Raw genomic sequence first — 72,089 nt, forward strand, 5'->3', positions numbered from 1 at the left:
CCAGCAGCCAAGTTTTGAGCATGACCAATTATTTTTTTTTTCCGGGTGAATCGCGGGGATTGTCCCCAAGGGTCAACGCAGAACGCCAGGAGGAGGCCCTTCCGAATAGCGACAGTAACTCGCAAGGAACTCCCACTCAGGAACTTCGCAGTCCCCGTTTGCGGCCAAGATTATGAAATTCTGTGGGACTTCTGCCATTCCTTCAGTGGAATTCCTTCACTGAGTTGTCACCTACCATGCGCCTGGCACGTAGGTCACACAGAATACCCGCAAGTAGAACTTAAGTAGAAGGCGTCCAGCAAGTAAGACACATGTAAAACTCGCCCAAATCCTTATCCGCCCTCAGAAATTGTCCAGTAGGCCTATGCTGGAATATCCCCATGCTGGAAAAGCCCGTATTGTGTGACAGGGCCTGAACATGGTTGCGAATAAAAAGGGTTTGCGTGTGCACCTCCGGGCGACTACGCGTGAGATACTTGCTAGGTACTGTCATATGAGGGTCATCTGCGTGGACATCCTGGTAATAAAAATTGTTCTTCGCTAAACGCACCAACGGCTTGACCGTAAAGATGTGACACGGCCTTTAATAGGCAAAAATGTTAAGATTAATTGCTCTACTATCGAATGGGTGTCTAATGAAAGAAATTCACTAAGCTTTGTCAAAGTTGCTATTCCGGGTTGATTCCGTTTGAAAGCCGAAGAGGGCGTTATTACTTATCTTGGTGCAGGTGAAGAATTTAACAAGAGCTGCGCGGAATTGCGCGTTCCAGACCAAATACACGATGGGATTGGCGCAAGAGTTGAACAGAGACAGCACCGTAAGAACACGATCTACTGGTCCATAGAGAAAACTAGGATCAATGACATGGATATTGTAAAGGAAAAAAGTAGTGGCGTTCGGACCCCAACACACAATGCAGATAATGATTAGAATTAGGAGTATTCGCAAGACTCGATTCATCGCCACAAGATGTCTGAGCGATGATGCGGTAGATTGGTCACCACGTTCGCAGGTCCCCGTGAAACGTTTGGACTGAGTGTAAAGAGCGCGAGCAGCCCAAAGCTGTGTAACTAGCATTGTCAAGACGGGAATCACTAACCCAAAAATGAAAGAAACCGTTGCAAGGAAGATCTGCCCCGCATTGGTTGGATGTTCAACTTGGCAAGACCTCGATTCTTCGTCAACGCCGGTTCCGAGTAGGAGATCGGTGGTCAAGCCCGTAGCAGCAAACCAGATGAGAATGAGGCAAAGATTCACATGTCGTCGTTTCTTGTAGCGGCTCCAACGGATGGGGTGAACCACTGCTGCATACCGCTCCAGCGATGCGGCAGTCAGCGTGAAAATTGAACTCAAGATGCTTACCCACAGGAAGAATGAGGTGAAAACACAGCGGCAATATATTTCCCCCATGGCTGTTTTCGGGACGTGGACCGCGACCGGAATCGGGAAAAGAAAGACGGAAGTGAGAAAGTCAGCTACGGCAAGATTCCCGACGAGAGTGTCGGCGGAGCTTCTTTCCACACCACGACGTAAGAAAATTGCCATGACAAGAGCGTTCCCGCCAGTACCGAGCACTGACGAAAAAGTCTGGATCGCCAGCCTCAAAGACCACGTGATCGGCTGCCACACCCAATCAGCGAGGATATAAGATGACGTATGAATTCCACCGCTCCGCTGTGCTGTAATATCATTGTAACTTGTCATGCCCATCTTACTCTCTCCAAGCTTGTAAAATGAACCTGTGTTCTCGACTCGTAGTGAAAATCTTTCAGTTTGCAACTCTGCAACAAACATTGTTCGATGGAGATCGGTGGTTCCTAAAGTGCCCCTTGATGTAACTGTTGAAATTTGAGCGGCAGCATCGATTTCTGGTGTCGTAGCGGTCAAGACGTCAAGATCGTCGACGGACGTCGAGTTCTGAGCAAACGAACTGCAAGGCGTTGCCATCAGGGTCACGAAAATGACAAATGGATCCAGTATAGCCATGCTCTGCCTGCTCGAGTTGACCTTGAAGAAATTCAACGCTTTCACTTTTTTTATATCCTGGATTAAGACCAAATTAGGCACAGAATTGTGAATTTGAATCAAGCATGACTAGACAATTTGTTTGGTGGATTTTTGGAGATTATTTGTATAATGCTAACATGGCTAATTACTGAGATTATCATTCACCCCCGTTATAAAACTTTGACCAGTTTGACAGTAAGATACCTCTAAACTAACATTTTGCCAAATGTTCTCATTTAAATATGAGCACCACGTGGTTTGAGCATGGTCAACACAAGTTTGTTTGTTCGTTTCTGAACAAATGAAGAAAAAAAAATCCAATAATTACGTTATAGCAATAGCAATCAGAAAATAACTGTTACAAACAATAATTGGATATGATAATGAAAACGTGTAATGCTAAAAGACTTCAGAAACATGAATGCAGCTGGGATCTAATCTACGTTATTGAGAAAAAAAATGCTAACGACATGAAAGGTATTTCTTTCATATTGGAGATGTTCTGTTTCGTGTTGCTTGCTTGATAATAAGCCATTTCTTTTTCTTTCCGATATACTTTCAATAACTTTCACAGCTTGTCTTTTCAAATTTGGTGGCTTATTTGAATTATTAAAAAAGGTTAGTAGTATAATTATAGTACTATAATCCGGAACTGAACGGGAATAAACATTACCAGAAGGGACCTTTCTCCTTCTTTTTTTTTCTAAAGGGGAAAAACTTAATTTCTGTTAGGTTTTCAAAAACGAAAGAGAAAAAGACAAGTCTTGGACTTTGTGACGGTTCTGTCAACGCTTCAAGAATATTCAATAGATGACTTCAGAATGATAGTATAGATTTCAATTTTGATCTACTTTTACTTTAAGAACAGGTCTATCAAGGGCATACGATATATAACTATGTATATATGTATATATATATATATATATATATATATATATATATATATATTTATAATATATATGAGAAAATAGTTCAGAAGCTTTTTCAATGACGATTCCCCAAAACAACTAATCATTAGGTATTCCTCCCTGATGTTGAAAACAGTGTCTCTCACCAATCAATTTGGTCAGTCGTAACTATTTGCAGGAAATTAGCAAATGGGTAAGTATGTAGGTAATTTAACTGTATTGCCATAAAACAAATAATTTCTAAATAGATATTCAAAGCTCACATGAAGCAAACATCAAAATTACGATATTAAAGATTTGAAAGAAAATACCTTTGAAGTCTAACACAGAAGAAAACAAAAATTAATCAGTAATAGGATTGGTGGATATCCTTTTAAATACGTTCCCTCAGCACAAAAACCATCGATAGCTCGTGAAAAGAGGAATAACAGAAATGAATCTAGGAATCTTTTCGGCACACCACCAGACCTCCAAGACGTCCTAGAGAGTCGATATAGCCTGAAGCTTGTACTCTTTCCAAGATTAAAAATACTTGAGAAGACCAATGCACATCTGAACCAAATTATCGGTTAACGTAACTTATACCCGTCTTTAACGTTTCTTGTTTATCTTTGTTATTATCATTTTGATTATAATCATTACTATCATTATTCTTTTTTTTCCCTAGATGGTCAGATCTTGCCGGGGAAATGGGCAAATAACGTTACAAAACGTTCAATGAAACCAGCCAATCAAATACTTCCATGAGATGTTATCAAATCTCCTCGCGTTGCGAGTTTTTGCATTTTATTCTGTTTTGTGTTTGTTGTGTTTATTTTCGTGTGTGTGTGTGTGGGGGGGGGGGGGGGAGTTAAGTCAGGCCGCAACTGAAAATCTCTCCTGTCTTTTGTTGTTTTAGTCCGTGGTTGTTTTCGAGCAAGTACTAATAATAAGTTATACGCAGACGTTAGAAATGAAAATCATGAAGACATTTTATGATGTAAATGAGGCGTCATTGACCTACCGAGACCAGGATAATATTTGAAGGAATATTTGAAGTTGCTTCTTGAAGTGAGGGGTGGGGGACAGATAAGGGACAAAAGGAAGAAAGTTGCGCAAAATCCTCAGATATTGATTAATACTCTTATATTCATACGCTTGAAAGATGGTTAAGAATGCAAATGCTTTTAACCCTGCGCAATAGAGCTCTATCAGTATAGTTGCTGAGGTTGTAATAATTGAGTAAGATTACTGCGATAACATGAGAAAACATGAACAACATCGACTGCAAACATCAATATCGGCGGCAGTAACGTTCACAAAGATGCCCGAGTATCATTGCAATCAACAATAGCAGCAAAGTCAACCCTAATGGGCTCGTTTCTTTGATATGATGGACATATAAAAGGCTTGCCTCTTGTGGAAAGTAATTTGCAATCTACTGTATCTCGATGTTCTCTTTTTTGGTTTGCAAGAGGAAGTGCCCATAATATTGATGTTCGGAAATATTTTTCTGGTATATGGAGATGTAACAAAACGTCCGCTTTGTATTGAGTGAATGACCGTGCACGTCTATATCTTTACGACCTCTCAAAGTTGTGTGTGTGTGTTTGTGTGTGTGTTCGTGTGTGTGTATGTGTGTGTGTGAGTGTTTACTAATTTGTCGACTGGGTTTTTTTTTCTGCAAATGGAGGATGAACGTAACAACATAACAAGAGCCAAACCAATCAAAGACGAGATGTCGTCAGCTGATGCGTAGTATCGCACAGATGTTGCAGACAGAGCGAGAGATAGAGAGAGAGAAAGAGAGAAAGAGAGAGATAAAGAGAAAGAGAGTAGTAAGTAAGTGAGTGTGTGTGTGAGAGAGAGAGAGGGAGGGAGGAGGGGGGAATGGATGTAGGGGAAAGCCCTTACAGAAATGATACACATAAGGATAAACACAGAAACCCTGTGATGTAGACTTCCATTCAGATCTTTGTCAAAACATGGAAACATGATCAAAGGGACAAGTAAGCCTACACTTATACTTTTCGATATTACACAATCTTACTATAGGCAATACGCTGTCTAAATATGAAAAATATATTGACACCAATCATGGTCTTTGAGTGTCTTTTAATTTATTTGTTCAAGTCAGAAAATTAATTCACACATTTATGATTTAATTTGTGTCGGTATGCGCATGTGTGTATGTATTCGTATCTGGTATTATGAGTTGTTGTTTTTTCACCATTCTTTTGTTTGGTACACACGGCTCAGCGAATTGTGCTTGCGAGTTTTAACATTGGTCGATTAGTCTGAATCTGCATTTTTGTACTTTAAAGTAATTGTAGTATTTAGTGACGATGTTTTGTGACATATTACGTTTTTTGCAAGTTAACTTTTGGGTTATCCACGTACTACAAGGCTTGCTTTTCAATGGGCCACTTTTTTCCATATACTTTTTCTCTCAATCATTCCAAATATGCATTGGTGTTGTTGTAAATATGTTGCGTTATCATAAAATATCATACGATTCACGTTGCGTCATTTATTTTTTATCTCAAATTGATCAAAATTACTGCCATAATGACAACGGCTCATCCGCTTACAGCATATGGCTTATCCAACCCCCGACCTGCATGAGAGAAGAATTGGCAATATCTCTGTGTAGGCCCTATCTGTTTTTAACCCTCTATGTTTCGGTTATTTGTTGTATACCCGTGCTCCTCATCTCAATCTGGAGCTCGAATTTAATTGGGACCTACGCTCCACAACCTTGCTTTTTTGTAGGTACCGTCATATTTCTTTAGCATTCATTCCCGTTTTCCAACTGTATCGATCGACCACTACGTTTTATATGTTTGCAGTATTTTATGTGTGTCTTCCAGTTAGATATTATGTATAGGCCCTATTTCATTTTGTAATAATTATGCCTCCCAGCTGGATGTCATGTATTATTCAAAATTGTTACATTTGATGTATTTCTTTATTCATTGAGAAATATGAAAAACAAATAGAAATTGAAATTGAAATTGAAAAGCAAACAATGTGATTGTGTAATGCATGCTTTGTATTTTGTTTCACTCTATGTTGGATTGAAGAAAAAACAAACAAACACATAAATTGAATTGAAAAAAAAAAACCTTCCAGAGCGGTATCCCTTCATTAACTGAGTGCTACGGTCCAGACACTTCCGTTTCCACAATTCAGAATTTGAGCTCTATTGAGGTGTTCATTCATTCATTCATTCATTCATTCATTCATTCATTCACTCATTCATTTAATCATATATTCGTTCATTCCTTTTGTATTTTAATTTCCAAACAATATACATGGATGACACAATGTCAAAATTATGGTATACACTTTTAACATAGTATCACATGATCAATAGGAATACATCTTGTTTTATCAAATACTTATTGGGATGAAAAATGTGTTCACACATTCTCATCGTTGAGGTCCGGTTTCTGTCTTTTTATGTTTAACTATGTTTTTTATGGTTTTAAAGTCGATTTTTGATACATTTCCTGGAAAATACATATGGAACTGATTTTCATGTGATCTGACAAGGTTCACATGCATGGTATTGGCTATGCCGCTATTCAAATATGACCTGTAACCGGTTTAATCTGTTTTCCTTTTTTAGTAAATGTCCACACAGTTGATGCATGAGAGAGTCATTCGTTTTTAAATCCATTGCTAAATTTGATATCCTAACAGTCAGAAAATGTAATTTGACTCAATTAAAATATATACATACAGACGAAATAAGAGGTGTTCCTAATTACGTAAGCATCCAAATATATCTCAAAATCACGCATGGTCTTTGTGATTTTTATCTAACGCGTATCAGAATTTGTTGAATATATCAAATAATACACATCTACTTATCTTGAATTGTCGGTATTGCTACATTTCTCTGTTCTTATTTCTTGCTGGACATGTATTCCCAGGCATTCGTCACTTTCTAAGTCTGGCAGGTTTCGAGCAACCCATTGCATTTTTCACGATCAATTGCAGATAAATGGCTGTGTTTGTTTTAAGTGCATCATTTTGCATCTTTCTTCAAATTGAATTTCAACGCTTCACCACATTTACAGGCATAAAGTGATTAAATTCATGGAAATTTGAAGTTTCATATTCGTTGCTACAGAATGTGCAAGTTAGATGACATAATGTTATCCTTTCATCTATCTACCTTTATAAGATATAAATATCATATTTGTTGTCCGTGATTGAACAGCTACAAACATTTTACCTTGAGAATTGAGTATGTGAATATAAGAACGACCCAAGTCCATGGAAGACCATTTCGAGTAAACTAAAAAAAACTTCATATCTTTTTTGTTTGTCCAATAATATTCTATTTAACTGCTGATGGGAAGGCAACATTGTATATACAAATTAGAACATATATTATTATGACAATTACCATTAACATTAATTGTGGAGATGCCATTTTGTGTGATGGAGTTGGGTCGTTCTTTGATTCATATGGACTTGGGTCGTTGTTTTGATTCATATACATGATATTCTGCTATAGAGATGAGAGAAGGACGAGAGAGGGCGCTATAATATGAATGTCAGAATGACCCAAGTCCTTCATTCTTACATTCATATAAGATTTAACACATTTATTTCAGGCACTTCCGGGGGTAATTAGGACTTATCATTTACACACAAGATGAGTCCATGCATAAGCTACAATTTCCCATGTCAAACTGAATTTGGCCAAAAATTGGACTTGGGTCGTTCTTATATTCATATACTCAATTGTAAGGTTGAGTTACTGAACAAAATTCTACTCGCGGAACTTTATTCTTCAACTTGAAAACCAATTTAATACAAGATTTGATTGCAGACAAAGGTTGGTAAAAATATGTGGTAAATTAAGTCTTCGGACTTTTCACCCGTTTGCATGTTTTTGATGGCAATAATCCAGATCAATTTCATTTCTGTGTCATTCTTCTAACTTCTACTTGAAAGATTTATTGGATAGGCCTCCCTCAATTAAAGATAATCAAACCTGAAAATACTATAGTGCTTTGATTTACTTTTATTACAAGAAAGAAACAGAAAACAAACAAAAAAATCTGGAAAATGACTGGCACTTACAGGATTGCAGTGTATTCTGTATTGCCTCCATTGGTCAACTAAAGATAGTCTTGCCAGATTCTTTAATGTATAACTAAATCGGTAACCATAGATCGAGGCAACTCCACTTTATTCCATACTGTTTCAAGATATACAGTATTATATTAATAGTCGTAGTCAAGTGCCAATACATAGATGTATATTAATAATAAATAGCATTTGCAGTGATTGCGATTGACATAGTAAATTCAGGCCTCGGAACTAACGATTTCTTCACATTTTCATTATTTTCGTTGTGCTAACAAGTTTTTGTTTTGATTTTGAATAGCTACAGTAGTTATACTTGCAGGAAACTTATAATAACATTTTCGTTATCTGACCGTCTGACGAAATGCTTGAGCAAATATTTTAGATTAATTTCTCAAGAGCGAATGGGTGTCTCAATTTAAATGACAGAGATTCACTAGGCTTTTTCAAGGCGGCTATTCCGGGATGATTCTACCTGCAAACCAAAGAGGGCGTTATTACTTATCTTGGTGCAGGTGAAAAATTTCACGAGAGCTGCACGGAATTGCGCGTTCCAGACCAGATAAACGATGGGATTAGCGCAAGAATTAAACAGAGACAGCACCGTAAGAACACGATCAACTGGTCCATAGAGAAAGCTAGGTTCAAGGACGTGCAAGTTGTACAGGAAAAAAGCGGTAGCATTCGGACCTATGCACAAAATGAAGATAATGATTACGATCAGGAGCATTCCCAAAACCCGATTCATGGCCACAAGGTGCCTGAACGACGCAGTAGAGTGGTCGCCATGTTCGGAGGTTCCCGTAAATCGTTTGGATTGCTTGTAGAGAGCGCGAGCCGCCAAAAGCTGTGTGACTAACATTGTTGAGGCCGGGATCAAAAAGCTGAAAAGGAAAGAAGCCATTGCAAGGACGATTTGTCCCGCGTAAGTTAGATGCTTTACATGGCAGGAACTCGATGCCTTGTCGACTCCGGTTGCGAGTAGGAGCTCGGAGGGCAAGATCGCAGCAGAAAACCAAATAAAAATGAGACCAAGATTCATATGACGACGTTTCTTGTAGCGGCTCCAACGGATGGGGTGGACCACTGCGGCATATCGCTCCAGCGATGCGGCAGTCAGCGTGAAGATCGAACTCAAAATGCTTGACCATAGAAAGAATGAAGTATAAATAAAGCGGCAGTACATTTCCCCAGTGGCTGTTTTCGGGACGCGAACTGCGACCGGAATCGGGAATATGAAGACTGATGTGATAAAGTCCGCTGTGGCAAGATTCCCGACGAGAGTGTCGGCGGAGCTTCTTTCCACATTGCGACATAACAAAACAGCCATGACAAGCGCGTTCCCGGTGATGCCGAGCACGGACAAGAAAAACTGGATTCCAGTTCGCAAGGACCATGTGATCGGCTGCCACACCCAATCAGTGACCAAATAAGGTGTCGTATGGGTTCCGCTGCTCCACTGTGATCTAAGGTCTCTGTGACTTGTTACGTTGGTGTCAGCCTCTCCTGGCACGTAGGCATTATCAGCCCCCAGCGACAGTATGTCTGTTTGCAACTCTGCGACAAACGTTGTCCGTTGGAGAACGTGGTTCCTAGTCGGTCACGTGATGTGTCTGTTGGATTTTGAGCAGCAACATCAGCTACAGCTGTCGTAGCTGTCTCTATTTCCGGGTAGTTGACTGATGTTGAGTTTTGAGCAGAAAGTCTGCAGGGCGTTGTCATCAGTGTCATGAAAATGATCAATGCATCCATTGCAGCCATGCTTTGTGTACTCTAGTAGACCTTACAGAAATTCACCAGTTTCATTGAAAATCTGTATCATAGACCAAATTGGGGAAGAAACTGTGAGTTAGTATCAGACAAGTTTAAATATTGAACTTGTATTAATTGCATGATCCTGATGATCGAGATTGCCAGTGACCAGAGTTAAGAAACTTAAAACTGTTTAATATGAGATCTCTTTAAGTTACCTTTTCCCCGTGTCTTTAAGTGGACGATCAAGGCCTAGCAATGCGTAGTATATAATGCTGACATTCTGTAATGCTAAAAGACTTGAGATACATGGATACAAGTTGGCTCTTATTCCTGGTCTTTTTCGTGGAGAAAAACTATGACAACAGAAAGTACTAAGTTGGATATGTCAAATAGCAATGTTCTGATACTTTGTTTTGCTTGCGTTGTCAGGAAGTTGTCACGAATTCTATTCTCTACAATAGGAATATATCTGAAAATAGCTTTCACAGCATGCAATACAATAGATTAAAGAAATACGAAAGTTACATAATACAAATAAAATTTTCACTAGTAAGTTAGAATTAATGTCTTGTTTATCTGAAATATTTCCAACATCAATATAAGTTATATGTTAAACCGTAATCCAGGTGAATAGACGTCTAAAAAAGATGTATCACAAGAAATATTTTTCTGAAGTGGATATGATTATTTCATTCCCCTTAAAGGTGGTACGTTCCTTTTGCAAACGTCGCAAAATTTCACATGCTTATGGAATAATGTCTTCCAACATCGTGTACGGAATCTAACGATAATACACCTAGGAAAAAAATGAAAACAAAAAACTGAAATGAAAAACTTTATCACCATGTCTCCCGAGAAAACTCTCTCCTCTTGTACAGAGAACATCGGTTTTATTTTTTTCGAGTTCCGAATAAATTCACTGGAAAAAAATAATTTCTTTTCCCTCTCCATCTTGAATAAGTTTCCAGTTTTGTTATTGTTAGGAAAGGTCTTAATTACCTACCTCTTAATTACCTACCTGTACAATATACTAGCTTATGATAAGATTCCATTCCCAAGAACTCCCCAACAAACCTGTTAAACATGTTTCCTTTTAATTCGGCTATTCATAGTTATTCAACCAGAACCTCGACAAACGTGCACCTAGAAAATCCAAAAACTGCCCTTGCCCATCGATCCATACGACATGCCGGTCCTGACATCTGGAATTCTCTTTCTCATGAAGTACGACGGTGCCAATCAAAGCATACTTTTAGAAGACTAGTAAAGAATACCCTTCTTTGCAAATGTTTAAACAATACCGTTTGCATGGTTCTTACCTGCTCTCTCGCCCCAGGTTCACAGGTTTATTTTGTCATACGTACATCATGTACATAATAACAGCGAGTCTTTCAATGTTAGTTGTTACCAGAATTGTCAATCTTGTATACATTTAACCACCATGATGTAGAGTATCCCTCTCCTTATTTCTTCCTCTCTCTCTCTTTTTTTATTTCTCTCTCTCTCTCCTTCTCTCATTTCCCTACACATGAATCAATTGAACATGCATAACACATCTTTTGTTTGAAGGATGTTAATGTACATAATATGTGTACGTTAACCATACTGGACGTCCCAGTCAAGCTTTTCATAGCCTATGACGATCCAGACAAAATGTATGATAATATGTTTCATGTACATACTATGTGCATATTTGTGAATAATGTACGTATATTCATTTTGTGAATAAATCAAATCAAATCAATTCAAATCAAATCAAATGAAAGGAATCTGAATTTGAGGGTTAGAAAAGGGACACATGAACTTTAAGTTTTGAAAGCTATTTTTGATTGGTTACAGTCGTCCTAACGAATCAAGTAAACTTAAGAACGAGTAGCACTTGTGCCCTCAGAGCAGAACTCAACCGTTCATCTACATAATAAGTGAAAATTTACTGTGTTGAAAGCAAATTAACTGTGTATTTTGGGAGTGCTTCGAAAGGGAACACAAATGGGAATTCGTTTGATTTTTTTTTTAATGTTTCATTGCAATTTGGAAACAAGCACTGGACGATCCATTTTTAAGGTTTGAGTTTGATTATTGATCTGATTTTCTTTATGAACAGATATGTCAAAAATATCAAATACATAAATAGAACATTGTAGAAGTTACAGTTGAACTGTCAAAGAAAAAATATGTTTCTATGGGCGATGGGCGATTCCTCCAAAACGCTACGTATTAGGTAAAGAAGGCATTATTAGGCATAAGCATAGAAATAGCGTCCCTTGATACTTTGTTCATTATGATAATGCATATAATCAGAGTCACGTCTACCTTATATGCTTACATTGATCTTAATGTCATTGTGGTTCATTATATTTTTGTTCAGGTGGATTAAACTTTCACGGTAAAATGCATTGCAGCAAATTAGCGAAAGAGTAGAAAATTTGTTTGTTGCTATAAAAGAAATTATGGGCATACAATGTTTACATAAACATCTTAAGGATAATATAAAAGTTGTAGGAAAAATACCTTTGACATGTTTGACGACGAAAGACGAAAATATGAAAAATCAGTGAAATAAGTGGTAGACATCTTAGTTGAACACGTTCCTTCAGCACGAAAGTGAAGTCACTGAGTCGCGGAGGGTACTGGTATCCACCAATCGCTGTTAACAACGTGTTTAAAAGTGAAATGACGGATACAAATCTTGGGAATCTTTTCGGCTCACCACCGCACCTTCAGGGTGCCCTACAGAGTCAATTTAACTTGGATCTTGTATTCTCTCCCCGACTGGAAAAGCTGAATACGAATCTGAAAACCGAACTACCGTTTAACGCATCTTATATCCTCTCATGGTGATTTTTTTTTTCTTTAGCGATTTTGCCAGGTAAAGGGCTCATATGATGTTCCAAAACATGCATTAACCCCAGCTAAGAAATACTTCCACTTCTAATTGCTATTGAATCTTCTATGTGTTACACGACTTTGAGTTCAAGGCTAAGAAGCCATCGAAAAAAGAAAAATCCCCTTCTGGAGAAGAAAAAGTGCCTTCTGGTTTGACTTAGTTGTTTTTTCAAAGCAAGTAAATAGTTAAGCAGATGATTATTTGGGGATCATTAAAACGTCTAATAGATCTAAATGCATTGACGTATCAAGACAACGATAGAATATGATTTTTTTTTGTGTAGTCAAACAAGTTGGTGGGGGGGGGGGGGTTACGGTGTGTACGTGATAGACAATGTAGAGAAAGTTGCGTAAAATTGTCATGGATTTATACGCTGACAAGATGGTTGAGAATGTAAAATGCTTTTAACTCCGCACAAAATATCTCTATTGAAATAGTAGCAGATGTTATGATAACTGAGTCAGATAATTTCTATAACAGGACAAAACACGAATCAATCAATCAATCAAACCAACTACAACGACATATCAGCGGCAGAAGCGTTCAGAATTCCACCCCGTACCAACACATTATGGACTATATAGCTTTGAGAGCAAGCCCTAATGGGGATCTTTTCTTCATTGCAATGGACAGATGAAAAGGCTCGCATCTGATTGAAGGTAATTTTCCATAAATACAAAATGCCTACCTTTTTATCTGTTTGCGAGGAAAAATCCTCGCTATTGAAATTCGCAAACATTATTTCTGCTAGATTTAACACCACTCCCGCTCAGCGCATGACCGCGTCTATAACTTTACAACCTCATGAACTCATGTGTATGCGTGTGTGTGTGTGTGTGTGTGTGTGTGTGTGTGTGTGTCTTCATATTTTTCTTGCAGGTAGAAATGAACCAAACAAAACAACAGCGACATTGGAACAAAATAAAAAAGATAATTGTCGGCTGATGATTAGTGTCACTATGAAGTTGCAGTAACAGTTCAGGAGGGAGAGAGAAAGAAAGAAAGGGTAATAGAGTGTGTATGTGAGAGAGAGAGAGAGGGGGATGGAACAAGAGATGTGATAGAAAAAAAAAAGATCTGCATTCTTTATTTCTAAAACACAGGAGCGCTAAATTTTGAACTTCATTCAGAGCTTTGTCAGAACATCAAAACAGGTGTTCGTAACCAAAATAATATACTCAAGCATAATAGCACAAATGGTAGTCTTTAAGTGTTTGTTCTACAAGAGTTTTTGGCGGCACTGGAGAACAACGATATAATAAGCAACCATATAAGAATATAATGAAAATTGCAGAAAAAAAATGTGGAAAAGGACACATCCCTTCGACTTGATGCTGAAATACGTCAAGGATAAATCAATCATTCTGCTTTCTGTAAAAAAATATGCCAGTTGTTCTCTCATCATGCTAGAAAAATGAAAATGATGTGTTTTTTTTAATATTTCCTAATCATTGTTGTTCTGTACACATGTCCAAACCAAGACTTCATCAATTATGAAATCATGAATGGATTTTTCTCAAGCTTCGCTAATGTGTTCTACCGTACTGTATTCACTCAATCCACATGGGTGTTTCGGGAAACTTCCTCTCTGTCCTAATGGAGTGCTAGGGTCCTTCCACTCCCATTTCTAAATGTTAGCCCGCATGGGTATTCGCATGTTCTCGGAGTGGAATCTAGCTTCTACGTTTCCATGTTTTCGCGTCTCATTATTTCAAGTTGAAGTTTGTTCTAAATTTTATGACATGGTCATTGTAGTTCACCGTAGAGTTTATTCACGACATACCCAATTTTTAAAATCAATGGTCATATCAATGTTGTGAAGTGCAGTGCCTCGAAGAGTTATGGCAGTTCTCTAAATTTAATAGATTTAAAAAATATTCTATGTGTGTGTGTGTGTGTGTGTGTGTTTGGAAAGCTTAAAAAAATTGTTGGTGACACACGTGTAAAACACTTTTTAGCCACTAATAAATCAGATGCAATTGCGTTTTGGTTAAACTCCCTCCTCCTTAAAGAAGAAAAGAAGAAAAATATAACCCTATGGCCTGGGCCTTCAAGAAATGCATTCTGCTCTCGTTTTTCACAGTGATTTGATAAAAATAAGATAGTCAGTGAATCTGCTCAGACTGCTATCATACAGTCAAATCTGTCTTAGCTTCCAATTGTCCTCTAGCGGTCACCTCTCTACAACGGCCACTTGTGTGACTGATTCTTGTGAATGACGTTGTACATGTGCGTTTGCATAATTTATATAATCCCCGATGACCAAGAGCAACGTCCATGAAGCTCGTTTTCCAAAATTTCGCAAAGCCCATTCAGAGCTCCTCAATGTGAGTTTGATGTCTAGTATTAGGCGTATTGAGGCCGTTTCTTGTCAGAGATAAACTGCTGTCACTGTTGTGTTAATGTGTGTTTCATGAATTATTATACACAATACACAAGGAGAGATGACGTAGGTGAAAGAAATAGTAGAGACGGTCAGATGAATTAATTCTTGCTCGTTCAATCGTTTATTGGTGTGGACCAACACGTTACACGGTATGCGTGAGGGTATGATAGAGAGTTACAAATACATCACACAAAATCTCCCACTCATTGAGAAAGTAGAACCTTATAAGAATTGATGACTTTCACAATACATAATTTGGCTTATAATCCGACTCGAGTTATCATGAACATCATAAGGTTTGTTCTGAATTGCCTTCATGAACAGCGTGACGTTATATGGTATGCTCACGTGTGTATTCTAGAGTGCATTTTACAAATATCCCGGTCAAATCAAACAGCAATCACCTTCCTTTGAAAAAAAAATGTTGCTTGTAATTGATGAATTTTGACAAAATGTAGATCGGCTTTTATTCAAATTCGCCTTGTTACGAACATAATATGAGCTGTTCTCCCTGTAAGAGAATATCCACCCCAAAATAAGAAAATGAAATCCCCACAGATCGTTCTAAAATGACAAAAATCGTAAAAGAAATACGGAAGTTAGGAAATATTGAAATTTCACATTTTTTTTGGAAAACATTTCTTGACCAGTCCTTATGAATATTCACATGAGAGAGATGATGTCATGCCCCCACAACTTTTACTGTTTGCTATTACGTCACGATGTACGTAATATGAAATTCGAAATTTTTTTTTAGCTAATTGCGGGTAAAAGCATATTACCGTACCAAAATATATCTAAGATTTGCACCCTAAAACAAGTATTGTTGATAGCATGCTTGTATCATCAGCATCATATATTATCAATGACCAAAGTACAATGGTACATAGATGAATTTAACATAAATACATCTTTTTGGTATATTGGTGTTGCTGTTGTTTTCTTTTCAGAGTTCCACGTCCTACAAGCTTGGTTTTTTAGTGGAACACTCTTTTCCATCGTTATGATTACTACTTCTTTTTTTTTGTTACCATGACAAAGTGTGCATGGTTCCCTTTATGTTATTGTTATAATACCACTAGTGCACATTTTATATTGTGTTCAATGAGGTGTCCTTTCCAGCTGAATGAAAGTCAAACTGACACATGTACCGCTTTGCATCACGTCTATTTTTTAATAGAAATAAATTAACGATTGAATTGAATATCAGAGTCAACATTTGTTCATTTATATTTTGGATGGTTTTACGTCAAGTTTTATATTTATAGGCCCTACTGCTAAAAAATGAGATTTTTTTTTTCATTTCTGTATATGAAATGAATAAGAAATTGTAATAGCATGGCATAATCAACTTGCTGATTTGAATAATCATTCATAAAGACTGGTCAAGAAGTGTTTTCCGAGAAATTTTGAAATTTCAGAATGTCACATCTTCATTTGTGACTGTGCACCTCAAAACAAACAAAAAGTCGCCAGACATGAATTTTTAGTTCAGAACATATTCTGAAAGAGCAGACTTTAAGCTTTAAAATGATGTATAACTCAAATCAAATGGACTCTCCTAACCTATCTAAATATTGGAAAGAAAGCACAAACTCAGGAAAAGTGTGAACTGAGAAAAGAGGCTCTGAAGTACAGTGTCTATTCAAGCGCTTAATCTTTACAAAACCGTGCTGGCTGTGCGATGAATGGGACAAAAAACAGGAAGTAAACCACCAGAGTAACGACAATGAAGCGATTATCAGATTAAACTGAAATTAAGCCTCATTAACACATTCTGTCCATACTTATTAATGCCAACTTTCAAAACAGCAGCACTATCCTTTCAAAAGTTATTAGAGTTGAAAGTGAAGAGTGTGCACAAGGTTTTTCAGAAATGAAAAAGGGATTCTAAAGACACACATAATCACACTATTCTACCAAAAATGTTCGAGATAAACTGCTCAAAAAACACACTTTCCTGCCCGTTTTATGATACCAAATTTTAGCATAATGTAAAAGAAGACCCGCTCTTTCAGAAAATATGAAAAAGTCAAGTTCGGCTAGGTTGACCCATTTCACTTATTTTCAGTCCTCACGCAAAATCAGTGTGTGCGACTTTATGTTTGTTTTGAGGTGCACGGTCACATTTAATCACTTTGTCACTGCTGTCCTGCAGGGAATACTTTTTCTTTTTCTCATGAAAGTGATATAATTCTGGAGTGGATTTCTTCTTTAATATATGCTCACTTTATCGAAACAACAATCGCTGTTCTTCTGGGCTGGGGCGAAGAGTGCAAGGAAACCGATGTAACTCGGAATTCAAGATGTCACCCATTAGCTTATTCACAATTCCAACAAACATCCGGCATTGACAACCTGTGAAACAAGTTCTGCAGGCATTCACAACATGAACGTCTTGATTGATCAGTAAAATTCCATTCAAGTTCTTTTTTTTTCACAGGTATTTGAGAATAATGACACCTAACATGGAATATACAATTTTTTATAAACCTTGGAGATAGCGATCAATATCTAAAGCAGATATCAACAGAGTTCTAATATCGAATTTCGAATTTCAGCACATATAGTAGACATGCGGAATCATGCTCTAAATTTAATGTACTCTGTCTGGAACACGTCTCTAGAAGTCTCAAATTCTTGTCGAATCTGGACCCACAGGTGGTCGGCAAACGATGCGATGCATATACAGGGCGTTAAAAATCACTCGCTTATTTGACCTACCAAAAAGAGTTTCAAAATTAATGGAACGTGTACATGAATGTCTTTCACTTGTTTTGAATTTTCATTTAACATTGTTTAAGAACATGCTCAAAAGACAATAACAAACCAATAAACAAACACACACACACACACACACACACACACACACACACACACAAACAAACAAGTCATGTAGAACAGCCTTGCTGGAAAGAACACAGTGTCCAACAGTGTGAAACACAATGTGACGCAAATTAATGCGAACGCATTGTGAACACTGTGAAAACCGCTCAGTGTGAAATCATCTTCACACTATTACATTCGAGCATTTTCAATATAGTCGACCGTAGTGAACATACTTTGACCATACTGTGGAACACTGTGTTCTTTCTAACAGGGTTTATACCAGCTTGTACAAATTGCTACAAAGTGTGTGCTGTACATACAAACAAAATCAAAAGTGCCCCCCAAAAACATGATGACGTAGTTTCAGCCTCCCAAAAGTTCAAGGATCTTTAATTCTGTTTTCGATATCCTAGGAAAGAGGATTTTATTCTTCATGAGAGTCCTTTAACATTTTCTTCATTCCGTTCCATTCCAGTGGTATTGTGAGTATGGTGAAATTGTAGGGTAGGCCTACCCATCTTTCTTGATAGGATTGTACAGCGTGCAACGGGAAATTAACCAAAACGGAGAATTAACAAATGTAGAGTGTATTGTCTGATTTCCAGGAATTTCGTTTGTGTAACATTTTTCCATATATTACATTTATACTGAGTGTAACACTATTCCTCAAACTTACATCAAGTGTAACACTAATCTTTGTGCATTTTCCTAGCTACATGTATACATTATATTTATGGAAAATTTCCTGCAACGCGTAGAACATGACAAAACAGGTTCAAACAAAACAATCAGGAATTAAAGAACTGCACTACGACGATATCAACATGATCAAGGCTCTTCTTGACAGAAATGGCAAGCATCCAAATATATCTCAAACTAAGATTTTTTTTGAAGTTCATCCCATGCGTATGAGAATTTGTAGAATTTATCAAATAATAAAACTTACCTTGACTTCTCGACATTGCTACATTTCTCTGTTCTTATTTAGTGTAGGAGTTGTATTCGCGAACATTTGTCACTTGCTATTAAGTCTCGCAAGTTTAGAGCAACCTCTTGCATGCTTCACGGTCGCTACAGATGATGATATTGAACATGTTGAAAGGAAGAGGTATTTAAGATAAAATCATCACTTTAACAATCCTATTATGAATACAGATAAAGGGATGCTGCAGTTGTCAGTTCTGATTGTGATCCATTTTGTGTCTCTTCAAATTTAATGTAAATGCATCCACCAACAGGGACATCAAATTATAATCATAACTGATGTTATAATTGATGGATCATGAAACATAGTTTCATACACGACATTGCACAATACTCTTTTCTAAAATTTTAACATGCAATTTAGTAAAGGCTTGAATGCAAGCTCTTCAAGTTATGGCTTCTACCAACCTGTAAGCATTTTGCCAACCTTGGTAATATATCCCCATTCGATGAAAGTTTTCTGTATTACATACAACTTTTAACGGTCTCATTGTTCTTTTAATCATTTTAAACTTCTACTTTAAAAATTTGCCAGATTGACAACTTTTCCTAGACTTTACTCCATTCATCAGACTTGAAAATAACTTGTGTTTTACATTAAATACAAGACCAAAAAAAAAAAAAAAATCGCCGGAGAAGGATTGGCACGTACAGGATTTTAGTGTATTTTGTATTGCCTATATACATTTGCCATATTTCTCATCGGAACACAGTTTTGACAAATTCTTGAATGCATGAAGAAATCGTAACCATAGCTCCATGCCAAACCTCTTTTTTTCCAAATACGGTATGAATTTGGACAATTTAAGCTAAATTCTAGGGAAAATGAGTTGCTCAAAGTATTTGATGATGTATTTCGTAGAAACGTCAGTGTTCGTAAGTACCCTACAAGAGGATCCAATGAGTTTCATATCCCTTTACTCCGCACCATCCTCGCCCAGAACATTTTTGTTTATACAGGGCAAAGCTTGTGGAATCAACTGAGTGATAAACTAAAAGAAACACCAACTCTTGCTGTACTAAGATATGTTTAAGTCAGTTTTGGTTGGTTTTGAGATATTTGAATTACATTGTTTTTTAATCTCATTGGCATAACTTATTTGATGTAAATTACCTCACCCATGACGATGGACAGTGTTTGGCAATAGCTCTTCGTGTGCTGCGAACCTCTACTTCCTTTCAAATAGTTCTTATTTTCATCTTTCCTTCCCTCCCTTTGTTCTCCCTCTAACCTGCCCCTTCCCATTGTCTCTTTTTGATTTTCCTGTCTACGTCTTTGTTTACCGCGAGCGTCTTGTGCCTTTGTGTATGTGTTTCCGTTCCCTTACATTTTTTAAATCGTAAGTTCAATTCATTGAGTGGGCCATTTTTTTCTTTACAAGGTTGTCGTTTACCTGGACTTTTCCTTTACAATATCACATTTTTTGGGGGAACAATTAGTTTAGGATGTGTATAGATGCCCATACATTTGCAATACATTGTACGATTAGATACTTGCAGGAAACTATTGAAAATACCTCAGTCGTCTTGAGAAATGTTTGAACAAGAGCAAAATTCAGACATTGATTCCGCTTTAGCAAGATGCACTAAACGTTTCGAAGGTGGGGTTTCTGGGTTGATTCTGCCTGAAAGCCGAATAGGGCGTTATCACTTATCTTGGTGCAGGTGAAGAATTTTAAGAGAGCTGCGCGGAATTGCGCGTTCCAAACCAAATACACGATAGGATTGGCGCAAGAGTTAAACAGAGATAATGCCGTAAGAATACGGTCAATTGGTCCATAGAGGAAGCTGGGATCAAGGACGCGAAGGTTGTACAAGAAAAAAGCGGTGGCCTGCGGACCCAAGCACACAATAAAAATAATGATAACGATTAAGAGCATCACCAAAAGTCGATTCATGGCCACAAGGTGCCTGAGCGATGCGGTAGAGCGGTCTCCACGTTCGCAGATTCCCGTAAAACGTTTGGATTGCATGTAGAGAGCACGAGCAGCTAAAAGCTGTGTTACTAACATTGTCGAGGCCGGAATCAAAAAGCCGAAAATGAAAGTAGCCAATGCAAGGACGATTTGTCCCGCGTAAGTTGCATGCTCCACTTGGCAGGAACTCGACGCCTTGCCGACGCCGGTTGACAGAAGGAGCTCGAAGGGTAAGGCCGTAGCGGCAAACCAGATGAGAACGAGGCACAGATTCATATGGCGGCGTTTCTTGTAACGGCTCCAGCGGATGGGGTGGACCACCGCGGCATATCGCTCCAGCGATGCGGCAGTCAGCGTGAAGATTGAACCCAAGATGCTTACCCATAGGAAGAATGAGGTATAAACAAAGCGGCAATACATTTCCCCAATGGCTGTTTTCGGGACGCGAACCGCCTCTGGTATCGGGAAAATAAAGATAGACGTGATAAAGTCCGCTGTGGCAAGATTCCCGACGAGAGTGTCGGCGGAGCTTCTTACCACGTTGCGACATAACAAAACAGCCATGACAAGCGCGTTCCCGGTGATACCGAGCACTGACAGGAAAACTTGGATTTTCATTCGCAATGACCACGTAATCGGCTGCCACACCCAATCAGGCTCGATAAAAGGTGTCGCATGGCTTTCACTGATCGGCTCTGCTTTAGTGTTGTCGGAATGTGTTCTGTCAGTCTGACCCTCTCCGGGCTTGCAAGATGAACACGAATTCTCTGCCCCAAGCGAGAGTATGTCTGTTTCCACCTGTACAGTAAACGTCGCCAGTTGTAGAACAGTGGTTCCCTGACTGTTCCTTGATGCTGTTGTGATATTTTGAGCTGCGAATCCATCTTTCGGTGTCGTAGCTCTCTCTATCTCAGGAGAGTTCATAGACGTCGGTTTCTGAGCAGATATTCTGCAAGACATTGCCATCAGGGTCACGAAAGTGACGAATGCATCTAGTGACGCCATGCTGTGTGTACTTGAGTTGACCTTAACGAAATTCACTGATGTGCTTTTAAAATCTGTATTAGAGACCAAATTAAACAAGAAATTGTGCATCGGCATCAGATGAGGTCAAATATTAAACTTTTTGACTTTTTCAAAATGAGATTAATTGTATGATGATGGTGATTAAAAATTGTCAGTAACTGGCGTCAGTAAATGTAGAGTTTTTGAGAGTAAGATATCTTCAAGTCAAGTGTCCTAACTAGAGTGGACGATCAAGGCCTCGTATTACGAAAATGATGATGACAACCAGAAGGGCCTAATGCAGAAAGACTTGAGATATGTGTATACCACTTGGATCCTTCATCTAGTATACATTATTGAGAAAAGTGCTCTAGATAGAAAATATCTTGGAGATGTTAGATATGCGAGTTTAACAATGTTCTCTTATTTCGCATTATTAGGAAGCAGAGCAATTTATTCATTTTTTTTTGCAATATGCTTGGAGTAATCTTCACAGTATATCATTTGAAATATGCAAGAAAAAAACCAAAAGAAGAAAAGAAGATTGAATTATTCCCCGTCAAGTTAAAATTATCATTATTTTTTATCTGAAACATTTCAAACAAGATAGAATGTTATATATCAATCCGCACTCCAAAGAAACTAGATATCTAAAAACAAGGTATCATCAGGAACAGTTTTCTTATTCTATTAGAAGGGAATACTTGATTCCCCTGAGGTTTTTGAAAATTGACCTAACGCATCAAATAAACTTCAGAGAAGGTAACATCCATGCCCTCAGAGCAAATTCCTCCAAAATTCCAAATTAGGAAGGATTTACTGCGATGCAAGCAACTTAATGTGTAATATGGATGTGCTTGGAAAATGGCACAAAGAGGGAATTACGGTTTTTTCCAAAAAAAATATGCCTCATTTGCAATTTAGAAACAACTAATGGAAGCTGGATTCTCATAGCGAATTCGGATTGGAATATTGCTCTAGTTTCAGTTTAAGGACAGCTATTATAAAAAAAACCCGTATCATTTTCGACAAGAAATATGATAAGAGTTATATTTGAACTATATTTCACTTTATTTCATTTTCGTTTAGTCTCATTACAATGTATCGTTACTGTAAGTTTACATTATTATCATTGTTTACTCTGTTCAATCCACATTGTCTGTTTACATGATTTCTGTCACTAAAGAAAGTGAGATGTATTATGATATTGTCGAAACCGGAAATATATTTGAAATGAAAATTGAAAGTGTAAGGGAATTAGCAAAATAATAATTGGAGACCTTAACCTCATTGAAATGAAACAAAGTGTGTACCTAAACAGGTTTTATAGCATACATCAAATACACCTAAAATACCTTTGACGCCGAATACCAAGGATCGAAATGTGAGAAATCAGCGAAATAAGTCCTGGAAATCCAGATGAATACGTTCCTTCGCCACTAAATTTCACCCAGTCGCAGTGGGCACCGGAATTTTAGCGCTGCAATGTTAAGAAAGTGCTCAAAAGTGAAAATTTAATGACAGCTACCAATCTTGGGAATCTTTTCGGCACACCACCAGACCTCCAAGGTGTCCTACAGAGTTGATTATCACCTGCAGCTTGTAATCACTCCACGAGTGCAAACACACAATACCAAATCTGAAAACCAAACTGCCGTTCAAAGCATCTTATATCCGTTCTTGGTGTTTTATTTTCGGTAGAGATTTTGTCAGGCACAGGGCTTATTAATGTGAAACATGCAACGACCCCTGTCAGGTAGTATTTTTTTTTCTTAAAATGTTACTGAATTTTTTAGGTGTTAAGCAATTTTGAGTCAAAGCCAAGGAGAGATCGAAAAAAGAAAGAAGACAAGAATCTCTCGAGTGCCTTCTGGTTTTAGCTAGTTGTTGTTTTAGAATAAGTACTAAGTTAAGCAGAACAATTATTTAAAGGACATTAAACATTGAATAGATCTGAATGGAGCTTCATTGAGGTAGCAAGACAAGGATAGAAGTTGAAACTTTTAGAGGCAATACAATTTGTGGTAAATAGTTGAAGAGAGTATAGGGGTGCACGTAATTGACAATGTGACGAAGGTTCAGTAAAATACCCTTTATTGATTCATACACTTACATGATGATTAAGAAAGTCAAATGCTTTTAACTCCGCGCAAGACATCGCTTTTGAAATACTTGCAGTGGTTGTGATTATTGAGTCAGATAATTTTGATCACATGACAAAACAGCAACACCAACCAAAACCTCAATATCAGCGGCAGAAACGTGGATACTTCCACCCCCGTACCAGCATAAACAACAATAGCTTCATGAGCAAACCCTAATGGGAATCTTTTCTCCGTTACGATGGACAGATGAAAAGGTTCACATCTGATGGAAAGTAATTTCCATCGATTTCGAATGTCTCTTTTTTTTATCTGTTTGCAAAAAAGAAAGGTCCTCGCTACCGAAATTCATAAGGATTTTTTCTGCTAGATTTAATACCACTCCCGCTGAGCGTATGAGCGCGTCTATAACTTTACAACCTTATGAACTCGTGTGTATGTGTGTGTATATGTGTGCGTGTGTGTGTGTGTATTTGTTTATATTTTCTTGCAGATAGAAGATGAACTAAACAAGATAACAGCGACATTGGAACAAAATAAGAAGAATTGTCGGCTGATGACTAGTGTTATGCCGAGTCAGTAAATTAGGAGGGAGAGAGAAAAAGAGAAAGGGATAGAGAAAGAGAGAGAGAGAGAGAGAGAGGGGGGGGGGAGGGGGATATGGAGAAAGGCACGTGACAGAAGCATGGAAAACCTGTATTCTTTATTTTAAACTCTAGAGCCCCAATTTTTTGAACTCCATTCAGAGCTTTGTCGGAACATTAAAACAGGTATGTGGGGCCAAAATGATATACTCATTGTTTTCCACGTGATCAGTATGGTAATCATAAAGCTATCTAAAGGAAATCATAGTAGTACAAATGATGGTATTTAACTGTTCCTTCTACAAGAGTTTGTGGCGGCACTGGAGAACAACGATATAATGAGCAGCCATATAAAAAAATGAGGAAAATTCCAGAAATAAAAGGTTTATGAAAAAGGACATATCCCTTCCACTTGATGCTGAAATACGTTAAGAATAAATCACTCAACCTGCTCTCTGAAAAAAAAAGTCAATTGTTCTTTTATCATGCTAGAAGAATGAAAATGGATGAATGAATTGTCCTTTTCTCAAACTTCGTAAACGTGTTCTACAGATATTACTTCATTTACTCAATCCACATGGGTGTTTGGGAAATTTTCCTATCTCATGGAGTGCTACGGTCCTTCCACTTCAATTTCTAAACGATAGCTCGCATGGGCATTCGCAAGTATGTTCGCAGAGTGGAATCTTGCTTTATGTTTCCATTTTTTCGCGTCTAATTCTTTCAAGTTGAAGTTTGTTCCAAATTTTATGAGATGGTCATTGTAGTTCGCAAGTAGAGTTGATGGAAGACATACCAGTTTTCAAAAATCAGCGAGCATCGTGTGATGGGTTCATTTAATGTTGTAATGTACTGATGGTGCCTCAAACAGTTATGGAGGGTATTTAAAATATTGATAGATTTACAAAACATTTTATATGTGTGTAAGTTCTTGGAAAGCTTGAAAAGAGTGTTGGTGACACACGTGTAAAACACTTTTTAGCCACAAATAACCAGGTGTAATTGCGTTTTGGTTAAACTCCCTTCTCAAAGAAGAAAAGTAGAAACAAAAAAATAAACCTATGGTCTGGGCCTTCAGGAAATGCATTCTTTTTTCTTTTCTTTTTTTCACAGTGCTTTAATCAAAATAAGATGAATCTTCTCAGACTGCTATTATACAGTCGAGTCCGTCTTAGCTTCCACCTGTCCTATAGCGGTCACCTGTCTACAACGGCCACTTAGAATGTGTGTGGCAGCTTCAGACAGGTGTGACTGTGATTCTTGTGAATGACGTTGCACGTGTGCGTTTGCATAATTCATATTCTTCTTGAAGACCAAGTGCGACGTCTATGAAGCTCGTTTTCGAAAACTTCGCTAACCCCTTTCAGAGCTTCTCAATGTGAGTTTGATGTCTGGCATTAATGTTGGCGTATTGAGACCGTTTCTTGTCAGAGATAAACTGCTGTCACTGTTGTGTTAATGTGTGTTTCATGAATTATCATACACAATACACAAGAAGAGACGACGTAGGTGAAAGAAATAATAGAGACGGTCAGATGAATTGCTGGTTGAATGCTTTATTTTATGGTGTGAACCAAGATCTGCACGTTACACGGTATGCAAAAAGCTATAATAAAGAGTGCGGTTACAAATACATCACACAAAATCTCCGTCTCTTTGAGAAAGTAGAAACCTATTGAAATTGATGAATTTTTGCAATACATAAATTGGCTTATATTCCAATTCGAGTTGTCGTGAACATCATAAGGTTTGTTTCTGAATTGCCTTCATGAACAGCGTGACGTGATATGGTATGCGCACGTGTGTATTGTAAAGTGCGGTCACAAATAGTCCAGTCACATCACACAGCATTCACCTTTCTTTGAATGAAAAATGCTGCTTGTAATTCATAAATTTTGACAAAATTTAGGTCAGTTTTTATTCAAATTTACCTTGATTCGAATATAAGAGTCATTCTCCCTGTATTGAGAAAGTCCGTCCAAAAATATTAGTAAACTCTAAAAGAAAGAGGAAAAAGATTCCTCACAGAACATTCCAAAATGACAAAACTCTCACAAGAAATTAAGAAGATATGACATATTGACATATTGAAATCTCACATGTGATTTTTTGGAAAACATTTCTTGACCAGTCCTTATGAATATTCAAATCAGCGAGATAATCAGCTGATAACGCCTCAAAGATTTTTATGATAGCCTATGCTACAACGTCACGATGTTCATCATCATGGCTGGTAGTGGTTTGCAGCGTGGCTTAGCAAACTTTGCAAGATTTCACTCGATCGATAGCAGTATGTATTCCTCATGGCCGGCGGAACCTGGGGGGGGGGGGGGGGGGGGGTCCGGGCCCCCACTTTTTGCACCATGCAAAGGAATACATAAAGTGTCACCACTTTGGGCTCCCACTGTTTTTTTTTTTTTATCCCGGAAGTGCGTAAGTGGCACTATAGAGAAATAGAGAACTTGAAACCGTCAGCGCAGTAAGGTTATGTTTTTGCGCTGAAGACCTTCTTCTTTTTTACTTGTCAGCTGAAGAAACCCGGAAGTGGAATGAGAAAGATGACCTGAAGTGGCACTAGAAGTTGCGCTGAAGGCCCCCCTTTTTTTTTGGTTGTTAGCTCATGAAACCCGGAAGTGTCCCCCCTACTTTTGAAAACGCTCCGCCGGCCCTGTTCCCTGCCACATAGTTGTATTTTTTTACCTTTCTATCCCCATGGGGCCTTGATATAGCTGACTCGGGATATCTCCTTGAATTCATTCTTACCTTTCCTTCTGTAGAACACCGTTTAACATTCCTCAGTCATCTCTGAACGACCAGGACCACCTAATTCCGGTAGGGATGTGTCACAAGAAAAAAAGTGACCCTAGCGAGCAGGATATGTCAATCGTAGACAAAATGAATATTATGGACTTTGAGAATCAAGTTGTGAATTGAAAAAAAAATTCACACGTAAAAGTGTGACAATGATAACTACAAGATTAATAAACTTACCTATTTATCTAACAACTTTGAAGCAAAGAGGGTTCACAGTTATCATGATCAGTAAGTTATATTCCGTGGACCTTCTTTTTCACACTGATCTTTGTGATAATTCACACCTAACAGATAAAATACGGCAGTTTATAAACCTTGGATAGTGTCCACTATCTATAGTAGATACCAACAGAGTTTCAAAATCGGATTTGGAATTTCACCACACAATGGGCTTCTGATCTCATGCTCTAAACTTAATGAACTCTGCGTGTCTGAATGCGTTCAAAAAGTCTCGGATTAATTCATTCTTGTATCTGACCCACAGGTGGTCGGCAAACACGTAAGGTGTCAAAAACTTCTCTATCTTACCGTCCAAAATGGTTTTTAAAAAATGGAACATTTACATGGAATGTCTTTCATTTTTTATGAATTTCCATTTAATATGGTTTAAAAAACTATAACAAACAAACAAACAAACAGACAAACATACACACAAGTCATGTGGAATGACCCTGTGATGTTGAACAGTGTGAAACGCATTGTGAACACACTGTGGAACACTATGTTCTTTTCAACAGGGTTACCAGCTTGTAGGCCTACAAATTGCCACAAAGTGTGAGCTGTTCATGTAGACAAAGTTAAAAGTGCCCCCAAAACACATGTTTATGTAGATTCAGTTTATTGATCTTTAATTGTGTTTTTGATATCCAAGGGAAGGGAATTTTTTTTCAATGAAAGTTCTTAACAGTTTCTTCATTCTGTTCCATTGCAGTGGTATCTGTAGGATTCCCATGTTTCTTGATAAGATTGTGCGGAGTGCAACGGGATACTAACCCAAACGAAGAATTACTAAATGTTTAGTGTATAATTGTTCGATTTTCAAGAACTTTTGTTTGTGTAACACTATTCCTAAAAAATAAACCAAGTGCAACACTTCTTGTGCCAGCGCCTTTTGCAAGCAAGCTCTTCAAATCTGGATTAGGAAAATCCAGATTTGAAGAGCTTGCTTCCAAAAGGCGCTAAATCCATTGAAAAAATGATGGATTTAGCGCTTTTTGGAAGCAGGCTCTTCATTTGTAAACTATGTTTCTGTAAAATCTTCTGTAAGGCACAGAATCAAGAATTAAACAAAGAAATGCACACCCACAATATCAACGCTCGTCTTGTAGGAAATGTCAGCAAATATTCTTCAAAATAAGATTTTTCTTAGGTTTAATCTCACGCGAATGAGAATTTGCAGAATTTATCAAATGATAAAACTTACCTTTACTTCTCGATATTGCTGCATTTCGCTGGTCTGATTTGGTGTTGGAATTGCACTTGCAAACATTCGTCGCGTGCTAAGTCTCGCAGGTTTTGTGCAACTTCTTAAATGCTTCAAGTTCTATTTACCTTCAAAACTACAAAAGTCATATTTGTCGCCCATGAAAGAGCAGCTGTAAACCTTGTATCTTTGACCATGATAACTGATGAACCATTAAACATAGATTCATGCGCGAGGTTTTTTTTAAATTAAAAAAAACAATTTAGTGAAGATGTATGCAGACCCTTCATACGACAGAAGTTTGGGCTTTTACAAAGCACTTGTAATTTGCCTTCAATGCTAACCCCATCAGGGTGAACGTTTTCCGTATTATACAAACAATAAGTGTCTTTATTGTTTTTTATTTTTTAAACTCCTACTTCACAAAATTTTTAGATAGACTCGACTCAATTTAATCTAATTCACTCTTAAAATATCTTGGTTATTCTTTCTTTAGATATAAGAAAAAAGTTTGGAAAATGAGCGGTACATACAAGTTTGCAGTGTTCTTGTATTGGCCCCATTTGCCATATTCGTCACTGGAAGATATTTTCACCAAATTCTTGAATGCATGAAGAAATCGATAGCTATCATACAGAATGAGATAAACCTCTTTTTTTTCAAGTACAGCATGACTTAGGACAACGCAATGAGTTGCCCAACGGATTGATGATGTCTTTCAAAGAAACATCAGTGTTCGTAATTACCCGACAAGAAGATCCAATGAATTTCATATCCCTTTACTCCGCACCATCCTCGCCAAGAATACTTTGTTTATGAAGGGGCAAGATTTTGGAATTACCTAAGTGATAAACTAAGAGATACATCAACTCTTGCTGTGTTAAAGAAATATTAAAGACTGCTTTGTTTTTTTTTTTCGTGCCGTGAGCGTCTTGTGCCTGTGTGTGTGTATGTGTTTGTTTCCGTCCCTTACATTTCTTTTTTAAAATTGTAAGTCCGATTCAATGAGAGGACCAAATTTTTACAAGCTTGTTGTTTACAGGCTTCTCCTTTTCAAGAACACAATTACTTTGAACAATTAGTTTAGGATGTACATATACACTTGTAATACATTGTACGATTAGTACGATGCAAGAAACGTCAGTCGTCTTTACATATATTTACACTACAGAAAAAAAAATGAGATCGATTCCTCCGTAGTGAAATGCACTAAACCTTTTTAACGTGGGTTTTCTGGGTGGATTCTGTGTGAAAGCCGAAGAGGGCGTTATTACTTATCTTGGTGCAGGTGAAGAATTTTAAGAGAGCTGCACGGAATTGCGCGTTCCAGACCAAATACACGATGGGATTGGCGCAAGAGTTAAACAGAGATAATGCCGTAAGAACACGGTCAACTGGTCCATACAGGAAGTTAGGATCAAGGACGTGCAAGTTGTACAAGAAAAAAGCGGTGGCCTGTGGACCCAAGCACACAATAAAAATGATGATTACGATAAAGAGCATAACCAAAAGCCGATTCATGGCCACAAGATGTCTAAACGATGCAGTAGAGTGGTCGCCATGTTCGCCGGTTCCCGTAAAACGTTTGGATTGCTTGTAGAGCGCGCGAGCAGCTAAAAGCTGTGTTATTAACATTGTCGCGGCCGGAATCAAAAAGCCGAAAATGAAAGAAGCTAGTGCAAGGACGATTTGTCCCGCATAAGTTGCATGCTCCACTTGGCAGGAACTCGACGCCTTGTCGACGCCGGTGGAGAGAAGGAGGTCGGAGGGCAGGATCGTAGCACAGAACCAGATGACAACGAGGCAGAGATTCACATGTCGGGGTTTCTTGTAGCGGCTCCAACGGATAGGGTGAACCACTGCCGCATACCGCTCCAGCGATGCGGCAGTCAGCGTGAAGATTGAACCCAAGATGCTTGACCATAGGAAGAATGAAGTATAAACAAAGCGGCAGTACATCTCCCCGATGGCTGTTTTCGGGACGCCAACCGCGATCGGGATTGGAAAGATAAAGACGGACGTGATAAAGTCTGCTGTGGCAAGATTCCCGACGAGACTGTCGGCGGAGCTCCTTTTCAAACCTCGACGAAACAGAACCGCCATGACAAGCGCGTTCCCGCCGATGCCGAGCAGTGACAGGAAAACTTGAATTTTCATTTGCAATGACCACGTGATCGGCTGCCACACCCAATCAACGTCGATAAAAGGGGTTGTATGGCTTTGACTGATCCACTCTGCTTTTATGTCATCGTAATGCGTTGTGTTGGTCTGACCCTCTGTGAATGATGCACTCGAATTCTCTGCCCCAAGCGACAGTGCATCTGCTTTCACCTGTACAGTGAACTTTGTCCGTTTTAGAACAGTGGTTCCCTGACTGTTCCTTGATGCTGTTGTCATATTTTGAGCTGTGGTGCCAACTGTCGGTGTCGTAGCTGTTTCTATCTCAGGGTAGTTCATAGACGTCGGGTTCTGAGCAGATACTCGGCAAGGCGTTGCCACCAGGGTCACAAAAAGGAAGAATGCATCTATTGAAGCCATGCTGTGTGTACTCGAGTTGACTTTAAAGAAATTCGCTGATGTCTTTAAAATCTGTATCAGAGACCAAATTTAACAAGAAATTGTGCATCAGCATTAGAGAAGGTTGAATTTTAAAGTTTTTGTCTTTTTGAAAATGAATTTTGAGAATGAATTTTGACAAATGTATGATTATGGTGATTAAGATTGTCAGTCACTGGCGTTATAGAAAATAAAGAGCTTTATGACAGTAAGATATCTTCAAGTTTGTCAAGTGTCCTAGTCAAAGTGGGTGATCGAGGCCTCGTATTACGGAAAAGATGATGACAAGCAGTGATGCTTAAAGGCTTGGTATACATGGATACCACTTGGATCATATCTCTCGTCTGCATTGTAGAGGAGTATGCTAAGATACAAAATGTCTTGGAGATGTTAGGTATGCGGGCGTAACTATGGTCTCTTATTTCGTTTTGCTTGCATTGTCAAGAAGCAATGTTAATTATTCTTTACGATATACCTGAAAATAATCTTCATAGCATAATATTTAAAATAATAAATTACTTAAGAAACATAAAAGAAAAAAAGAATCAAGTATTCCCCGGCAAGTTAAAATCGAGCTTTTTTTTGTGGATCTGCAACATTTCAAATACGATAAAATGTGATATATCATTCCGTACTCAAAAGGAATTAGACATCTGAAGAAAAGGTATCATAAGGGATTTTTTTTTTCGTTTTTCTGTTCAAGAGGAAAATACTTTTTTCTCTAAGCTTTTGAAATTGATCCTAAAGCATCAAGGAAACTACAGAGTGGGTATACATATGATATGTGCACTCAGAGCAAAACTCCTCGAAAAATCCACATTAGGGAGGATTTACTGTGATGCCAGCAACTTCAAGAGATGGGGTAGTATTGGTCGAGGTGAGGATTCAGCTTTTAACTTTTGTGAGATACTTAGAAACCACTTTATTAAGTGTTCCACATCAGCATATAATTATGATAGGAATTAAAAGTTTATTTGACCAAAATCACTTTTGAAATGGCTGAGATGTCAAAAAACAAAGTAAAACAAAGCGATCGTAAAAACACACAAAAAAGGTTGGTCGGGCATTTTATTAGGATAGCTTTGTTTTGGATATCTCAGCCATTTCAAGACCAATAAATCAAATCAATTCAAATCAAATCAAATCAATTCAATTTTCATCAAATAAGCTTTCAATTCCTCTTGAATATATTTCATAAGAGGTTTCTCACAATCACAAAATCACCATAAAAAAAGTTGGAAACCTGAAGCCTCATCTCAACCGAAACTAAGAATCCGTTTAATGTGTAACTTGGATATATGTGGACAACGGAACATAGGGGGAATTTCTTTTTTCGTTCCCAACAAAAATGTTTCATTTGCAATTTGGAAACAACTAATGAAAGTTGGATTCTTGTACCGAATTAAGATTGGAATATTGCTCGAGTTTCAGTTTAAGAACAGCTATATTCAAAAACATGCAATTTTCTTTTCTTTTTAAAGGACGATTCCCCATTTCTACTATAAACTAGGAATTACTAGGTTATTTTTTTTTCAAGTCCATTTAAACTTGAAGACTAAGGAAATTTGCAAAATAATGAGTGGGGACCTCAACCTTATTTACATGACACAAAGTGTGTATACCTATACAGGTTAAATAGTGTAGATCAGATAAACATGAAATACCTTTGACGTCGAATATCAAAGCTAGAAATATGAGACATCAGCGAAACAAGTCTCGGAGATCCAGATGAATACGTTTCCTCAGCACTAAGATTCACCGCGTCGCAGAGGGTACTGGTGTTTTACCAAGCGCTGGAATGTTAAAATAGTGCTTTAAAGTGAAATAACGGATACCAATCTTGGGAATCTTTTCTCCACATGACCAATCCTCCAAGGTGTCCTACAGAGTCGATATTCACCTTCAGCTTGTTACGTCTCCCTTATCGCTAACATGCAATACCAAATCTGAAAATCAAACTGCCGTTTTAAAGCATCTTATATCCATTATTTGTGTTTTATTTTCTTTAGAGATTTTGATATAAGTAGAGGGATTAATAATGTAAAATATGTAATGACTACTGGCAATGAGTACTCCCCCCTTAAATGTTACTGAATTTTCCGCGTGTTACACAATTTTGAGTCCAAGCCAAGGAGGAAATAAAAAAATCAGGAGTGCCTTGTGGTTTGAGTTGTTTGCTGTTTTAGAGCAAGTAATAAGTTGAGAAAGACGATCGTTATAGGATATTAAACATTGAATAGATCTAAATGAAGCGTTTTTGATGCAGCAAGGCAGGGACAGAAGTCGAAACTTTTTTTTTAAGGCAATACTTAAAAAAAAAATAATAGTTGAAGAGAGGAGGAGAGTTCGTAATTGACAATGTGAGGAAAGTTGCTTGAAATATACCCAATATTGATTCATACGCTTACATGATGATTAAGAACGTAAAATGCTTTTAACTCTGCGCAAAATATCGCTATTGAATCGTTGCAATGGTTATGATTATCGAGTCAGATAATCGAGCACAATATGACAAAACAGCAACACCAACCACAACCTCAATATCAGCGGCAGAAACGTGGATAATTCCACCCCCATACCATCATAAACAACAACAGCTTCAAGAGCAAACCCTAATGGGAATCTTTTCTTCGTTATGATGGGCAGATGAAAAGGTTCACATCTGATGGAAGGTAATTTTCCGTAATGTTTTATTGTCCTCTTTTCCTCTGTATGCGAGGGAAAGTCATCGCTTTTCATATTTGCAAGGATTATTCTCGCTAGATGAAACACAACGCCTGCTCAGAGGATGACCGCGTCTGTATAAACTTAACGACCTCACGAGCCATGTGTGTGTGTGTGTGTGTGTGTGTGTGTTTGTACAAGTGTGTGTATGTATGATTATATTAGGTTTTCCTGCACTTAGAAGATGAACCAAACAGAATAACAACAACATTGCAAAATAGCCAAAAAAGGCCAATTGTCAGCTATGCTTGCTGTCACGCTGAACTCCAATAGAGTCAGTTATGGAGTTGAGTAATGGGAAATAGAGAGACGGATAGGGGGGGGGGGGAGGGAAGGGGATTGGTAAAGAGCTGAGACACACACACACACACATATATATATATATATATATATATATATATATATATATTTATATATATAAACACAAAAGCCCTAAGTTTGTTGAACTTTGTTTGTTTGATAGATACTTTATTTTCTGCAAATCAATATACATAAGTTACATAATCATGAACATGTACGGAATATACAAAGTAAATTCAACACAGAGTCGTTTGACTTTCATAAACAACGATATACATAAGTTACATAATCATGAACATGTAGGAAATATACAAAGTAAATTTAACACAGAGTCGTTTGACTTGCATAAACAACAGTATAAAAGGGAATTAATGAAATAATATACAGTATGCATGTCTATGCAGCAGGGTAGTTAAGAAGCGATTATGCAGAGGGCCGCCATTATAAGCATTGCTTGAAAAGATGGCCGGCCGGAGGAAAAGATTGGGACATACTAGATTCGTAACAAACTTCATTTAGGGCTTTGTCAAAACATCGAAAAATATAATGTGGGACCAGTACGAAATTTGTTTTCCAGATAACATGTCGCGCATGTGTTCATAAAGCTATCTAATGGGAATTATAATGGATAGAAATCATGGTCTAGCTGAAAGTGTCTTTTTCTTTGATTTGCTCTGCAAGAGTTTGTGACGTCACTGTAGAACGACGATTAAGAGTAATATGAGGAAAATTATCTTCTTTTTTTTTGGGGGGGGGGGGGGAATAACGTATTTCTTTGACTTTCTACTGACATAGTTATATCAAAGATAATCGTTCCCCCTGCCTTCGGTAAATGTTGATTTTCCTTTTTATTTCCTTCATACAGTTGTTCTGTACTTATGGTATGAATTGCAGTCTTCTCATCCAGCGATGACAGTAACAGAATTCTAAAGATTCATAGCATGTGAATGAATTGTCCAATTTTCCGTCAACTTGATTCTGACATATGTTAAGGGAAGTAATTATTCCCCCTACTTTCTGAAAGTGGTTAGTGAAGTGCTCTTTCATTACGCTAAAACAGTGAAAGCATGTTCATTTATTTTTTATATTTGCCTTGTCCACATAGATGTCATAAACTCAAGTAGTCTCCTTATATCCAGTGGTTCCGACACCAAAAGTTTTACAATTCATAACTTGTGCATCGATTGTCCGATTTTCCTCAAACGTTCATTCATGTGTTCTACTAATGTTGCTGCTTTCACTCAATCTACATTTTCTTTGGATTTTGGTTTCCTTTAACGGCGTACGCCTTCTCCCTCTTCAAAAATAACCCTCAAGAGTGTTATCTGAGTAGGATCTATTTTCTCTATCTTTGTCTGTTTGTTTGGGTTATTCTTCAAATTTCGATTCTCTTTTCGTGAAATGGTCACTGTAATTCACCACATTGTGTGTTTGGTTGTGATATACGCAATGTACAGTAAAACACGCGGTAAGACACAGTAACACCATGCGTCATCGCAGGAAGGCGAACATAGACACTGTCACAAGTGGAGCAATATGTCTGTAGAATGGTTTATTTTTCGCGGATCGAGCTCCTTGTTACATGTTGTATGTGCGCGTGTAATATAGTGCGGTTACAAATAGGCTACGAGCTGGCTACAAAAATGGGTACTTATAGTAATTGGTGACTTATCACAATACATGATACATGTAAATGAATGGGGTTACATTGCGATTCGTCTGTATTTTGTTCGAGTGCTCAGAATCAACATGCACCATTGCATCACTACTTAAACATGAAGTCTATGTACAAAAGTCACGTAATGGTTCTCGCTATTAAAGATGCAGGTAGAGCAGATACATTGCTGTAGTTCCTATAGACCTCATTCAAAGTTACAAAGTTACAAATGATAATGATTCTCACTAGACAAAACTTATCATACACATGAATTGTTTGATTTTAGCGCTATATGCAAGCGTGTCACTATCTCCGATATGATAGTAGAGCAACTGAATTTGGTTCGATTTATGGACTTACATGTTCAACTATAAACCATCATCACAATGTGGCGATGTAATAAAAGAATATTGTTTTATTTACAGTTTATTTCACATCTGATTATGTGGATATGTACCATAATTATTACATAAATATCTTGACTACGGACAGAACTGTATTTGAAGAAGCATTTGACAAAAAGCAAGATGCAAGTTTAAACTGCCAGCAAACTCTGGGGAAAGAACCGTTCAGCGTCTGCGTCCAGCAACGTTTAATATCGAAGGTAATATAGATATGATAATAAGGAAATATAGATAATGAATAGATCAAGGGAGAGGTCCATAGTGTAAATATGGATCTGGACGCAAGAAAGAGAGAGAGATATATGACCATTCCCGAAGTGTTAAAAATATCATATTTTGATAATGAATAAAGTAAAAACAGGAAAAAAAGATTACAAAGAAGACAAATACAAAATATGATTGAAATCAACTGATTAAACGAAGCTGTGAAATCATCTAACCGTAAAAATTGGAATTTGACGTGTATAATGTACTGTATGAATTACATATCACAGAGCTTGTTTATGCCAATTGAATTCGAATGTTTAAACTTCGAAGTTTTGTGCCCATTAGTGAAATGGAAAATAGTACTTGGGACCAAATTTAACGTTTTTAGATTGAGTGAATTTCTCTCTAAATTGAATGAAATAGAATCGAAAAGGAATGACATGAAACGAACTTAAATGATGAATGAATTACAATGAATTGTGAGCGCAGAGTGTTTACGAAAATAGGTCGAATTTAAATGCTCTCTCATTGTAATAACTCAAATGCAAATCGTTGATTTGATTGAGTTGAGTTGATTTGATACAATTTGGTAGGAAAACCTAAGAAAGATCACAGCAGGTTGCAGCTCTACAACTTGGTTTCTTTTTTTTTCAGGAATCATTAAACATCGTTTTGATCTTTCAGATCATTGTATACTGTTATGCTCTCCTCTTACAAGGACATAGATAAACAATGATGTCTGGTAATAATATCACATCTATTCAAATTCATGACATTCTTCTGTCGAGATGTTTTCATCGCAACTGATTGACAAATTTCAACAATATGACACCTGTTCTGGAATCCAATATTCACACATATCGTGGATGTTCCAGCTCCAGTTATGGGGTTGGAAACCTTATTTGCCTTTTCTCCTAATGTTTGTCACTTTTTTTTCTAGGATGAGGATAAAAACTGAGCAAACATCACATACGCATCAAGAAACATGTTAATTTGAAGATAGGCCAGCAAAAGTAAATGAACTTTCAAGTGAAAACAGAAGCAAACTGGTGACTGACTTTACTGTAAAAATCGTAATCATAGGCCCAAATTTTAGCAAATGCTGAATTCAATTAACACGGAAAAAAAATGATAGACTCGCTGCTGATTGGTTGTAATAGAGCTATAACCATGAAAAGTGCAGTATAGGCGTCTTTTATCTGAAAAAGAAGAGGTTCAGATTGATATTCTAGAGAGGCTCCTCCAAGTGAAAGGAGAACCTTGCTTTATCATTTATCAGTTTTGTATAATTTTTTCAATTTATTTGTCATTTAAACACAGACAGATCTCAGTTCTATGCATACATTTTAATCACTGTGTATAGGTTTTCCCAGGTAAATTTCTTTATTTTGCCATTCAATTTCAGATTAAGAAGCATCAATTTTTTTTTTGTTTCCGTCAATTAATACACCAAGGCATCGAAAAAAATCGTCATTGGTTATTCAAGTTCGTCTTCAAATATCGCCAGCTCATTCGATTTAATCAATTTCTATGGGCAAACAAACAAGGTCATAAATGAAGCCTTTAAATCAAACCGGTACACTGTCCATTAAAAAGTACATTATTTGTACTCAATTTCAAATCGAATATTGAGAGCGTCTATATGTGGATCACTCGTGATGAAAATAGGTTTTAATGAAGATCACAAAACAATACATGTATAAGGGACATGATGAAGATAAAGTTGCCAATTTAAGATTATAATCACATTAGGATGATCATGATAAATCGAAGGTGTAAATCAAAGATATAGATACCCATGCAATGATCATAATGAAAATAATGATTTATATTGAAGTTTGATTTCATTTTGATTTCATTTAATTCATTCACAAAATGCACACTTAAATTATACACAAACATGCACACAATTTATACATGGAATATGGTATTATACATTTTGGCTGGATATTCACATGACATCTTGAGCAAAAGATAAGAATCTAGATGTTAAAATAAACAAATGCTGATCATGATTTCAAATAGAAACTAAAAGTCATATTCCGTTATACGGGGTGTCCCAAAAAAGCGGAACGGTGGATTTTCAGTACCTTGCTTTCTAAAAGTGATATATTTCTTGACATCATTAGAAAGAACATCTTCCGCAGAAGACCATGATACCAAAATCGTTAAATTTGGTTCAGTACTCTTTATTCTACGCCAATTTCTGTAAATGCAGTCATTTTCAATTTTTTGCGACTTATGAGATAATAATTTGGGTGCGACACGCGTTCCATACGGTGAATTGTGTAAGCTCGTTGATCCATGTCAACAAAAGATAACGCTTTCATATTGGGAGCGCGCGCACACACACACACACACACACACACACACACACACTGTTTTTTTCCTGGCCCGTGCCCAATGTGAAAGTTGTATCTTTTGTTGACATGGATCACCGAGCATACACAATATTCGCCGTGTGGATCGCGTGTCGCACTCAAATTATTATCTCATAAAGGGGGTATCTCACTGAGCGGCGAACGTTTGCGAACGTAGCGAATTTGGGAATTCGCCAGCGTTCGTAAACGGTTGCAAAAGGTTCGTTAACATTCGCAAGAAAGTTCGCAAACGGTTTTTATTGTCGCAAACAGTTTTTCTTGTCGCAAAGAAATTTTGAACATGTTCAAAATTTCTTTGCGAACCTTTGCGAATTTGTATTTTCGCTAACAGTTGCAAACATTCGCAAACATTCGCAAAACACTCGTAAGAATTCGCAAACGGTCGTAATACGGTGTCGCTAACGTTTTTATAGGATTCGCCACTGCTAGCGAACAAGTAACCAGATGGTTCCTATATAAAAGCTTCTGAAACGGACAAGGTTCCTCTCTAAGAAAGTTCTTGAAGCTCTTGACATCTCCATCATGATTGTAATTGCTTCAAAAGCTTTTCATATTGACTTAAGTCTGTCCTCTGCAACAAGCACTCTCTGACTCTCTTTCTTTTCTTCTTCCTTTCTTGTGTTTCTTTATTTTATTTCTCTTATGCTGCACAACTCTCTAAAAAAGAAAGAGTGAAAATGTTCACTCTTGAAGGAGTGAATTACAGAAAAGAGTGAGTTTTGAGTGAAATTGGAGTGAATTTTGAGTGAAAATATCTATTTTCACTCATTTTGGAGTGACCTCAGGGATCACTCGAAAATCTTGGAGTGATCCCTGAAGTCACTCCAAAATGAGTGAAAATGAACATTTTCAGTCCAAAATCACTCTAATTTCACTTGAAACTCACTCTTTTCTGTTATTCACTTCTTCAAGAGTGAACATTTTCACTCTTTCTTTTTTAGAGAGAATAGCTGTAGCAGCAGCCTGACAAAGCTCTTCAAGGATAGCAACACCTTGAGCCTCTTCTTGGCAGAAATTTATTTCCATATCCTGGAAATCCATCTTGAACGGTTGTCACAAGAGATCTGAATTCAGTGGAAGGTTTTATGTCGTTTTATGGGTCTTACTATACACAATCGCCTGGTTCTTTTCTAGGTCCAAGAACATTCGCAAAATTGTCGCAAAGGATTTGCAAACAGTTGCTAATATTTGCAAAACTGTCGCTAACATTTGCAAAATTGTCGCTAATGTTTGCAAAATTGTCGCTAACATTTGCTAACATTCGCTAATAGTCGCCACCTGTGTTCGCAAACACTTTCGCAAACATTCGCTAAAGTGTTGCTAATTGTCGCTAAACATCGCTGACAGTCGCTAACTGTCGCTAATGGCAGAAGCGAACTTTGATTTTTCGCAAACATTCGTCAGAAAAGTTGGCGAATCTCAAATTCGCTACGTTCGCAAACGTTCGCCGCTCAGTGAGATACCAGCTTTAGTCGCAAAAATCTGGCGAAATTTGACAATGACTGCATTTTCAGAAATTGGCGTAGAATAAAAACTACTGAACTAAATCTAATGATTTTGGTATCATAGTCTTCTGCGGAAAATGCTCTTTCTAATGATGTCAAAAGATATATAACTTTTAGACCGCAAGGTACTGAAAATCCACCGTTCCGCTTTTTTTGGGACACCCGGTATATCGACAGTATCACTCTTGCTTATCCATTATATGTATATGTGTATATACGAAATTGAATGCTCGGTTGTGAAAACTGATCGATCAAAAACGAGCTGAAAGTGCCTCGCATGCTAACCTAGCCAACCGCATTAATCAAAATGCATAAATTTGGGAGTTCATGCCAAAACACGAACTCTTTATGAATTTGAAGCACAAAATGCGAAATTGTTTGACAAAAGCCAGTACACCACTATATCGAAACATACTAATCTAAATGCGCATAAAATGAAAATGGATGACAATTTTATGAAATTGGCATGGGAACCTATCAGTCTATAATAATATCTGGGTATATTCATGGCATAGGAAATCGGCCTTTTGACTGATTAGATGGGTCATTACATAGACAACAAAATCCAGGGATTTGAAACCCATGCTTTAGTAAGTCATCCCATTGCAAAGTTTAGTACTACATTCAAATTCTATTGATAAAATCATGCATAAATTTGAATGCAATAGTAAAGGAGTCTACTTGTTGAAACGGCTCAAAGAATGTTCTGATTGTAAATACTAATCTCGAACTTGATGCAAATGGATATTACAATGCACTCGTCGTAACCAACATGATTATATTTTTAAAAAGTTCTTGTTGCAGGACAAAAATAAAGGTCCCCAAAGTATCACCTATGAAGAAATTTCGATATAGGAAAGGAAATTGCCGTTCCTAAGGATTTCCTTATACCGCGAGTCGCCTGTAATCACTAAACGCATGATGGACATGAGATGATAATGAAACGATAAAGCGATTTACTTTGTGTTTTCTTTCCTCTTCATATTTTAGGACTGTATCAATTTAAGATATAAGAACATATATTTGACACCACTTCAAGATCATTTTATTTATTTCTTTTTTTTTTTTAGTGGGAGGGGTTCAGGTAATCTGGCAGTTCTATATAATAATATGTCTGCTTGCAGGAAACCGATGAAAACAACGAGGTGAATGGATGGACATAAAAATGATGAGAACTGATCAAAATTGAGAAGATGATTTAGTTTTTCCGTTAAATTTCCGCGTTTTCGAAGGTGAAATAAATTTTGCCTTCTTGTTTCTGCCAACAGTAATAACAGATTCACTAATCATTATGACATGGTGGCTTTTATCGGGTTGACTCGTCCTGAAATCCGAAGAGGGCGCTATTGCTTATCTTCGTGCCGGTGAAGAATTTCACAACAGCTGCGCGGAATTGCGCGTTCCAGACCAAATACACGATGGGATTGGTGCAAGAGTTAACCATGGCCAGCATCACAAGCACACGGTCAACTGGTCCGTAGAGGAAGCTGGGATCAATGACGTGCAACTTGTACAAAAAGTAGGAAGTGGCGTTCGGACCCCAGCACACAATGCAGATAATGACTAGTATCAGGAGCATTCGCAAGACTCGATTCATAGCAACAAGATGTCTGAGCGATGATGCAGTAGAGTGGTTGCCACGTTCGCAGGTACCCGTAAAATGCTTGGACTGCATGTAGAGAGCGCGAGCAGCAAAGAGCTGTGTAACTAACATGGTCAAGGCCGGAAGCACGAAGCCGAAAATGAAAGAAACCATTGCAATGACGATCTGTCCAGCATAGGTTGGATGCTTTACCTGGCAAGAACTCGACGCTTTGTCGAAGCCGGTTGCGAGTAGGAGGTCGATAGGAACGATCCCTGCAGCAAACCAGATGAGAACGAGGCTAAGAATCACGTGATGGCGTCTCTTGTAGCGGTTCCATTGGATGGGGTGGACAACTGCGGCATATCTCTCCAGCGATGCGGCAGTCAGCGTTAAAATTGAACTCATGATGCTTACCCAAAGGAAGAATGAGGTAAAAACAAAGCGACAATACATTTCTGCAGTTGCTGTTTTCGGGACATGAATGGCAACCGGGACTGGGAAAATAAAGACGGACGTGAAAAAGTCCGCTGCGGCAAGATTCCCGACGAGAGTGTCAGCGGAGCTTCTTTCCACACCGCGACGTAACAGAACCGCCATGACAAGTGCGTTCCCACTGATGCCGAGTACTGACAGGGAAGCCTGGATTCCCAGCCGCAATGACCACGTGATCGGCTGCCACACCCAATCAGCGAGGATATAAGGTGTCGTATTGGTTTCTCTGCTGCGCTGTCCTTTGATATTATCGTAACGTGTTGTGTCGACCTGACCCTCTACGGGCGTGTAGGACGAATGTGCATTATCAGCCCCCATCGACAAAATTTCTGTTTGAAAGTCTGCAACAAACGTTGTCCGTTGTAGAAGGGTGGTCCCTAGTGTTTCTTGTAATGTGTCTGTTGAATTTTGAGCAGCATCATCAGCTTCCGGTGTCGTAGCTGTCTCAATTTCAAATGTCGAGTTCTGAGCAGACAGTCCGCAAGGCGTTGCTAACAGGATTACGAAAATGCCGAAAGCATCCAATGTGGCCATACTTTGTCTACCCGAGTATTCGACCATTTTTGTTGTTGTTGTTGTCGTGAATTCCGGTTTCCTGTTGCGTCAAGACTGTTCCATGAAGCATCTGTGCCCTCAGCACTGCATCATTCCAATCAAGGTCGTGATGTACTGTAATGAAAAAAAAAATGACGTGTATTTCGGGAGTGCTTGACAGACGGAAGTAAGGGGAACGTAGGGTTTTCTTATGATTCTTCCTAAAAAATTATTTCTCCCTGTATACAGTGCGTACAATCTATTTAGATGGTAAACACACTATTTGTGAGCGTACATCACAAAACGAACAAAATGTCGCACTCCTCGATTTTACATGAGGACTCCAAAAAGGTGAAACGGGTCAACCAAGTCAATCTTGCATGAGTTCTTCATATTTTCTAAAAGAGCTATTCTTCGTCTATACTATTCTTGAGTTTTGGATCAGAAATTGAATGGGAAAGTTGGTTTTCAGCAGATTTTCCACAACCCTTTTTAGTAGAGTAAGGTGATCAGGGCCCTGTTTTATGAAGACTTAAAATTGATTATAAAGTTGATATCAACTGTAAGTCTATGGCAGACTGTGTGGTACGGAAATCTAAAATCGATTTTATCTTTTGATGAAACGGGGCCCAGGCACGTCTTTAGACTAGGTCCCTTTTCATTTCTTGAAAATCCTTTGCACACCCTTCACTTTCAACTCTAATAACTTTTGAAAAGTAGTGCTACCACCTTGAAAATTGGCATTTATTAATAACAGAATGTGTTAACAGAGCATGCTCAATTTAACCTTAATTTGATAATCTCTTCATTGTTGTTGATACAGTCGTTGACATACTTTTTTTTTGTCTCATTCATCGCAAAGCCAGCACGGCTTGGTGAAGATTAAGCGCTTGACTAGAACATGTACTTCAGAGCCTCTTTCCTCAGTTCAAACTTTTCCAGAGTGTGGGCTTTCTTTCCAATGTATATATAAGTTAGGAGGAGAATCCATTTGAATTGAGTCATACACCATTTTGAAGCTTAGAGTCTGCTCTTTCAGAATCTGCCCTTAACTAAAAAAAAACCAAAAAACAAAAAAACCATGTCTGGCGACTTTTTGTTGGTTTTGTGGTGCAATTTAGGTCACCTTTAGAACAAAATCGGACTTGTATTTACTCCTAGCTGGACTCCAAAAACAGATGTATGAAGAAAAAGAAAACCAAAGAATATTTTTTTAAAAAGGTGTTGGGGGAGTTATATTTTGACTGTCTGAAAAAAAAAGATGTCATAAACTACAAGACATCAGTGATTAGGCATTTCCCTAATGTATACATAAACTATACATACCTATGAACATGCATGTATAACATTATGGATCTGTGTATTTTCTTTCGTTTTACGTAATATTAAAACCGTTTACTGTCTTACTAATCGGTTGGCCAGTCTAAGCAATACAGCAAATTAGCAAATGGGGGAAATAGGTAGCTTTATTTTATGAAAGTAGGAGGTTACTAGTATTCAGCAGAGGGGTGAAGATATGCAGTGTAATTTTTCTTCAAATTGTCTGCCCTCTGTACAATTGAAACTTGTAAAATCGCAACTGTGATCTAAATTTTAACAAACATTTAGGGGAAAAAAAGAACCAGCGAGAATAGAACCTGTCATCTTCTGCTTACAGGTTCGATTCCTGCTAATTAATTTTTACTACATATTTGCAAAAATTAGACCAACAGTTACAATCTTACAACATTCATTTGGACAGAGGGAGATAGATTGAAAAAAAAATCATACCCTTTATATTATTTTTATTGAACAAAACTGACCTATACAAATTTGTAACGAGTATAGAAGGCACGTGGAAAAATAATAGCGAAAAGATCATTAGAAAGTTTTGAAAGAAAATACCTTTGAACCGAATACGTACGAACGATAAAGATCAGGGAGGCAAGTCGTGGGAATCCTGTTGGATATGTTCCCTCAGCACGAAGTCAGTGAGTTGCAGAGGTATACTGGTATAAACCCAAAGGCTGTAGTTTGCAAGGCGCTTTCAAGCGAAAGGACAGATATCAACCTTGGGGAAATTTTTCGGTACACCTCCAGACCTCCAAGATGTGCTACTGAGCTGATATGACCAGCAGCTTGCAATCTCCTTGAGAAAGACTAATACCACATCTGAAAACCAAACTGTCATTAAACCCGTCTTATACCCTTTCTTCCTGTATCTTTTTTTTTTACAAGTCAGATTTTGCTTGGTAAATGCCTTAGGAAGTTACAAAACATGCGACGATCCTAGCTTAGAATACTTCTTTTGAGATGGTATTGGACTTTCTAAATGTTTCGCAATTTAGAAGGATGGAAGTAAAGACAAGCAGAACTCCACAAAAAAGTACACATGTATCTCTTACTGTGTACCTTCTGCTGGAATTAGTTGTTGTTTTTCATTAAGAAGTTGCGCAGATGTTCAAATGAAGACCATTAAGACGTTATAGTCATATCTGAATGGAGGGTCATTGACGTACCAAGGCAAGAATTACATTTGAAACATTCTGTTTAAGATATAACAGCCGCTGCGGGAGTGAGGGGGATCAATAAATCAATAAGGGACAATGTCAAGAAAACTGCGGGAATAATAAGTATTGATTCATACGCTTTGGAGATATCTTTAATAATGGCAAGAAGCTTTTACCTCTTCCTAGAAGAACGTAATTGAAGCCAAGGTAGCGATTGTCATCCTCATAAAATGTGTGTTTAATCAACAACATCAACTGCATAATTCACACACACATACACACACAAACGCACACACATACACACACGCAAAACAGTACCAACACAATCAACAAGAGCTGGAAAATCAGCCCTAATTTTTGTTGTTGTTGTCGATATGATGGAGAGATCAAAATGCTAGCATCTGATGGGAGGTAATAGTCCATAATGTTTCAATGTGTTTCTTTTTAGGTTTTATCTTCTACTGGTACGCCACGTCTGCTCAGAACATGACCGTGTCTACATCTTTACGACCTCACGACGTTGATTGGTTGAGTGTGCTTTTGCAAGCGCGCGCACGTTCGTGTGTTTTGTTTATCTGGTTTTCCTTGCAGGGTAGAAATACAGTGTACAGCCAACAGACAGTTGACAAAATAACAAGACCATTTGATCACAGCATGATAACGTTATCAATCGAACATTCGCCGAGGGGCTGTTCAGCGTTTATTGTATCATCATTCCACACGAGTATTACGATCCTCCTCTTCCAGTCTCATGTGTTGAACTTTCCCGGAGACCCTGAGGGAACGGCCTTTAATTCACTCATGCCGGACCAACCCTGTCATGACTATGGAACTCACTTACTCAGTGTTCGAAGATCAAAGAACAATTTTTCAACGTCCTTAATGACAAGCCACCGGAAGCGGAAGAATAATTGTTGAATTATGAATGACAGACAATCTTTATTGAAACACTAATTATAATTTTCTCGTTATTGTTCTACTTATTCCTTTATTGTCATGAAGCTCCTTGAGCTCGTGTGTGAACAATTAGTGATAAAAGTGGGGCCATATAAATCTCATGTATCATTTCATTATTATTAAAGAGACGTCACAGAAGAGAAACGAGATATAAATTCATTGTTAACTACAGTAGACCTAAATTTAAGACCTCCATATGTAAGCTTTGTCGAAACTTAGCAATAAATGGGACCAGTAGACGCTTATTGTTTTCGAGATTACATCATTCTGATCAATAAACCGTCCAATGAAAAACTATAATGATGTCAATCATGGTGTGTGAGTATCTTTTATTATTTCTTCTGGTCAGGGACAAATAATATATCACATTTACAATTCGATTACATTATTCATTAATGTCTATAAATTAGAAGAGATAGTGATGGTATTGGAAGTTACTGTTAGACCGCGTGAAGGTTTAACCGGCGAAAATCGACACACAATCACAATGGGGAAGATTTATGAGTTTCTACTACTTCCATCTCGGCCATCTTCTTAACTCCTTCAATGACGCCTCGAAAGGGGATGGGGACGAGATGAGGTGTTTGTTATACCGGGTCATCTGATGTTACTCTGATCGAGTGGTGGCCAAAGTGAGTCTGACCAGGAAGATCAGTCATTGCATCCCTACATGCACCCATTGCATCAACCTCACATTAATCTGGATCTGGTGACTACCCTCCAGGTCTGTCCAGGGGGCAGTTCGTGAAGCATTTTGTCTGACAAAATTTGCTCTCAGCCAGCCAGATGCAAGGATTTCAGTAGCTTGTAACAGTTTGTTAGAAAAATATCCGACCCAAACGCTTCATGAAATGCCCAGCTGATCTTCAGATCCCCTTTACAGTTTCATGTGCCTCCAGTACCGAAACTTGTGCAGTCATGGAGCTGGGTGTTGAAAATCCGGTCCTCTCGTCGTTGCCGTCGTCTTCCTGGTAGGTGATCGTGGCCTGTGTGATGACTTCCAACATCCCTGCAACTTATACATCCAAACTTTAATTTTCATCATTGTGGCTTTACCGTACTCCTGTATGCTGTATCAGTGTATCTTGTCAAGAGATAAAGCATCTTCGTCTTCAAAATGAAGACAAAATCATTTTTAATCAGGCTTGTGTGCTAACCTAAACGGGGTTTTTCGTCGGACAGGTTTGTTTTATCTGTGGGTGGGCGGATTTATATTCGATGTTAGGTCACCCAAATCAAATTTACAATACCTACTCCGAGAATTGTAGTATGTAGTATGTTGTCCTACCTTCTTCATGAGCCGCAGGTATAGTAGGCCCCTACTCTATCAGTCTTCCAGTATGTAAACCAACTATAACTGGTGTGTCCAAACGTGGACAACCAGCAGAATCTTTGTTTAGAATAATATGCTTCAGTGTCTGGTTTGATCTTTCCGCCAGTTTGTTGTACATTGGATAATGTTTTTTTTTTTTTTGTTAAATGGACAATAGCCTGCTAATTTCTCGCATCACATCGGACATGACTTGCCTACCACGATATTATGTTAGGATCTCATGGGATTTGCCAACACCGTCCCGACAAAATACCTCAACCATGTACTGCAGTTCATAGTATTCATGTTAAGGAGTGCAACAGCCTCTAAATATCAAGATGTATACTCGACAACAATTGGTTGTATACATTTCTTCTTCCTGGTCGTTATGGGTGGGATGGGTAGGACCGGGGGGGGGGGGGGGGGAGGGTGTCAATTACAATCTTCCTGGGCAACAGCAATACAAGTCCTCTGCTGGCTTTACAATACCTATGCTTTAAGTGCCCACTTGACTTAGGCCTTCATGAGCGACAACCATGTCTTTCGAAATGGCCTAGATCCTACCAACTTATTTTTTTAAACAGATAGGTTAACTTTTATTATCCTGGAATATAATGTAGGTCCTTTAAAAGAATACTGTACTGACATTTTCTAATTGTCTGATAATTCTAATCTACATTTTTTGATGCCTACGACTGGAAAGAGAGGATTCTAAAACCCAGGATAAGCCTGTAATGATTTTTTGAAAAAAATGAAAACGATCAAACCAAGGAACGATCCACACAATTTGGCATACGTCACAGGTGCCAACCTCCGACTTTAGCAAAACGAACTAAACATGTCAATTTACTGATGAAATCTCACACGAAGTACTGCAAAACGGTTATTTAGTAAAATTGCAATATGGAGGTGAAATAAACATGTTAAACAATATTTATTGATTTTTAAAAGGAATCTCTTCAAAAGCTTTTTATTTCGATAAAATTTGTGGGGAATATTCCAGATATGCAAAATGAAATTGGCATCATTGTCCGAACGTGCTGCCCATAGAAAACTGTGTGTAAGTAACGTTGCACTAACTATGCATTGATGATGAGCAATATAAATGGTTCGACATCGCAGTTCAAACTATCTAACGAAGATGAGGACTGAGTGATTCTTAAAATCTAAATCCAAAAAAATAGTCAACGGCAATCACGTTTTACACCTAGTTAGAAGAAAACGGCACCCAGTACATATAGACTTATAGACTAGAACTAGGACTAGGACTAGTGAGCAGTCAGGGACCGAGAAGATTCTACTCGCCGCCCCGCCGACAGCTGTACGTGCACAGCGCTAATAATAGGCACAGCGTAAACCTTTAGTTCTACAATACATACTCCAGCCTGCTGCCAGAACTTGAAGAAAGTCCAGACGAAAGTCCAGACTCTGCTCAGGTAGATAGCGTTGCCGCTAGATCTAGGCCCTTGTGCTGCAGGTCCTGTTGTTTCTGTGCTGAATTTTGCAGGTAAGGTATCTGCTTTATGGATTTTCAATGCTTTTGTAGTCGAGATAATATCATGGTGGTCGTATTAACACCAAGGACTAACTTAGATCTAGCTTTAGTTACAGAGGACCCATTCCTCGGAAGAGTGGCCTGACCACGTAGATACACAATGCCGCCGCTTCGCGATCCAAGCGCTGGTGTAGGTATAGTGCTAGAATACTTCCGTATCCATGTAGATATCTCAAAATTCACTTAACCAAATTGTACTAAAATCACAAGAAATATTTTATGACTCATGTCCACTTGCTCACGATAATTGGAACCAAATCGCAAGTCGGGAAGCGTAAGTGAAGTTGTCGACTTTCCTGTCGTCGCTAAAAATAATCTGCTCTGTACTAGACAAGAGTGATCGCGGCGTAGTAGCCCTACCTGCCTGCGCACGCACAGACTGAAGTTAGCCATCTAATATCATGAGACAAATCTTTCAAGTAATCGGGAGCAAAAAATCAATTTATAAACTATTTGAGCTAAGTTGAATGAAAAATGAAGTTCGTAAATCACACAAATCGCCAAAATCATGACATTTTTTAGTTTAGTTCCCGCGTAAATTCCCCGTTCGCATAGTACCAGTCGGCTAACTTCAGTTCTAGATTGTGCATGTCGCGTTTACCAAGATCTCTCGCGAAGAGTGAGTTTTTTTTTTTTGAGTGACAACTTGAATGTCGGCGTCAATATTGATACTTCTCGATTACCGATTTCGTTCAAATATAATACAGTGTTTTGAAATATGCTTAGAAGTATATCCTGTAATTTTGGTGCGATTTGGTTCAGCGAAATTTGAGACAGCTGCATGGATAGGATAGTACACAAGTGCCGCCTGCTAGCTAAATTGGGCCTAAGCGTCGTCTGCTATTCGGCACGATTTAACGCACGCGTATGCGAGGGCTTGTAATCAGTGATATATTTGGCACCTGTGACATCACGACATCCGGGCTCGTCTGCTCATAAGCATAATTCTCGCCCAAAAATTTCCATTTTCAACATGAAATTACGGACTAAATCGTTATGAAATTTTGATTTTGTTTGCACCGCTGGGTCTTTTAGAATTAAAAGAACAACATATAGAAAAAAAAAAAAAAACGGTACAATGCCCTTTTAACAATCCATCCCCAAGACGAAATGTTTATCCATTTCTACATCCGACAAGCAAGTTCCCTTGCCTTTCGTGTTTCAAAATATGATCAGCTGTGGTTTCCCGATTTTGGGGATACATTTGGAATTTCAGATGGAGTAATATAAGGTGTGCTGGACGCTTTGATTCCTGATCCTTTGACCATGTCTGTACAGTCATGCCTATATTGCTACTATCAAGTACTCAATATCATCCTTCTGTCACATGAGCGACTGTTTTTTGTTATTTGTTCTGACTACGTTGACTCAGAAACATTCAGATCGAAACAGATTAAATCAAGTTAAATCAACTTTAAATAATCGAGTTTTGGTGTGTTTACAACGTGGAAATTTGATATAAACAATTATTCAAACAAGAGATTCATAATATAAATAGACACGTAACTTTTAGGTTCTTTGATTTTCGAGTTCCGGTTTCGGGCCCCCCTCAGCAGCTGGTGCAGCGCTGGCGTCGTTGCTTGGTAAACCCCACAGATCGTCAGTAGATTTGGCCTTTAGATACATGCGTGTAGATCATAAATGACTTCATCCAGTATCGATGTATACGACGCGCTAACTATTTTTTTTACACGATTTCTTGTTCCCTGCAGTCGATACTTATACACGCCCTTGCAAAGTCAATATGTACGTTGGTACAGTGTTATACATTTTGAAATACAATGTATGTATTCTTCAATGCAAACGTTCTATACTGCTGTGAAATCGCTTTAGGAATTCCGTAAATTCTTTATCTTTATTCTTAAGTTTGAAGTGACAATTTTTGCAATAACATTAAACAACTATTCACGTCATTAATCTGTATAATTCGCCTAGGTAAGAACATTCTTACGACATACACAAGTCTTTTTCCAAGTTTATTCCAGTTTCTGTACTGGTTTTAACAAAATCAAATACCAACTTTAGATCGTGACTCCGGAATCAGTGCTGATCAGATTGCACGTGGAACAACGCATGGCTGAACGCAGGTCGCTTGGAGAGTTTGATGTTGAGGTGACATCGACGTCCTAAAACACATCAACGTTGATCCGGTGTGGGTCTTGACAAGATACACTGAGGTGTATTGGCCCAATGAAAGGAGGACCATTTAAATTCCGCTCATAGGGACCAAAAAGTTTATTTCATAATTAACAGCCGTATGGAAGGTGAATATACTTCCGGACGATTTGTCTAATATCCAGACTATGTGATTATTTAGAAACAACTGTTCTATTACGTCACTTTCCATACAAACGTTTAACACAACTCAAACGTTGTCCTACTTGTTAGACCATTTTAATTTACAGTTCTATGGTATCACCTCACGAATTCCCCAATCTATACTACCAAGCAAGTAGATTCATATTTTAATCAATTCAGTGATGGGCTAAGTTCATTCCTCTTACTTCTTCTACTGGAGATAATGTCAGATGCCTAAATAAAGTAGTTACAAATAATCATATTGAAGTATTTTTTTTTGATGAAAAAAAACAAACATAAGCACTTAATTCAGCGAATTCATACAGGGTTTCCATGATGCAGCGTGGGAGATGCAGCTTGCGACGTGTAAAAAAACCGAGAGTAAAAATCTTAAATTCTGAATGTTTTGTCATTTTTTTTTGGTCAGAACTTTCGCTGAGTGTAGCACTATTCAACATAATTACACTGAGTGTATCACATTCCTTAAGATTACACATAGTGCAACTGTATACCGCATTTTCGGAGTAAAGATTTGAAAATTGCTTTTTAAAGGCAGAATTTCCTCTACTTTGAAAAACGTAAATAACGAGCTAAAAACAAACTAAAGAAATGTGCTCTGACAATAATATTATACCTAGGCTTGTCTTGATAGAAGATACAAGCATCCAAATATATCTCAAAATCAAATCTTGGTTTGAAGCTCATCTCATGCGTACAAGAATGTGTAGAATTCATCAATATCATGTTCATTTTGAAATATCGCTACATTTCTGTGTTTGTATTTGGTATTGGAATTGAATTCCCGAACATTCGCCCTGGCTTCTCAAGTGTGGCAGTTTCAAGAGTATTCTCTTGCATTCTTCACGGTTGTCACAGAGGAATGTATCACAAGAAATGTTGCATTCAAGATGACAAATCAGTTCAATATCCTTCAGATTCAAACTGTGAGGTAAATGCTAAAAGTTTTGGAAATTATTTAGTATCTCTGAACAGTGATGTTCACTTCAGTCGCAAATGCAAATCAAATGACGTGACGTGAGCCTATAATCGAGTTCTTAGTCATCTAAAACTATACCGGTGTGAGATGATACTTGTCGTCGATGACTGAGGAACTGAGAAATATGTCGTGTATGTTAGCGGTGTAAAATGAACTTCTGATCTGATTTTGATGTGTAGCTGTGACCATTTACGCTCCTTTTTGGTGAAAATTCATATGGTATTTTAAAAGTCCTTAAAGGACAAGTCCCCCTTCGTATACATAATGATTGAGATAATGCAGCAATATTAGTAGAACACATCAGTAAAAGTTTGAGGAAAATTGGACAATCCGTTCAAAAGTTATGAATATTTTAAGTATCTGCGCAGTCACTGCTGGAAGGGAAGACTATACTGCAGTATTATGATGTCACATGCGTACAACTACATAAGGAAAATAAAAAGAGAATTTCACAAAACGTTACTTTTTTAATAAAGTGCACAGTTCTTCGACTTAATACTGACGTATGTTAAGGGTAATATTATTCCCCTGCCTTCTGAACGAGAGAAGTCGAGTGTTCTTTTGTTATGGGAGAAAAATGGAAATATGTTGAATTTTCTTTATTCTTTCTTTATATCGTTGTACTAATATGACATCACAAGCTATAGTAGTCTTTTCATCCAGCCATGACTGAGCAGAAATTTCAAAAATTCATAACTTTTTAACGGATTGTCTGATTTTGCTCAAACTCTCACTGTTGTGTTCTACTAATATTGCTGCATTCACTCAACCCACATGTCTATGAAGGTGAACTTTGTCCTATAATTATTATACATATTTTTGTTCTTCCGTTTGTTGTTGTCTTCCTTTAAAATAATACATTATCCGTTTGAATGTACTTCTTTTAAACTATGTTACCTATGACTATCTTGTCTGTGTGTTTTAACCTATGATAATAAATGTCCGTGTAGTGGAGCCCATATCAAAGAAAATTGTGTTTATATTATTGTTACATGATTATGTTCCATGTATTTTCATGGTGTGCTTGTATAAATCCATAATAAACTGCAGGGAAGCATTTAAAAAGCAGTTTTGAACTGAGTCGGACAATGATCTGACGATGCACGATGAAATAACGAAAATAAATAGATGCATAATGATTTAATTTTGAATGCATCAGGCAAGCCTCATTTTTTTGAGAGTACAGCATCAAGAGACAAAATGTCGTATAGTCATGTAACTATTAATAAGAAAATTCATTCGACACATTCATAGAACTAAGTAGACTGAAGACTAATAGAGAACGCGTTTATCGCTTTCTCTTTTTTCTGTATTTGCTACTTATATGTAATCGAAATGGTGAATTTGAATGAGATGAATTTGAAATGGTGCAAGCCAAATTATGTCAGTGGCTTAAGGGAATGGTCAAGTTTCGCTTTAGATGGGGATTCAGGATTTTAGCAATTTTTGATGATGACTTTTTTTACATAATGAGAAACCTCTTATGAGATATAAAAGAGCATATAATTCTAGGAGGAAATCACATTTTGTTTGATGAAAATTGGTTTTGAAATAATCGAGATATCCAAGCAAAGCGATCCTAATAAAAGTTGGAAGTCACCTTTTATTAGGATCGCTTTGTTTTACTTTGGTTTTCAAAACGATTCTAAACCGATTTTCATCAAATTAAATGTGGTTTTTATCTTAGTGGCCTCAAAGTATCCAACAAAAAGTTGAAAGCTGAATCCTCACTTCAAACAATACTATACCATCCCTTTAACGTAGCGTTCCGTTAATATGGCTTTCTAAATTTTGTGACATTTTTATAATTAACGGAAATTGGTGATAACTTGATAACAAACAACATGGTAACAAAATGCCCCGTAACCGGTTTTTGTCCTTTAAGGTGGGATTCTTCTTTATCAAACATTTTCAGCGTGACTATTTCGGGTTGATTCTTCCTGAAACCCGAAGAGGGCAATATTACTTATCTTCATGCCGGTGAAGAATTTCATAACAGCTGTGCGGAATTGCGCATTCCAAACCAAATACACGATGGGATTGGCGCAAGAGTTAAACAGGGCCAGCACAGCAAGCACACGATCAACTGGTCCATACAGAAAGCTGGACTCGATTACACGTAAGTTATACAGGAAAAAGGCGGTGGAGCTTGGACCCCAGCACGCAATGTAGATAATGATTACGATCAGGAGCATTCCCAAAATTCGATTCATGGCCACAAGATGTCTAAACGATGCAGTAGAGTGGTCGCCACTTTCGCTGGTCCCCGTAAAACGTTTGGATTGCTTGTAGAGAGCACGAGCAGCTAAAAGCTGTGATACTAACATTATCGTGGCGGGAAACACAAAGCTGAAAACGAAATGAACCACTGCAAGGACCATCTGTCCAGCATAGGTTAGATGCTTTACTTGGCAGGAACTCGACGACTCGTCAACGCTCGTTGTGAGTGGGATATCGGTGGTGAAGCCCGTGGCAGCAAACCAGATGAGAACGATGCCAAAATTAACGTATTGGCGTCTCTTGTAGCGGTTCCAACGGATGGGGTGGACCACTGCGACATATCGCTCTAGTGATGCTGCACTCAGCGTGAAGATTGAACTCAAAGCGCTTGCCCAGAGAAAGAATGAGGTGAAAACAAAATGGCAATACATTTCCGCAATGGCTGTTTTCGGGACGCTGACAGCGACCGGATTTGGGAAAATAAAGACGGAGGTGAGAAAGTCCGCTGCGGCAAGATTCCCGACGAGAGTGTCGGCAGAGCTTCTTTCCACACCGCGACGAAACAGAACCGCCATGACAAGTGCATTTCCACCCATACCAAGCACTGACACGAAAGCCTGGATTCCCAGCTGCAATGACCACGTGATCGGTTGCCACAACCAATCAGCGATGGTATAAGGTGTCGTATTGGTTCCACTGCTCTTCAGTGCTATTATGTCGTCGTAACGTGTCACGTTAATCTGACCCTCTCCGGGCGTGTAAGATGAACGTACATTCTCAGCCCCAAGCGACAATATTTCTGTTTGAAATTCTGGGACAAACGTTGTCTGTTCTAGAACGGCGGTCCGTAGTGTATTCCCCGATGTGGTTGTAGAATTCTGTGCAGCAACATTAATTTCTAGTGTTGTGGCTGTCTCAACGTGAAGATAGTTGACGGATGTCGAGTTCTGAGCAAACGGTCTCGGAGACGTTGCTAACAGGATCAGGAAAATGCCGAAAACATCCCGTGTAGCCATGCTTTGTTTACTCCAGTTGATCTTAAGGAAATGCACTGAGTAATTTCTTCTTTTAGCCTGTGAAGAACGAATGTGGCAAGGCAGTCTGAACGAATAAACGTTTCTCGAAATCATCTTGAGACATGGCTATTTATAAAACTTGACTTTTTAAAGGAAGATTAATTGTATGATACCGTTCACGCTAGTATAATCAAGATTATCGTATACAAGCATTATTAAAATTAGCGCTAATGAATACCATTATTCATTTCACTAGCGTCTCTCAACACTACATCATTGCAATAACTGCGATTAAAAAAAAAAACAATTGATTTGTATTCCAAATGCTTTGCTAGAATGATGGGACCCAAAGGTGTAGTATTTTTTTCTTATTTTCTTCTTCAAGGATTGCTTTACTAAAATTTATGTTCTATGGAATGACAAGCAATTTTGAGTAAATTTGGATTTGCAGTTGATCTAGCTCTATCTAATAAACAAAACATGTATACAAAAACATAAGATTTAAAGGTATATGTAGAAACGTTGTAAGAAGACTTATATTTGGACTGCCAGAATAGAGAAATATTTTCATAAAAATTACGGTATTTATGCATTTGTATATTTGTGCGCTTCCGTCGTTTCAAGTAGTTGAAAATTTTGTGTCTCACTAAACTGTTTGGTCCGTAAAAGAATTGTTAGCAAATTAGCGAATAAGAAGGGAATTTTATTTTGTCATCAAAGAAACTATATCTATACAGATTCATCATATTCATAAAAAAGAAGAATGATACAAACTTCTTTGGTAAAAAGCAAAATCCTTTGAAGCCGTTTACCTTATAACGATAAAAAAAAAAAAAACAACGAGGAATGTCATCTTGTGCTTACAGGTTCAATCCCCGTTGGTTCTATGTTTCCTAGCATATTCATTAGAAATATAGATTAGCTGTTGTGATCTTACAAATTTCATTCATACAGGTGGAGGCATATTGAAGAAAAAAATACATCCCATATTTTCGTAATTAGACAAGTTGTACTTACACAGATGATTAACAGGTGTATGAAGAGTGTATGATTAAAACACTAAATTTGAAAGAAAATACCTTTGGAGCCGAATACGTTAGCTCGAAAAAGATACGGGAAATAAGCGAAACAAGTCGTAGAGATCCTGTTGGATACGTTCCCTCAGCACAGAAGTCATCGAGGTCATTGAGTGGCAGAGGTATCATAGCATAAACCAAACGATGATAGCAAGGGTTTTAAAAGTGACATTACAGATATCAATCGTGGGGAAACTTTTCAGCAAACCACCAGACCTTCAAGATGTGCTATCGAGTCAATGTGAGCTTGCAATTTTCACCAGATAGGAAACACTCGAGAAAGGCTCATAACACATCACTGGAAACCAAACTACCGTTTAACGCATCTTATATCCGTTCTCACTGTCTTCTTCTTCTTCTTCTTCTTCTTCTTCTTCTTTTTCTTCTTCTTCTGCGTCATCATCATCATCATCATCATCATCAGGTTTTGCGTGGTACTCTCTTCGAGTGAAAATTTTCACTCTAAAAAGAGTGAATACAAAAAAGAGTGAATTTCGAGTGAAATTGGAGTGAATTTTGAGTGAAAATGCTCATTTTCACTCATTTTGGAGTGACGTCAGGGATCACTCGAAGATTTTGGAGTGATCCCTGACGTCCAAAATGAGTGAAAATGAGCATTTTCACTCAAAATTCATTCCAATTTCACTCGAAATTCACTCTTTATTGTATCACTCTTTTTAGAGTGTTTTCACTCGTAGAGAGTAAATGGCTCAAAAAGTTACAAAACATGTGAGGACCCCAAGCCGAGAAAACTTCTGCTGAGATGCTCTTTCTATATAGGCGTCTCGAAATTTTGAAATGAGGAAGTAAAACAGCAATCAACAAAAGAAAAAAGAAAAAAAAAAACTCTCGTGAGCATTCTGGTTCGAGATGTTGTTTTCTCAGATAAGTTAGGCAGATGGTCGAATGGAGACCATCAAGACTTTGAATAGATCTTAATGAAGCATGATTGATATACCGATGCCTGGATTACATTTGAAACATTCTTTTCAAGATTTGATAAGGGCCGTGGGAGTGAGGGAATCAAAAAATCAATAAAAGACTGTGCCAAGGAAATTGCGGGAAATAATAAGTATCGATTCATACGCTTAGAAGACGGATGAGAATGCTTTTAACTCGGGGGCATAAGAACTCTATGGAAATAAAGATAGAAATAACTGGATACGATATCCATAATCGCGTCTAAGATTACAAATATTGACTGCAACAGTAAAATGAGAGGCAGTAAAATCACACACACACACACAAGCAAACAATACCAACACAATCAATAAAAGCTGCAAATCAGCCCTAATGTGGCTCTTTTCTTTGCTATGATGCAGAGATGAAAATGTTCCAATATGTTAGTAAGTTGTTAGTATGTTGCGTAGTGTTTTATTGTCTTTATATTACTTTTACAAGAGAATTTCCAAGATTGATACTTGCAAGGATTATTTTCGCTAGAAGACTCACCACGCCTGCGCAGTGCATGGCAGTTTCTATGACTTATCGACCTCACGCGGTCATGTGTGTGTACTGCTGTGTACTGCATGTATGCGCGTGCGCGCGTGTATTATGTGTGTTTGGTTTTTCTTGCAGGTGGAAAAATGCACCCAGTTAAGAATTGACAAACTTTAAGATCGGAACCAGCTAAACACGTAAAAGAAGAGAATTGTCTAAAATAAGCTGATGGTTAGTTTCTCGTTAAATCTGCAGAGGCAGGTTAGGATGGAAAGAGAAAGAAAATGAAAGGAGGAAAATAGAAAGACACAAGGGGGGATAAATTGATCACGTAATTCATGGAGCAATCCCTGAGTATGATAAGCTTTTACCTCACCGTAAGTAACCCATACGAGTATTACATTCATGCTCATTAAGTATTTCATAATCATGTTCAGCTCTTCATGACAACAACAATAACAACAACAACAATAACAACAACAACAACAACAACAACGACGACGACGACGACGACGATCCTCAACGTCCTTAAAGACAACATGGACGATTATAATAATGTCTGTCACACAGTGGCACTCCTGGCAGTACATGACGCAGAAAAGTAAGAACTCCTCTCACAATGCTTCATTATTTTAGGAAAAGACTGAATTGAATTGAATAACTGAAACTGCACTAGTCTGACACTCGAGACACAGTGAACAGTTCCAGCACGTTTATTGTCATATTTCACTTGACATCGAGATACATCAAAAAAAAAAAAAGAAAAAGAAAAAAAAAAAAAAAACCAAGCAAGATACAAAATATCATATAAATCGGGTCATGAACAGAAAGTGTGTCAGCATTCATAATGTACATTAGACAATTCTTAATAACTTATGAAATATGATGGAAACGCAAAAGCAAAGCTCGTAAACGCTCGTTCCACGAAAAAATACCAATGTAAATTTGCTTTGCAATCAGTGGAGATAGGACACAAAGTAATAATGACGAAACTATATGAAAGCTAAAATATCACGGAACAAAGGGAATGGAAAAGGGAAAGGAAAAGACTACAATGGAAAGAAAACACACGGTTACTGGAACAAAAAGGTTTTGAGTTCTTTCTGGAACAGAGGAAACGAGGCCTTCATTCTCAGTTGCAGAGGCAGTGAGTTCCAGAGAGGAGAACCAGACTGGGTGAAAACTCTATGCCCCATGAATGATGGGTGCTGGAAAATTGTTTTTTGATCTTGTTTGCAGAATGACATTTTCTTTATCAAAACACTGACACTGTAAGTCATGTACTTCATTTTCTTTCACTTTATGAAGCTCGAAGATCATGATAAACAATAAGGTAATGATAACAGTTCTATATAAATATCATAACAATCATTTCATCAGTTTCAAAGAGACATAACCGCAGAGAAAGAACACAATACGATCCTGGTTAAACACAAGACCCTTAAAATTGCGGCCTAAATTTAGAGCTTTGTCAAAACACAAACACAGGCAAATGGGACCAAGTCACTTATTTTTTTTTTTCGAGACTATAGACATAGATGTGGCCAACAAACTGTGCAATGAAATTTATGATAGAAATCATGGGTAATGAGTGCATTGCATTTATTTCTTCAACAATTCAGTGTGATTGGTAAACTGATGGAGGTTCAAATAAATGGACGATCACAGTCGAAGAGCAATGAATAAGGCATATGGTACACTGCAAAAAGTCGAATGTTAAAAATGAAACACCTAGCTGATGGTCAATTTCCTGTGCCCATTTTGTTGTGTTAAATCACGACCTCAGGATATCACTTCAAAATATAACACTTTTTTTTAATAAATAGGTAATTAGTCATTGTTCTTGCTGATTTCCTAACTTTAACATGACAAACAAGAACTTTCCAATAAAGTACTTATCTTTATTTACACCGCAGTAACACGAGTTGATGTGTTTCCCTATTGACACTGGGCTAGTGTTATACCGTTGACATTAACACCAGTAATATCGAATCAACACTATGTGGTGTCATTGTTGTATTAACACCAGCGCAGTGACAAAAATACCACCAGCTGCAGTGTCAAGCTAACACCACGAAGTGCCAGGTAAACATTTTCAACACTGTCACAACTTCCTTTCTACACCTGTCGGTGTGGTCCTCTATTGACACTTAATTGGTGTTAAATCTGTGCAGTCATGTCCATTTTTGTGCTAATCTTCCTCGGTCGGCTCCTTTCCATATGTTGGGAGGGGGATACAAAGACTATGAATAATCTTTGAGGATTGAGAATTTGAGCTTCGAGGATTGACATATTTCTCAATAAAACACTAAAAGTGCACGAGGCCGTTGAATGACAATCGTAAAAATGAAAAAGAAAGCGTCCTCGTGTTGGAGGGAGGATAAGTACACCCTCTCAAACGAGAGCAAATTGCCTTGACTACAAGTCTTTTATTATTCTACTTACACTTTTAATGAAAACAAAGGGAATTTAGCATTTCACAAATAATGTGCACCACACCTGAGAATTTCAGATCCGACAATACAAATCTCCTTCATGTGTCAGGTGGTTTCACCTTCCACACGCTTCCTTGTATGATTATTTCCGTAAATATATTTTTCTTACTTTTCAGATAGAGACAAAAATGGAATATTTCAGTAAAAGAGTAATCCATGAATTTCAGGTTTGTAAATGCAGAAATCTCGGACATGTGAAGCAAAATTAGAAACAAGTATGAATATTTAAAAAGAGGAGTGCACTTTATCTCTGAATTTCGAGATTACACTGTAAAAACATCGGTGTTAGATTTAACACCACGGGTGTTAAATCTAACACCGGTCAAACTTCAATAAAGGACCACACCCACAGGTGTTGAAAATGCACTGTGATGGTGTTGAAAAGTGTTCACCTGACACTTCGTGGTGTTAATTTGACACTGTACCTGGTGTTATTTTGACACTGTACTGGTGTTAATTAAAAAATGACACCACATGGTGTTGATTTGATATTTGTTGGTGTTAATATCAATGGTTTAACACCCGTCCAGCTTCAATAAGAGACCACACCAGCTGGTGTTACTGTGGTGTAAATTTATTTTCACATATGTTCAAAAATCTAGTATTTTAATGTAAAATTCTTGATCGTCTTGTTTAAATTAAAAATCAACAAGAAGTGCAGTTACTAAGAAACTCTTCAAAAAACAGTTTAGACTTCGGAAATGACACCAGGAGGTGTTAATTTAACACCATAAATGAGCACCGAAAATTTAACACCAGCTCGGTGTTCACTATTTAACACCGGACTTTTTGCAGTGTAAATATGCAAAAATTTCTCTCGTGTTGGAGGGAGTATTCTCTTCTCACACCCCCTGAATATAACATATTTTTTTTCCTGACTTTTTCAAAGGGTGCACCAGATCTTTGAATTTCATGTTTGAAAATGCAAAAATCTCGCGCATGTTGGAGGTTACCCCTTCCCCTCGCTCGATCGCTTTTTTATTTTATGAGGTGGTCAAATAGTAGAATTGATTTGATATGCTTGTTTCACGTGTATAATATCCATAATGATGTTGTAAGAATTTGGCTCTAAATCGATTGATTCCGAACCACTGTAATTCACCATTGTTGTTGTCGTTGTCCACCGGTATCGATGAGGACCATGATTTCGTTTTTACTGATTTTTCGGATGTGTTCGATAATGACTGATAAGTCAAATCTACAAGCCGCGGAACTGTTGCCGCAGGTTCCACACTTAAAGGCCGGGGGAGGCTGGGTGTCTTTAATTTTTCTTGTAATTTGGACAGTTCGGTACTTTGTTGTTGGAAACTGATGAAAACAGCTTAGTTCAGGTCGAACAAAGACTATAACAACTGATCAAAATTTTGAGATAATATTTCTGCAAAGTAAAGGAACGTCTGATCCCTGATTCATTAAACATTTTCAGTCTGGCTATTTCTTGCTGATTGTTCTTGAAATCCAAACAGGGCAGTGGTACTTATATTAGTGCAGGTAAAGAATTTCACGAGAGCTGCGCGGAATTGAGAGTTCCAGATCAAATACACGATGGGATTGGCGCAAGAGTTAAACAGGGCCAGCATAGTAAGCGCACGATCAACTGGTCCATACAGAAAGCTGGACTCTAGGACACGTAAGTTATACAGGAAAAAGGCAATGGAGCCTGGACCCCAGGACGCAATGTAGATGATAATTACGATCAGGAGCATTCCCAAAATTCGATTCATGGCCACAAGATGTCTGAACGATGCAGTAGAGTGGTCGCCACTTTCGCGGGTCTCCGTAAAACGTTTAGATTGCACGTAGAGAGCGCGAGCAGCTAAAAGTTGTGTTACTAACATTATCGTGGCGGGAAACACAAAGCTGAAAACGAAATGAACCATTGTAAGGACCATCTGTCCCGCGTAGGTAAGATGCTTTACTTGGCAGGGACCAGAAGCATCGTTAACGCTGGTTGTGAGTGGGAGATCAGTGGTCAGGGCCGCAGCAGCAAACCAGATGAGAACGATGCCAAAATTTACGTACTGGCGCCTTTTGTAGCGGTTCCAACGGATAGGGTGGACCACTGCGGCATATCGCTCCAGCGATGCTGCGCTCAGCGTGAAGATTGAACTCAAGACGCTTACCCACGCGCAGAAAGACGTGAAAACAAAACGGCAATACATTTCCGCAGTGGTTGTTTTGGGGACGCGAACAGCTACCGGGATCGGGAAAATGAAGACAGATGCGAGAAAGTCCGCTGCGGCAAGATTCCCGACGAGAGTGTCGGCAGAGCTCCTTTTCAAACCGCGACGCAACAGAACGGCCAAGACAAGTGCGTTCCCGCCCATACCAAGCACTGACAGGAAAGCCTGGATTCCAATCCGCAATGACCACGTGATCGGCTGCCACACCCAATCAGCGATGATGTAAGGTGTCGTATGGGTTCCACTGGTCCGCTGTGCTCTTATGTCATCGTAACGTGTTACTTTAATCTGACTTCTCCGGGCGTGTAAAATGAACATACATTCTCAGTCCCAAGCGACAATATTTCTGTTTGAAATTCTGGGACAAACGTTGTCTGTTGTAGAACGGCTGTCCGTAGTGTATTCCCTGATGTGGTTGTAGAATTCTGTGTAGCAACATTAACTGTCAGTGTTGTGGCTGTCTCAACTTGAAAATAGTTGACGGATGTCGAGTTCTGAGCAAACGGTCTCCGAGACGTAGCTAATAGGATCAGGAAAATGCCGAAAACAACTCGTGTAGCCATGCTTTGTTTAATCCAGGTGATTTCAAAGAAATTCACTGAATATTGTCTTCTTTTAGCCTGTGAATAAGGTATGGGGCAAAGCAGTGTGAACGAGTACACGTATTTCGAAATCATCTTAACACATGGATATATAAAACTTGATACACTTTTTGGGAAAATAAATTGTACAATTCCGTTCATGCTAGTAATCAAGATTATCGATAACAAGCCTTATTAAGATTAGCGCTGATGACAAGATTAATTTCACTAGCATCTCTCAGTACTACATAATTGCAATAACTGCGATGTAAAAACAAATTTATTTGTATTCTAGCTGCTTTGCTAGAAAGATGGGACGCAAAGATATAGTATTTTCTTATTTTCTTCTTCAAGAACTGCCTCACTTAAATCTACAATCTATGTATAGAGTGACGAGCGATTTTGAGCAAATTGGACTTGCAGTTCATCTAGCTCTAGTTTAAACAATAATATACGTAGACAAAAACATAACCCATCAAGGTATGTGTAAACAATTCTGTAAGAAAACTTGTATTTGGACTGTTCGAAGAAAAAAATCTAGATGAAAATTACCACATTTATGTACTAGTATATTTGTGCACTTTCCTTCGTTTCGAGTAGTTGAACAATTTGTGTCTCCCTGAACGATTTGGTTAGTAAAAGAATAGTTAACAATAAGCGAATAAGTAGGCAATTTTATTTTGTCTTCAGAGAAACTATATCTATACAGATTTATCATTCGTTTAAAAACACCAAAGAATGATACAAACTTCTTTGGAAAGACAATTCCTTTAAAGCCGTATACATTGTGACAATAAAAAAACAAGAACTGCCGTCTTCTCCTTACAGGTTCAATATCCGTTGGTTCCCTTTTCCCAACATACGAGTTTAAAAAGGTAGATTAGCAGTTGTAATCTTACGAATTTCATCTATACAGAGGGAGACAAATTGAAGAAAAAAAACACACAAATATTAATCGTACCTACACAGATTATGAACTAGTGTATAACGAGTGTATGATTACAACGTTTTGAAAGAAAATACCTTTGGAGCCAAATATGTTTCCTCGAAAAAAGATACGAAAAATAAGCGAAACAAGTCGTGGAGATCCTGTTGGATACGCTCCCTCAGCACAGAAGTCAATAAGTAGTAGAAGTATTCTAGCATATACCAAACGCTGATAGCAAGGGTTTTAAAAGTGACATTACAGATATCAATCTTGGGGAAACTTTTCAGCAAACCACCAGACCTAAAAGACGTGCTATCAAGTCATTATAACGAGGAGCTCGCAATCTCCACTCGATAGGAAACACTCGAGAAGGAATGATACCACACAACTGAAAACCAAACTGCTGTTTAACGCATCTTATATCCGTTCTCACTGTCTTCTTCTTCATCATCATCATCATCATCATCATCATCATCATCATCATCATTTTTTGCATGGTAAATGGCTCAAAAAGTTACAAAATATGTGAGGACCCCCAAGCCAAGAAAACTTCTTTTGAGATGCTCTTTCCACAAGTTACAAAATTTTGAAATGAAGTCACGACGAGCAGCAATCGAAAAAGAAAGAAAGAAAGAAAAAAAGCTCCCGTGAGCATTCTGGTTCGAGATGTTGTTTTCACAGATAAGTTAGACAGATGGTCGAATGGAGACCATAAGACATTGAATAGATCTTAATGAAGCGTGATTGATATACCGATGCAGGGATTACATTCGAAACATTCTTTTCAATGTATGATAAGGACTATGGGAGTGAGGGAATCAAAAAATCAATAAGGGACGATGACATGAAAATTGCGGGAAATAATAAGTATCGATTTATACGCTTAGAAGATGGATTACAATGGCGAATGCTTTTAACTCGGGGCACAAGAACTCTACAGAAATAAAGATAGAAATAACTGAGTAAGATATCCATAATCAAGTCAAATATCAAAAATATTGACTACAACTGTAAAATGAGAAGCAGTAAAATCCACACACACAAACACACACTCACACACACACACAAGCAAACAATACTAACACAATCAATAAGAGCTGCAAATCGGCTCTAATGGCTCTAATGGCTTTGCTATGATGCGGAGATGAAAATGTTCCAATATGTTAGTAAGTTGTTATGTTTTATTGTCTTTATACTGCTTTTACCAGAGAATTTCCAAGATTGATACTTGCAAGGATTATTTTCGCTAGAAGGCTCACCACGCCTGCGCAGTGCGTGGCAGTTTCTATAACTTATCGACCTCACGCGGTTATGTATGTGTACTGCTGTGTACTGCATGTATGCGCGTGCGCGCGTGTGTGTATGTGCGTTTGGTTTTTCTTGCAGGTGGAAAATGAACCCAGTTAAGAATTGACAATTTTTTAAGATCGGAACCAGCTAAACACGTGAAAGAAGAGAATTGTCAGCTGATGGTTAGTTTCTCGTTGAATCTGCAGAGGCAGGTTAGGATGGAAAGAGAAAGAAAATGAAAGAAGGGAAATAGAAAGACACAAGGGGGGATAAATTGATCACGTAATACATGGAGCAATCCCTGAGTATGATAAGCTTTTATCATACCGTGAGTAACACATACAAGTATTACAATCGTGCTCTTCAAGTATTTCATGTTCAGTTCTTCATGAGAACAACAGCAACATCATCATCATCAACAACAACAAGAAAATCCGCAACATCCTAAAAGACAACATGGACGATTATAATAATGGTGATAATAACGTCTTTTAATGTGCCATGTCTGTCACACAGTGACACTCCTGGCGCAGAAAGGTAAGACCTCCTCTCACATCGCTTTATGCAGGAAAAGAGTCACAATTGAGAAAAAAAAAAGTACACAGCTACTGAAACAAAAATGTTTAGAGTTCTTTCTGGAACAGAAGAAATGAGGTCTCCATTCTCAGTTTCAAAGGCAATGAGTTAAAGGAGAGAAGAACCAGACTGGATGAAAACTCTGTTGCCCCATGAATGATGGGTGCGGGGATATTACTGTTGAACTGTGTTTGCAGAATGACATTTTAAAAACACTGACATTGTAAGCCGCCACTTTTTAACTCATTTTCTTCCACATCATGAATCCCCACGAGCATGATAAATAATGAAATAATGATAGCAGTTTTATATAAGTCTCATAATAATCATTGTATTATTTTCAAAGAGGTATAACAGCAGAGAAAGAAAATAATATTATCCTGGTTAAACACAAGACCCTTAAAATTTAGGTCTAAATAAAGAGCTTTGTCAAAACACAAACACCCAGCAAATGGGACCAGTTTACTTTTTTTTTCGAGACTAGATGTGGCCAACAAACTGTGCAATGAACTTTATGGTCAAAGTCATGGGCCTTGAATGCATTTCATTTATTTTTTCAATAATTCATTGTTATTGGTAAACTGATGAAGGTTCAAATAAAGGGACGATGACAGTTGAAGAGCAACGACTAAGGCAATTTGTACACTGTAAAAAGTAGGATGTTGAATATGAAACACCGAGTTGTTGTTACATTTCCGGTGCTCATTTGTTGTGTTAAATTAACACCTCCGGGTGTCACTTCAAAATATGAAACTGTTTTTTTTTTTTTTTGTAGATAAGTAATTATTTACTGTTCTTCTTGCTGATTTTTCACTTCAACAAGACGAACAAAACCTTTCCGATAAAGTACTTGTTTTTTTGAAAAAAGAAGAAGAAGCTGTGAACATATTTACACCGCAGTAATACCAGTTGGTGTGTGCCTTGTTGACACTCGGCTGGTGTTATACCATTGACATTAACACCAGTAATATCAAATCAACTCTGTGTGGTGTCATTGTTGAATTAACACCAGCGCAGTGACAAAAATATCACTAGCTTCAGTGTGAAATTAACACCACGAAGTGCAGGTGAACAAATTTAAACACTATCACAACGTCCTTTCTACACCTGTCGGTGTGATCCTCTATTGACACTTGATTGGTGTTAAATCTAACACCGATTTTTTTTTTTTTTTTTTTTTTTGCCGTTCACTAGTGTCCATTTTTGTGCTAATGGGCACTTTTTCCGCAAACTAGCGTTGTTCCACATTTACTATTGTCCTGTAAACGAGAAATTTTGCACTTTGGTGATTCTTTTACGGCAATACAGTGTTTTTGTTTTTTTTAATCGTACGTTATCTGTTGGCTGCCACAACTCTTTTTTTTGCTCACAAATTAGAGAGTCAAATTTGGAAAGATACCTCCCTTTATTTTGTCTGTGTATTTTAACTGCATTTTTGTGTTATCATATGCATGGGCTTAAATCGGGGGAGGGGTGGGCGTAGACATACCCCCGCTCTTGGAGGAGGGGTGGGGGATGGCCTGTGCAATCATCACCCCATTCAATCCCACGAAATTTGAAAAAAAAATGGAAGAAGAAGAAGAAATGTGATTGTAATAATGTCGGCATACTGCATGACGTTCGATTGTACGCACCCTTATAGTGAGAGGTAAACAGAGCTTAATAGCATTATTCTACTTTTTTTTTTTCAACATAATTTTCTCTCTTGCTTTGCTTGCTCGCAAAATATCGACTTAAAGCATGGTTGAGATGTAATATTTAAAACGTAAAATAACATGACAGTATGCCTGTTGTGACGCGCGCCACTCTTGGCCATCTATACAAATTGACTACGAAACAAAACAAAACAAAACAAAACAAAACAAAACAAAACAAAACAGCCAGAATGATTCCTTTCCCCAACAATCCCCCCTCCGATGTCTGAATCATTGAGCAAATGATGTTGACTCAGTCAGGAATATCTACGGGCACCCAAGAATGATCAGGGGCGTCGACGCTATGGGTACAAGGGGGCAGTTGCTCACCTTCCCGAGAAAATGTTGAAGGCAAACATATCATTTTGCCCCAAAAACCTTTCAAATGGAAAGTATTCAACCAGAAGTACATGCACCCTATTTTAATTGCAATCGTAAAATATGCAAAATCTTTCTCGGAGGCTCCTCTCCATAGACTTAGTTCTCTCTCCAATCTAATCTATTAATTTTAAGTTTGAAAAGTTTGAAGGAGGAGGTATTCCCCCTCCCACACATTCCCTCGCACATTTTTCTTAAGATATATTTTTCTTACTTTTTATAATAGAAACACAAATGAATATTTCAAAAATGTGGGAGGGGGCACCCCTTCCCCTCCCCACCCGCTAAAAAAATTCCTGAATATACATCTCTTTGTTACCTTTTTGATAGAAACGAAATTCGGATATATCACTAAAATGGTACACTTAGTTTAAATCTCTGAATTTCAAGCCCGAAATGGAAAAATCTCCCACGTGTGGTAGGGGGAACCCCCTCCCACCACACCCCTGCATGTTTTTGTTACTGTTTTTATAGAAGCGAACATACATCACTAATAAGGTGCATTAGATCTCTCATTTTCAAGTCTGAACATCCGAAAATCTCCTTCGTGTGGGAGGGATACCCCACTCCCACACCCTTCCCCTGCCCGTTTCCCAGAATACTACTTTGCATTTTTTTCTCACTCTTTTGATACAAACAACAATCTTACCAAAAGTATATATATTTTTTTTAAATTCAAAGCATAGAAATGCAAAAAAATCTCGCTCGTGTGGGACGATACCCCTTCCCCTCGCTCGGTCGCTTTTTTTTATTCTATGAGGTGGTCAAATGATAAAATCGATTTGATTTGCCTGTTTCACGTGTATAATATCCATAATGATGTTGTTACAATATGGCTCTTAATCGATTGATTCTGAATCACTATAATTCACCATTGTTGTTGTCGTTGTTCGTCCACCGGTATCGATGAGGACTATGATTTCCTTTTTACTGATTGGTTGAATGTGTTCGATAATGGCCGATAAGTCCAATCTGCAAGCCGCGGAACTGTCGGCCGCAGGTTCCACACTTAAGGCCGGCGGGAAGCTGGGCGTCTTTTTTTTTTCTTGTAATTTGGACAGTTTGGTACTTGGTTGTTGAAAACAACTTAGTTCGAGTCGAACAATGACTATAACAACTGATCAAAATTATGAGATTATATTTCTCCAAAGTAAAGGAACGTCTAATAACGGAATCATTAAACATTTTCAGTGTGGGTATTTCGGGTTGATTCTTCTTGAAATCCAAATAGGGCAATAGTACTTATCTTGGTGCAGGTGAAGAATTTCACGAGAGCTGCGCGGAATTGAGAGTTCCAGATCAAAATAATACACGATGGGATTGGCGCAAGAGTTAAACAGGGCCAGCACAGCAAGCACACGATCAACTGGTCCATACAGAAAGCTGGACTCTAGGACACGTAAGTTATGCAGGAAAAAGGCAGTGGAGTTTGGCCCCCAGCACACGATGTAGATAATGATTACGATCAGGAGCATTCCCAAAACTCGATTCATGGCCACAAGGTGTCTGAATGATGCAGTAGAGTGGTCACCACCTTCACAGGTCCCTGTAAAACGTTTTGATTGCACGTAGAGAGCGCGAGCAGCTAAAAGCTGTGTGACTAACATTGTCGTGGCGGGAAACACGAAGCCGAAGACGAAATAAACCATTGCAAGGACGATCTGACCCGCGTATGTTAGATGCTTTACGTGGCAGGGACCAGAAGCATCGTTAACACTGGTTGTGAGTGGGAGATCAGTGGTCAGGGCCGTAGCAGCAAACCAGATGAGAACGATGCCAACATTCACGTATTGGCGTCTCTTGTAGCGGTTCCAACGGATAGGGTGGACCACTGCGACATATCGCTCTAGTGATGCTGCGCTCAGCAGGAAGATTGAACTCAAGACGCTTACCCATACGAAGAAAGACGTGAAAACAAAACGGCAATACATTTCCGCAATGACTGTTTTCGGGACGCTTACAGCGACCGGGATCGGGAAAATAAAGACAGACGTGAGAAAGTCCGCTGCGGCAAGATTCCCGACGAGAGTGTCGGCAGAGCTCCTTTTCAAACCGCGACGCAACAGAACCGCCAAGACAAGTGCGTTCCCGCCCATACCAAGCACTGACAGGAAAGCCTGGATTCCAATCCGCAATGACCACGTGATCGGCTGCCACACCCAATCAGCAATGGTGTAAAATGTTTTATTGGTTCCACTGTCCCGCTGTGCTCTTATGTCATCGTAACGTGTTACGTTAATATGATCTTCTCCGGGCGTGGAGGATGAACATACATTTTTGGCCCCCAGCGACAATATTTCAGTCTGAAACTCTGGAACAAATGTTGTCCGTTGTAGAACGGTGCTCTCTAATGTGTTCCCTGATGTGGTTGTAGAATTCTGTGTAGCAACATTAACTCGCGGTATTGTGGCTGTCTCAACTTTAAGATAGGTGACGGATGTCGAGTTTTGAGCATACGGTCTCCATGTAATTGCCAACAGGATTAGTAAAGTGCCGAACGTATGCAGTGTAGCCATGCTTTGTTTACTCCTGTTGATCTTTTCATAAAAAAGGATGTACAGATTATTATCATTCTTTTTTTTCCGGTGGGGGGGGGGGGGGTGAAAACAATTTAGGTAGGAAATTGTGAGTGCCACGAGTACACGTAATTCGAAATCATTTTATTTCACACAATTGAACTTGGCAGACCCCTTTATTTTCGAAGATTAAGATTAAGATTCTTTGATAACTTTCAGGCCAATAACCTAGATTATCTGTTCATTTAACGAGCGTCCCTTAGCACTACATCATTCCAACAACTGCGATGCAAAAACAAATTGATGCGTATTCGAGGTGCTGTACTTGAAGATGCGAAGCACGAAGGTATAGGTTTTCTTGTTTTCTTCCTCAAGGATTGAGTTGAACTAGCTTTAGTTAAAAAAGTGCATACAAAAGATTACATTCAAAGCTATAAGCTGAAATATTGTATGAAGACTTATATTTTGAATGTCAGAACAAATGATAAAATATTTTAACCAAAATTACAATATTTATGTATATCTGTCTATTTGTGTGCTTTCCTTCGTATCACACAATTACAAAAAAAAAAAAAAAAAAATCTGTATGTCACTAAACGGTTTGGTAGGTTGAAACATCTTTAGAAATTCGCGAATGATGAAGAAGATAGTTTTATTTTGCCCTGGAAGAAGTTATATCCATACAGATTAATCATATTCATGAAAAAAAATAATCAAAAGAAAACTTTTTAAAAAAGAACATACCTCTGAAGCCGTATTCGTTATAACGATAAAGATACGAAAAATCAGCGAAAGAAGTCTGGGAGATGCTGTAGGATATGTTCCATCAGCACGAAGTCAACGAGTCGCAGAGGTATGCCGAACGCTGTAGTTAGCAAGGCTTTTACAAGCTAAATGACTGATATCAGTCTAGGGAAAACTTTTCAGCAAACCACCAGATCTCTAAAATGTGCTATCGAGTCAATTTGACCATGAGCTTGCAATCTCCACCCGATTGGAAATACTTGAGAAAGACTACTAATACATCTGCCAACCAAACTGTCATCTAGCGCATCTT

At 38.1% G+C, this 72,089-nt stretch overlaps 2 protein-coding genes across 2 annotated transcripts; both read right to left on the reverse strand.

The window, feature by feature from the left end:
* Nucleotides 1-20,428: 20,428 nt before the first annotated feature.
* LOC139715939 (allatostatin-A receptor-like) lies at nt 20,429-21,763 on the reverse strand. The gene has a single exon (XM_071627492.1). It carries the CDS (start codon nt 21,761-21,763, stop codon nt 20,429-20,431), a length of 1,335 nt encoding a protein of 444 aa, XP_071483593.1.
* Nucleotides 21,764-41,726: 19,963 nt separating this feature from the next.
* LOC139715949 (allatostatin-A receptor-like) lies at nt 41,727-43,031 on the reverse strand. Its single transcript, XM_071627502.1, has one exon. The coding sequence runs from the start codon at nt 43,029-43,031 to the stop codon at nt 41,727-41,729; it is 1,305 nt and encodes a 434-aa protein (XP_071483603.1).
* Between the last annotated feature and the right edge of the window lie 29,058 nt (nt 43,032-72,089).

The sequence above is a fragment of the Diadema antillarum genome, unplaced genomic scaffold (assembly GCF_040938485.1).
Source record: "Diadema antillarum isolate AM-2024a unplaced genomic scaffold, OU_Dant_1.0 scf00000006, whole genome shotgun sequence".
NCBI classification, from domain to species: domain Eukaryota; kingdom Metazoa; phylum Echinodermata; class Echinoidea; order Diadematoida; family Diadematidae; genus Diadema; species Diadema antillarum.

What these genes read in the sequence shown, in the direction of transcription:
- LOC139715939 (XM_071627492.1), bottom strand. Translation starts at nt 21,763, where the DNA reads ATGGCGTCACTAGATGCATTCGTCACTTTCGTGACCCTGATGGCAATG.
- LOC139715949 (XM_071627502.1), bottom strand. Translation starts at nt 43,031, where the DNA reads ATGGCCACATTGGATGCTTTCGGCATTTTCGTAATCCTGTTAGCAACG.